Below are 66,839 nucleotides of genomic sequence, written 5' to 3'. Positions count from 1 at the left end.
AAATTATTTATTTTATACAGCAGGTTCTTAGTAGTCAAATTTCTCTCTTAAAGCCAAACCTCTGCGTGTCTTACTCAACAACAACAACTCTGACCCAGTTTTATGGGAAGAGCCAAACAGCATAAACAAACTTTCAGGCCTTAAATGAGAGCTTGAGAAACCCACCTGCCCTTGGGAATCCCAGTTATCAGATCCTCTTTTTCTTTTTTGTATATGAAAAGGAAGGGAATGCCCTTGGGATACCACTGACCCACAGGGTATTACAGCCAGCAGGTGGACCCTGTGGCACACCTTAGGGCCATTACAGCCACTGCCCTTTTGGTTGAGGCCGCCAAGAAAATCATTGTGGGATTCCCTTTTATCATCCTTGTACCTCATGCAGTAGAAACCCTCCTGAATTCTCATCACACTCAACATTTCTCAGTTAGCCACCTCACCTCCTATGAAGTCCTTTTGTTAACTGCTCCTCATATAACTCTTTTATGGTGTAATAACCTTAGCACTACTACTCTTTTCCCGTCCATCACCAATGAAGTCCCTCACAACTGCTTAACGCTGAAGGATCTCCTCTTTCTCTTTCTTTAGAAATTTATTTATTTTATTTATGTATTTTTGGCTGCATTGGGTCTTCGTTGTTGTGAAAGGGCTTTCTCTAGTTGTGGCGAGAGGGGGCTATTCTTTGATGCAGTGCATGGGCTTATCATTGTGCTGGCTTCTCTTGTGAAGCACGGGCTCTAGGAGCATGGGCTTCAGTAGTTGTGGCACATGGGCTCAGTAGTTGTGGCTCGCTGGCTCTAAAGCACAGGCTCAGTAGTTGTGGCACACAGGCTTAGCTGCTCTGTGGCATGTGGGATCTTCCTGGACCAGGGCTCGAACCCATGTTGCCTGCATTGGCAGGCAGCCTCTTAACTACTGCACCACCAGGGAAGCCCTGAAGAACCTCCTCTTGACTTCACTTGACGATTTGCAGGAAATTCCTTTGGGTAACAGTGGTTTCTCATGGTTCACCCATGGTTCTTATTTAAAAGGTGACAGTGGCAAATATCGTGCTGGGTATTCTACTGCAACTTCCTTTGAGGTTGTTGAGGCAGCATCTTTACTTATGGGTAATTCAGCCTAATAGGCCTACACAGGCTTGAGCTCTTACCCAGGCCTGTACTTTAGCCAAGGGCAAAACTGCCAATACTTATACTGATAGTAGATATGCTTTTGGTCTAGCTCATGCTTTTGGAATGTGGTAGAGGCAACATGGTTTCCTTACTTCCAGCTGAAATAAAATTTAAAATGGCCCCTATGTTTAGGTGTTATTGGATGCAACACTTTTACCTGCCACTTTAGCCATTAAGATTTCAGGACATTCTAAACTTGACTCTCTAGAAGCTAAGGGAAATTTATCTTACTGACATTTCCACAAGGAATGCTGCTATTAAAGGGACCAAAACCAGCCAAACCTCTGTCATGGTCCAAAGGGATAGTTCCCCAAATGATAACTGAGGAAAACTGGACCAGAGAATTTCAACAATTGGCCTGAAAAAAGGAAAAACAAGACTGGAAATTCAATTTTTTTTTTTTTGATAACAAGAGAATGCTCTGGTTTGGACCAAATAACAACCCAGTCTTACTGAAGACTCTAAAATTCCCACCCTGACTGGACCTGTACATCATCTGGTGACCTGAAAGTAAAGATTTCCCAGAATTGGAGCAGATGATGTCTGAGTTCTACTTCTCTAAATGGGGAACTTGCATGTGACTTGACACGGTTGCAGACCCTGAAATGTAATTCTCTGCTGAATAAACCTATTTTTTTCTGGAGAAATATCTGGCAGTCTATTTGTTTTCAGTCAACACAATTTGGTGACATTTAGTACAATCACTTTTGCACAACCCTCACCACTACGTAGCCCCAGAACATTTTCGTCATCCCCCAAAGAAAACCCTGTACCAATGAAGCAATCACTCCTCATTCATCTGTTCCCCAGCACTGGAAACCATTAATCTACTGTCTCTTGGATTCGCCTATTCTGGATATTTCACATAAATGGAATCATACGTGGTCTTGTGTCTGGCTTCCTTCACTTAGCATAATGTTTACAAGATTCATCCATGTTGTGGCATGTATCAGCATTTTATTCCTTTTTCTTGCTGAATAATATTTCATTGTATGGATATACTACCTTTTGTTTATCCATTCATTGAGTGATGGATACTGCGTTATTTCCATCCTTTGGCTATTGTGAATAGTGCTTCTATGAACAGTAGTGAACAGGTTTTTATGTGAACAAATGTTTTCAATTCTCTTGGGTATATACCTAGGAGTTGAATTTCTTGGTCTATGGTAATTCTGTATTTAACACCACCAAACTGTTTCCCACAGCAGCTGCACCATTTAACATTCCCACCATTAATGCCAAAGGGTTCAATTTCTCCATATCCTTACCAACATTTGTTATTAAAAATAATAGCCATCCTAATGGGTGTGATATGATGTCTCGTTGTGGTTTTGATTTGCATTTCTTGCATTATGACTAATGATGTCAGACATCTTTTCATTTGGTTATTAGGTATTTGTATATCTTCCTTAGGAAAATGTCTATTCAATTACTTTGCCCCTTTTTAATTGGATTGTGTTTTTTACTTGGATTGTGTCAAATTATGAGTTAAAAAAATATTTCAGACATGAGGTTTTTAGAAAATATTTGCAAATATCTTTTTCCATTCTGTGAGTTGTCTTTTAATTCTGTTGATAGTGTCTTTTGATACACAAAATTTTAATTTTTCTTTTTAAGTTTTAATTTTGATTGAATTTGTTTGCTTGTGTTTTGTGTCATATCTATGAAAATGTTGCCCTATTCAAGGTCATGCAGAGTTTCACCTATGTTTCCTTCTAAGAATTTTATAGTTTTTAAAATAGTTTTAGCACTTACATTTAGGTTTTGATTCATCTGGAGTTAATTTTTGTATGTGTTGTGAGGTATGGGTCAGATTCATTCTTTTGCATGTGGATATCCAGTAGTCTCAGCACGAGTCATTGAAGAGACTATATTTTCCCCCATTGAATGGTCTTTTTAGTCTTGTCAAAAATCAATTGACCATAGATACGTAGGCTCTCAATTTGATTCCACTGAGCTATACGTTTTTCTATATGCCAATACCACATTGTTTTGATTCCTGTAGCTTTGTAGTAAGTTTTGAACTTGGGAAGTGTTCTTCTTCCAAATGTGTTCTTCTTCTAAATTATTTCCACTATGTGGGATCCCTTGCAATTGCATATGAATTTTAGGATCTGCTTTTCCACTTCTGCAAAAACGCTATTGGAATTTTGATAGTGATTTGCATTGAATTTGTAAATCATTTTGGTAGTATTGTCATTTTAACTATGTCTTCCAATCCATGAATATCAAATATCTTTCCATTTATTTAGGTCTAGGTCTAGGTCTTCTTTAATATATTTCAACAGTGCTTTGTAGTTTTCAGTGTGCAAGTCTTGGACCTAATTGGTTAAATTTCTCCTTCAGTATGTTATCATTTTTGATGCTATTATACATGAAATTGCTTTAATTTCCTTTTAAATTTTCTATTATTAGCATATAGAAATAAAACTGATTTTTACATGTTGACCTTATATCCTGAAATACTGCTAAACTCATTTATGAATTCTAATTGAATTTTGGTAGTTGTTCAGCTTTTCTATATATAAAGTCATGTCATTTGCAAATTGAGAAATTCTTCCTTTCTAATTGGGATGCCTTTTATTTCTTTTCCTTGCCTAACTGCTCGGACTACAACTTCCAGTACAGTGTTGAATAGAAGTGGCAAAATCAGGCACCCTTCTCTTGCTCCTAATCTTAGGGGGAAAGCTGTCAGTGTTTCACTATTCAATATGATGTTAGCTGTGGATTTTTCATCACTGTACTTTATCATGTTAAGGAAATTCCCTTCTATTCCTGACTTGTTCAGTAATTTTACATGACTGGATTTTGTATTTTGTGAAATGTTTTTCCTGCATCAAGATGGTTGTGTGTGTGTGTGTGTGTGTGTGTGTTTTGCTCTCATTCTACTAATGCAATGTATTATATTGATTGCTTTTTTTATGCTGTACACATCTTCAATTTCTGGGATAAAGCTCACATGGTCATGGTGCTTTATCCCGCTAGATTTATGTTAATTTGGCTAGGAGTTAGGCAGCCATAGGTGCCAGAGACTTCAAATTCCTCTAGTATCCTTGTTTTTGTCTCCACTATTGACAAAACACTAAACACTCCTCCTCAAGGAGAGTCTGTATCTCTCTTTCTGCTGTAATCCAGTGTTGTTGGTATGTTGGCAAGCTGTGGGGTAAGGGTGGGAGTAGGGATGGGGGAGGAGGATTCTATAATCTTCCAATTAAATCTCAGTCTTAGTAGGCCTATGTCTAGGGCAAATGTTTATCGGGTGGTATAGCTGTTTCCCAAGTTCCTTGCCCTATACTCCCTCTTCTAGTTGCAGCATTCCCAATCTTTTTCCTTGAATCCCCCCCTAACCCCATCTATTTGACTGTTTTTCCTCCTTAGTGAGACAGGAAGGTTAAAGGGGGCTAAAGTGGGAGGAGTGTCCTTACCTCAGCTACCTTAAGACTCTAGAAACTCTTTTCCCCAGGAGAGTAGGCATTTTTGGTGGAGAAGACTCTGGGTGTATTTTACAATGGTTACTCTTCTTCCACTAGAGCCCTGAGGGAATATTTCTCAGGTTGCCACCATGCAAATCCAACCGGGTTTCTGGATCTAATGACAATGGAAATGTGGGGGACTCTTAAGACTGTGGCCCCCCAGGAGTTTCTCACTCTCAAGACAGTCCACACAACCTTCAGCAATTTATCAAAATGAGCATTTAAATCTTTCTACCAGTTTATGGCTTCAGTAATTTCTGTTCCAGGTAAGCAGATCTTGGCTGTATCTTTCTGGATATGCCTGTCTCTCCAGATTTCAGTGTTGCAATTTGCCCACCAACCTCAGTTCTCAGGAAGATAAAAGAAAAGTCACTGATTTTCAGCCTGCCCAAATTTTTCTTCTTGTAAGGATACAAGCGATCACTTGCAAGCTGTTTACATGTCATAGCTGAAACAGGAATTCCAAACAAGTTTTTGAATGCTAGAAAGTTGAAGATTATGAAATGCAAACAAAATCACAAAAATTCTTTAACTGCTCAAACGTTTAAATGCTGAAGTAATGCAACAGCTTCACAATAAGTACTCCAGTGTCAACAGAAAGAATATCAGGTGTTGTCTGTGCAGAATTATGCAGAAATGTTGAGTATGGGCAAGATAGCCAACACCCTGCATAGAATCCATTGCACTTTGATTCAACTTTGAATAAATTGTTTGCACTTTTGCACATCCACCATAATTTGCATTTGTATTATCTCTATGGAAAGCAGTACACTTCTCATTAACTCAATAAGTGAGCAGCAGCCTTCTAAGCAAGCCTTTTTCACGAGAAAAACATACAAGCAAAGGGATTTATTTTTCAGTATTGTGATTACTTGCAACTTGGGCTGTGTTGTAAAAAGACAAGGCATTTTAGATCTTTAATAATCTCTGTAATAGTAAATAGAGATATTACATTTTTTTATTGTTACAGCATTTTATCCTGGCACTTAAAATTTTTTTTGCAATTTTAGAATCAGAAAATACTCCTGGTATGTTTAATCAATCATTTGTGCTGAAAAGATTGATAATGATGATACACAAGGTGGACGGTCATTACTACTTCTGCTGTGATTATTTTATTTTCATCTGAATTTGTTTTAATTAGAAAATGTATTTTATCTGTTTATAGCTGAGATAATCCTATATCTCTTAGGTTTAGCTGTTAATAGATACTGGTTTATAAATGACTTTCTATCACTTTTTCATATTGAATGAACAGTTTCATGCTGTGGAAAAGGTTTCAAAAGGATTTTTTTCCCTCATTTAATAGATAACCAATGTTCTGAAAATTAATCATGAATTTACATTTGCATTTGGGATTCAAATACTAGATGATAGCAAACACCACAGAAATTGAAAATATTGAATTTGATAGTCTCATGGCATCATGATTATGTTTGTCACTCACGAGGCTAAAGTTATAACAGTAAATTGGGGTTGAACTGTAGAAGTTGTTACCAACTAACAATAAATTGAACTTTGATATGTGACGCGGAAAAGGTGGACATCATGTATGGCTGCAAGCGAGAGCTGTATTCGCAAGGAAGAACCTTCCCAAAGAAAGCCACAGCTGATCTCATACAAGGTTTTGGGAAGCTTCGTTCAAGGATTGGTGAATTTTCAGAAGCAGGGGTGTTTATTGACAGACTTTCAATTATGTTAGTGTGATCACTGAAATAAGGCTGTTATTGACTGGCAAACTTTCAGAAGTATGGTCACTAGACTGAGGTATCTGCTGACTGACTTGTCTACAGGCATGGGATAGTAACAAATTGGCTGACTTTCAGAAGCTGCAGTCTCTTTAACTTGCTAACTGTCAGAAGCATGGCCACTGTTGATTTTCAGAGCATGTGTACTGATCCAAAGTAATCTCTAATTAATGGTGATTACTTGCTTACAACTTGAGACTTTGACAAAAAGAAGTCTTTTCCTTTCTTTAATATGGAAAAGAAGACTCTCAATTCTTATTTACCTTCTCCTACACCCACTCCGCCCCCCCAACTTCGGTCTTTCCTCCGCCAAAAATATGAGAGAGACTATAAGGGATTGTTTCGGTCTTTGTGGAGATACAATTTTCAGCTAGCATTGCCACCTAAGTCATTTAAGTGCCAATTACTGAAGCAGAAAAAGTTTCAACTGCTCGATTTTCATTACTGGGAAAAAGCACAACTTACTACAATAAGGGTGACCTGACAAAATCAATACAGGATGCAGTTCAAAGTCATTCAATACGAGACATATCCAGTATACACAGGATACCTGGCAACCCTACCTTCAAGTCAGCTTACCCTTCTCATTCACCAACCTCATCTCTTTGCTTGTGAACACCATGTCTTGTTTCTAATCCTTTATCTTGTCTCCTGTTCTCCATATATGCTATCCCTGCTTGAGTTTGGACTCTCGTTCACCTATCACTTGAATTACCATAGCCCAGATTTCTAGGCATCAGTCTATACAGCTTTAATACATACTAAACACACCCTCTATACATCGTTGCCAGAACAATGTTCCTTACTTAACATTTTTAACTGACTCCATCAATTTCAGGATAAAATCCAAACTTCTTTTCATGGCAAATAGGCCCTTTGTTATCTGGCCTCTGCCTTCTACTCAGACTTTAACATCTGCCATTCTCCTGCTCATTAGTTGTATACTTGAGTTTCCATAAAGGTGTCATGGTATTACTCACCTCTACCTCTCCTATTTGGAATGCTTATCTCCTCCTCTGGAGAGTTCTTATTATTCTTTCAAAACCTGGCTCAGGCATCATTGCCTCTGGAAAGCTTTCTCTGATGTCACCAGGTTTCCTTGGTTACATTCAATCTCTCCTTCATCACGTCCACATCTCTACAACTTTCTTGCACTGCAACATATTGTCACAACCTATCTATCTGCCTGTTAAAACAACCACACTTACATACAGTGACATAATAATTTGCTTTACTCATCTGATAGTCCTCCATCCCCTTTCTTCCATTCATGGCTTCTTGAAGGCCTGTGACTTTTTTCTTAAAATTCCCAGTGTGCAGCATAGTACATGTCCCAAAGCTGGGACTCAAACAACCAACCAACCAAACTACTGAGTTGCTTATAAATTACTCCTTTTGTTTTCTTAAAATTGTTTGACACTAGAGAACACCAAGTAGGAAAAACATACTCTTTATTTCATGAAGTGATTGATGTACCTTCCAATATTTTGGCACATATGCTAGATTCATTAAACTACTTTTGACAGCCCCTTCTGCTGTGAATTTAGAATATATGTTATTAAATATATATGTATAATATATATTAAATATAATTTAATAGCTTTAAACTTGAAAATTGCTTATTTTTCCATTTAATATACTTAAGATGACAGCTCACAGTATATAGCATGTATAATTTCATAATAAATGACTTCAGAGCAAAAAAAAATAATTCTGAGAACAGAATTAAAAATTGTGTAGAAAATTTCCAATTCACAGCAATTACTAGAAGAACAAAGGAAGAGAACAGACTTTTATTTCTACTTTTAAATGAAATCCAGGCACAAAGTTTGACATCAAGTCAGGAAAAGGACAAACCCCAGAAAGTCAGAGGTAGTTTATAATTCATTTTTAACTTTCATTTGGTCCTTTTCTCTAAAAATGTATAATTTCTTTGACCACATCTTTTATATACTATTACAATGTCAGTTATTTTTAAAAAAGTATTAAGTTTACAGTTTAAGAGGAAATCCAGTGCACACTTCCCCTCATCACCCAGATGTTTATAACAATTACATATGATATGCAGCATGCGATGCTGTAGAGAAAACAATTACTTTACAAATGCCCAAAGTCAATGTCTCCAGTCCGGAATTCTTCATTTTAGGTTTATAAAGTGTCTGATAGGACTGAACAATTTCCACTTTTCTCATTATCTATTACATAGGTTTATCCTTGGAATTTATTCTTTGATGACTAAATCATAGAATGGCTTTTCATATCCATTACATTTATTACATCACTTTCATGTATTCTGATGAGCTTTGGTTTCAGAATGTCACACATGCAAACCTACTTTCTAGGGGTTCTCTTCAATATGAATTTTATGATGATTAGTAAGAGATGACCTGTGATTGAAAAGTTTCCCACATGTATTACATTCATAGGGTTTCTCTCCAGTATGAATTCTCTGATGGGCAATACGTGATGAGCTTTGTCTAAAAGTTTTCCCGCATGTATTACATTTGAAGGGTTTCTCTCCTGTATGAATCCTTCGATGTTGAATAAGAGCTGATCTTTGGCCAAAAGATATCCCACATTCTTCACATCGATATGGTTTCTCTCCTGTGTGAATTCTCTGATGATTACTAAGGGATGAGTTACACCTGGATGTTTTCCCACACTCATTACATTTATAGGGTCTTTCTCCAGTATGCATTCTCTGATGTTGAATGAGAGCTCAACTTTGTCTGAAGGCTTTCCCACACACTTTACATTTACATGGTTTCTCTCCAGTATGAATTCTTTCATGAATAGTAAGTGTTGAGTGGGAACTTAAGGCTTTACCACATTCATTACAATTATAAAACTTCTCACCAGTAAGAATTATTCGGTGTCTGTTAAGTCGTGAAATAGAAATGAAACCTTTTCCACATTCATTACATCTATAAGGCTTTTCTCCAGTGTGAATTCTTTCATGTTGAATAAGAGATGCACTCTGACTGAAGGCTCTCCCACATTCACTACATTTAAAAGGTTTCTCTCCTGTGTGTATCCTCTGATGATAACGAAGGGATGAACTAGACTTAAAGGTATTGCCACATTCATTACATAAATAGCACTTCTTTCTGGAATTCATTCTCTGACATCCAGGAAGGGATGCGTTGCAACTAGATGCCTTCCTACCTGGATTATATTTATAGAGGTTTTCTCCAGCATGGATTTTTTGATGTATAAAAAGGCCTGACCTTCTGCTGAAGGATTTACCACCTTCTTTACATCTATAGGATTTCTCCACAGTGTGTGTTCTTAGGTGTTTATAAAGGGATGTACTGAGAGTGAAGGCTTTCCCACATTCTTTACATATATAGGGTTTCTCTCCAGTATGAGTTATTTGATGTTGAATAAGAGCTGAACTTTCGTTAAAGGCTTTCGAACAGTCTTTACATTTAAACAATTTCTCTCCACTATGGTTTATCTCATGTTTATGAAGGGAGGAAGTATTAATGAAGGTTTTCTCACACATACTACATTTATAACGTTTCCCGGCTGTGTTGATTTTTTGTTGATTAAATAAATTGGAATTCTGTTTGAAGCTGTTTCCTTGTATTTCATATTTTGGTGGGGTTTTTTCTCTGCAAACCATCTGTTGCCTAACAAGGACTGACTTTGGGCTGAAGTTTTGGCCAAATTCAGTATTTTTATGTTTTCTTTCTACAGTGAGGATTTTTTTGTGAGGGACTCAAACTATCTGAACACTTTCTTTTTTTTCTGCTTTTTCTCTAATCTGTCTTCATATCTGCAGGGGTTTTCTAATTTGAAGTCCCAGGGTCCATTCCTTTTGGATCTTTTCATTATCAGCTCCTGAAATGAAGAACCTTGTGTTTGAGTTGACTTTGTGGTTTTATAACTGTTCTTCCATCCTGGAAGGGAAAGAAAAAACTGAAGATGTTCCATGTGATACAGCATTTGGCTACTGAGACTAAATGTATAGACTGAATATTGATGGTATTTAAATAAGGTCTTGGTATATGGCCAAAAACAGTAAGAAGAAAAACTTAGGAGATTTAAGCAGTACAGAGAAACAATCAACATGAGTTGAGAACAACAGGGTGGAGAAAAGATTAAACAAACCCATTTAAAGAGGGTGAGTGTAAGAGTGATCAGAAGAATTGGCTAATGGAAAATGGAGAAGAGGGATTCAAAGGGGAGCCATGAATTGGAAAAGGCAGCCTGGGATCAGAGTCCAAAGCCTATGATAGAATCCTAAATTATCTTCATGACATTTTTCTTCTTTGTGTAATCATTCCTAATCTGGAAAGTCTTCATCCCTTTTCCCTCATGCCAAATTCCTTTGTATCCTTCAGATTCAGTTCAAAAGTTAACTCTGAGTCCCTTCTTGACTGTGAGTTTCCATAGAGCATTCCTGTTATTATAGGCACTCACCACAGTGTTAAAAATATATATCTATATATTCTATATATGTAATTATATTTATCTATATCTAAATATTTTCACTTTCCTTTTCTACCCTAATGTTCTCTGCAAGCAGATTAGCATGCCCTATTCACCTACAGATCCTCCTAATGGCATCTGAATTATTCACAAAATGTTTGTTTTGTTAACCTTCCTTAATAACTTATATATACCTAATTTGAACAATGTCAAATAATCTCAATTATTTATATATTAATTTCATACACACACACACACACACACACACACACACACACACACAGGATTCAAGACTTGCATGAGAAGTTGCCTTCCAGGACAGTACATTATACAAGCAGTGGGAGGGTTTCAGAGCCAGTTCAAACAGGAAGTAATTACTGAATTAATCTACAGAGGTGCCAACAGGTAGGCATGAAGCCAAAAGTTGCAAGATAAGAAAGCAGCCTTGCTCATTTATCAAGCAGGAGATGCTATGCAAGCAGCACAGAAAAGAGTCAAAGATCAATAAGACAGGAATAAACATAAAATGGTAAAAAGGGCTAACATGATAAGGTGGTAAAAAACAGAATTAAATTCAATAAATTTTAAAGTTGGGTAAGGACACAATTCATTGAATATTAAATTCTGGTGGGGAATAGGTATACATATATTTTGGCATTTTCTCCTGGGCTAGAGTCACCATTTAAAGGGCTCCTTTGCAACTCACTGTATTTTGAGATTCCTATCTGACATTCACTTTCTCACCTGTTTACAGATTCTCTCTGCTTGGTGAACATAATATATTCTGCTTTTCTCTTTTCTTCTACCAGTGTTAACTTCTCAGTTTCCTTCATGGGTAACTTTCTATTTCCACTTTAAAACTGCTTTCCCTAGGGTTTGGGATTTTTTCCCCCATTCTACACACCCTCTCTGACTAATTTTAAATGCACCCATCTTTACTATTTTTTTAAGGCACTGATATTTGCCAAGCCGAGCAAGTGAGAATAACACTCATTTTAAAATACATATATAGATAAGTATCAATAAATCACTCATTAAATTAGGAACCACATCTTCTGGAAGAGACCATAATGTGCATTTTGTGTAATAGCTCTTTTTCACTTAGCCAATCACAAAACCTATCTGCTCTCTAATCTTTACTATTTGTTGTAACAGAAAGAGGAGTTTTTTATTTTCTGTTCAACACCTTTCAATTTCTTTATCCATCTAGGTCTTGCTTAAGTGATCCAAATTTCAATAACATTATTTGGGCACAAGTGTGGGAGGCAGTGGTAAAAATGGAGTACTTTCCCTGTGAACATCAGTCATTGGTTCCAGGTTACTACACGAGCTGGGAAGAAAATAGCAAGATTCCAAAATTTTGGATTGTAGTTTATAAGGCAAAGTTAGAGACCCTGACTTAGGTCTGTATGTAAAGACTGCAGTTTTACAACCAACAACTTTACTAGAGCCCTGAGCACTGGGCTCGGGTACCTAAATGGTACTCTGTTTCTCATGCTTTACTGTTCCACCATAGACTCCTAACTAGTCTCCCCACCTCAAATCTTGCTGTCAATTCAGTCTCCACACTGTAGCCACAGTAATCTTTCTAAAATCCACATCTTACCATGTTGCAAACTTCTGTAAGATCCTCCAAATTATCTTCAATGATTTGTATATAAGTAAGGTCCAGAGTACTTAACATGGTCAACAAGGTGTTTCATGATCTGACCTTCATTCACCTCGGTACTCATCTCCCTCCCCTGGTTTCTTGCCATGTATACTGAACTACATGCAGTTTCTGGAGCACTACATGTTTTTTTCTTATTTTGTTATCTTTGCATATGCTGGAGACATCCTTTCCATTCACAAATATTTATTAACTGCGTACTATGGACCAGGTAATGATCCACAACTGCTGAGCCTGTGCACCTGGAGCCCGTGCTCCGCAACAAGGGAAGCCATCACAATGAGAAGTCCGCGCACCGCAACAAAGAACCCCCGCTTGCTGCAACTAGAGAAAGCCCGTGCGCAGCAATCAAGACCCAACGCAGCCAAAAAAGAAAAAAAAGCTGAAGAACTGAAAAAATCACTTAGGCATTGTAATACTAGAGGGCAAGAAAAGGAAGAAAAGCAGAAGAGTATGGTGGTCCAGAAGCCAAAGGAAGAAAGTACTCCAGTGAGGAGGCAATGATCAACTTTGTTAAACAATTGAAGAATTAAAAACTTAACCCTGATTGGGCCAAGATGGAGACTGTCTGGGATTTAATAACTGCTTTTCATGGACTAGTAAGGAAGAAAGCCCTACTGGAGTGCACAGAAGAAACAATGGGAGGTGAGAACATGGAGACATCAAGTATAGAAATGCTTTTGAAAAGTTCTGTTTAAAGGAGAATAGAGAAACAGGACATGGGGAGTTTTTATTTTTTAATGGAAGTAATTATAGCTACAAGGGTCCATACCAACACTGGGAAACTCACCTCAACTCTACTTCAAGTGCCAATGCCTTAGTCCAGAATGGGACTAATAACTTAAAACAGTCATGTTTCCCAATGAAGGGGACATGAGTCCTGGATTATGGACATCCTAACTGTTCTTTATGGTCTGCTTAAAGTTTTCTGTAGGTCTAAGATGTGTCTCCTGAAGCACAGTTCAACTTTTGCTCTCTCCCAGAATCAAGCCTGGGCCTGAGCTAACTCATGAACAAGGTTATGACTTAGGTCAGAAGTTTAGAGAACAGGTGATTTTGCCAATGACCACCACCCTGACTAGTTCCTGTCATTAGGTCTAGTTTCTCCTCCCTTGGTGCTTATGAAACTCTGTGAGTCTCTCTTCAACCTTCTCTCCCTAGATGATTTCATCCACTCCCACACCTCCTATCTGAATGACTATCCTGACCCTCAAAACACTTTACAGAGGTATTTCCAGCTGCCTGCTAGACTCTTCATGAGTATTTTTCTTCAAATTCAGCTTGTCCAAATCCGAATCCAGTGCATTCCTTTCAAATTCTTTTTGTGTTTCCAAGTTCTGAATTAGATCATAACTTCTTCAGCTCCTGTGCCATGAATTCTTAGTTTCATCTCAGAATCTTCTCTCCCCTGCATTCCAAGTCTAGTCAGTCATCAAATTCCCTTGAATCTCTTCACTAAGATGTCTCTAACAACCATCATTAATACATCCAAGTTCAGGATCTCCTTACTCAATAGTGACTATTGCTATTGACCTTCAATTTGATCCTCTGACCTGTTTCTCACCTTTCTAGTATTACTTCCCACTGAACTTAACCTTCTTACTATATAGAACACCTCTTATTATTTCAAAAAGCACTGACTGCTCCTTATTTAAGTCATTCATCAAATACTTAAAAAGCACCTACAACATGTCAGGCTGTATCTTAGGCCTGTGATCCACAAGACATTCCAGATCTGGTAGTGAAAAGAAACAGTTAACTTCTTTAAGGAGCTCCCAGTTTGGCATTAGAGACAAAAAAGGAGAAGTGTGGTAATTTATACAACAAAAACACAAGACAGAAATGGATGAAAATGTGAGCTTACAACAACATCCAAACTACCCTCAGACAGTAGCAAGTACAAGCTGGGAAGGCGTACTAGTGGTGGCCAGAATTTGGGGGAAGAAACGTCTAAAATGGGATTTTAAAGGATTAGCCATAGATTAGATGGAGGGATAGTGTGAGGGCTAAAGGCAGCATCAAAATCTTTGAACCCAAGCCAACTTTCCAGACCTATATCCTTCCCACCTTATCCTACAGGTGGTCAGATTCAAAATTATTCCTATAAAAATGTCACATGCATTTGCAGTCTCATAAGGTTTTCTAGAGTCAGAGAATTGAGGGAGCTATATGCTGAGAATTACACACAACACCACGATGGGGGCAGAACTACACATCTGTAAATGTATTCCAGAATGCCTGTGTTGGTGAAAAAGAGAAATGCTGTTTTAGAAATTCTGTTGTTGGTAATTCTGATTTTTACAGCTTTTTATTATGGAAGATGTTCAGCATGTACAAAAGTAGAGTGAATTGTACAATGAATTGCCAAGCCAGCATCAACAATCACTAATGCTGTTTCATCTATTACCTTATTATGGGTTGAATTGCATCACCCAAAAAAGATATGTTGAAGTCCTAATTTCCAATAACTCAGAATATAACCTTATTTGGTAAGGTTAAGTAACTTTGCAGATTCAATCAAGTTGAGATGAGATGATTAGGGTAGGTTCTAATATGACTGGTGTCTTTATAAAAGGGAAATTTGGACACAGGCAAGCACAGAAAGACCATGTCAACATACCCCAGGGGAACACCAAGTGACAAGAGAAGCAGAGACTGGAGTGATGCAGCTGCAAGCCAAGGAACAAGGACCACTGGCCACATCCAGAAGGTAGGGAGAGGCAAGGAAGGATTCTACCTGGAGTTTCAGAGGGAGAATCGCCCCACAAAACTGTGAGACAATAAATTTCTGTTGTTTAAAGCCACACAGTTTGTGGCACTTTGTTGGAGCAGGCTGAGAAAATTAATACAACTCCCTTACGTCTCTTTCATTAGCATATGCTAAAGTACGCTAATTCTGTATTATATCATTTCATCAATAATACTTCAGAACACATTTCTCAAAGATAAGAACTCTATTTGTAAACATAACCACATATTTTTATTATAACCACCAAAATCAACATTATTGTTTGAAGTTATTTTTGCCTGTAAGGTATTAATTACATGTTTTTCACCCAATTCCAATGTGGTGGTGGTGGGGGGGGCGGTTTCCACATCAATAATAAGCAATTCTTGGATACCAACTGGGTGTCCTCAATTCAGCTCAACTCTGACATTATCTACCTGGAGATAGCATCATATCCCACAGGTTAAGGGTTCAGTCCTACAAGACTGCCCCCTGCCTCCCTCAGACACCAGTTACAAACCCAGGTTATCATCTGTACTTCTGACCAACTGGCTATAAATCAGAGGTTCCCACGACCCCCTTCTTAGGTTTGGTTAATTTGCTACAGTGGCTCATGGAACTCAGAGAAACATTCTGCTTACTAGATCACCAGTTAATTATAAGAGGATATAACTTGGGAACAGCCAGATGGAAGAGATGCACAGGTCAATGTATGGGGAAAGGGAGTGGAATTTCTAAGCCCTCTCTAAGTACACCACACTCCCCAGATCTCCACATATTCACCAACCCAGAAGCTTTCTGAATCTGTCCTTTTGGGTTTTTATGGAGGCGCCATTATACAGGCATGATTGATTAAATCACTGGCCACTGGCAACTAATTCAACCTCCAGTCCCCCTCCCCTCCCCGGAGGTCAACTTTCAAACCTCTAATCACATGATTGGTTATGGCAACCAGGCTCCATCTTAAGATAGGGTCCAAAAGAAACCTCATTAACATAACAAAGACACCTTTGTGGCTCTCATCACCTAGGAATTCCCAGGGTTTTAGGAGCTCTCTACCAAATATATATTACTTATTATAAACCATAATATTTATATAAATCACTAAGAACCTTTATTCAAGCTGCTGTGATTTAAAAGCATTTGAGATAATTTTTCTCTGTGACTAAGCCAACAACCTGAAACACAATTAGGGTCATTTGTTTCATTTTGCTTTCAATATTTATGGAACACTTTTTCATTTTTGTTTAATCTTGTTTTTTAATTTATATATATATATATTTTGCGGTACTTGGGCCTCTCACTGTTTTGGCCTCTCCCGCTGTGGAGCACAGGCTCTGGACACACAGGCTCAGTGGCCACGGCTCACGGCCCAGTCGTTCTGTGGCATGTGGTTATCTTCCCGGACTGGGGCACGAACCCCTGCATTGGCAGGCGGACTCTCAACCACTGCGCCACCAGGGAAGCCCTATAAAACATTTTTATGGTTCCAAAGTCAACATTATAAAAACAAGGTACCTTAAAAAAATTCTACATTCTATCCTTGTTCTCTCAATCCTTTTTCTTTTTCTTCCTTCACCTTATAGGTAACCATTTTTATAGATCTGCTTTTATCCTTTTTTGGGGGGCTTCTCTATTTTTTTTTAATATAAGCAAATATACACTTTGTCTTTTTTGGTATCTCCTCCTTCCTTTGATAAAACTCCTATTCTCACTGTTCTGTTCTGCACTTTCCCCTACTTAGTAATATTATCACCCCACAGTGGAATTTACAGAATTCTTCCTCATTCTTATTTACAGTGAGAATTCCACCATGAGAATGTCCCTCAGCTTATTCAACCAGATTCCTTTGATGGACAGTTGGATTAACTCTAACTGTAATACACCAGGACATCATATGGGTACACGATAAAGGTACAGCTTTAAACCCATATCCATATTGCTAATTAGAAACCACAGCATTTATAAAATTCTAGCCCAAACTGGACCCAATGGGCTAACATTATCCAAAGCCACATACAACCAAAATCACCTCTTCTGCCAGCCAAGAAGAGAGCTAGCTGAAGGCCGTAGAACTACTCCTTAGAAGGAGGAAGCTCTTTATGTACTGACATGGAAAGAGTTTCAATATATATCAAGAGAAAGGGGCAGAATAATGTGTGCTGTATAATATAAGTTGAGTGGACAGAGAAAAACAAGAAATATTTGTTTATATTTGCATAGAAGAGCTCTCCAACTACTGCCTCCTTGTCACATCTCACCTTGTCGAATCCCACACATATTCATCTCCTCCTGCTCACTCACCCCTCATGGGCTCCATTCTGGCTTCTGTCCTTACCACTACTCTAAGGCAACCATGACCTTCATGTGACAAAGGCAAGATGCTCTCTTCAGTCCCCACCTAACTTACCTCTCAGCAGCATCTGATAGTGACCCCTCATTTTCCTTCAGATGCTCACTACCTAAGCTACAGTGACCCTGAACTTGCCTCCAAATTCTTCTCATGTTCCACCAGCTTCAATCTCCTTTGTGTGCTCATTTTCCTCTACCTGATCTTTAATCCTTGGAGTTCCGTAGGTTTGAGTGCTAGGCCCCTGATTCTTTTCACTCTGTACCCTTTCCACAGGCCAGCTTCATCTATAAACATACTCTAGGCAAGACTTCTCTACTCTCCATACCTAATTATACAAAACCCAGCTCAAAACAGCAACTTGAGTGTCTCAAAGACAGCTCAACTGAATTTATGATTATTTCCTCCCCCCAACCTGTACAACCTTTTTGTCTCTGTAATTGGCACCAGTTCTGAATCAAAACTTTAAAAGGCATCCTTCACACCTCTCCCTCCGCTAATCAATTACCAAGACTTGTTTATTCTGCCATCTAAATATGTCTCAAGTTCATCTCCTTTTCCCTACCTCTACTGATACCATCCTTTATGAGACTTGACTTCAATGACACTAGATTCCCGAGTTTCCTTCTATAGTACACCTTACCCTTGTCTTCCCTATGGGTTCATTTCTCTCTGCCTAGCCATGAAATGCCAGAGTTCCTCAAGATTGAGTCCTAGGCTCTTTCTTGCTCTTGCTGTACTCTGAATCCACTCCACAGGCTAACTCAAACTCAACCACTGTTTCAATTATCTTTAGTGACAGGGTCTCCCAAATTTACATTTAATGCCCAGGGTATATTATAAGGGGTGGAACTCCAAATCAAACAGGCTATTTGACATCTCCACTTGAATAACTGGGTCAACCAAAGACAATTTAAGTCATCCAAAACCATATTTATACCATCCCCCAAATCGGATCTCCTAGCACCACTATCTCAGTGAATGATATCACTGTCCATCCCAGAACAAACCACAAACCAAGCACGCATCCTTGACAACTCCATCTCCTCTATCTTCCATATCTAAACCATCTCCAAGTCCTGTTGCTTTTATCTGCCAAATATCTCTGCAACTGGTTCCCTTTTTTCTGTCTCCATCACGACTACCTAACCAAGTCATTCATACATTCACTAACTGGAAGCTGACTCTGACCAGACACTAGTTTAGGTACTGGGGACATGGGAACAAATGAAACAGACAACCCAGCATGAGGGAATTTACAATCCAGAGGAAGAGCTGATAATAAATAAATATGTACTAGTTTGCAGTAATAAGTACTCTGAGAGAAAATGAAGCATGGTGAGGGGATAAAGAATGTGGAGGACAAAGGACCTGTGTCCTGTGGAGGACAAAGAACAAAGGATGAGCTGTGTCTAACTGACAAAGTGCCATCTGAGCAGAAGCCTGTATAGTGTGAGGAAGTGAGTCAAGTGGGCTCCTGGCCATCAGGAAGAATGGTCCAGGAGAGGAAAAAGCAAGTGCAGAGGCCCTGAGGTGGGAGCCTGCTTGGCCTTCCTGATGAACTACAAGGAGGCCAGGGTGATTAGAGTTCTCCAATGAAGGGCAGAGAGGAAGGAGGTGAAGGCGAAGAGGTAGCGGGGGCCAGACCACAAAGGCCTCTGAGGGCCACGCTGGGGGCTTTGGATTGTGTTCTATGTGATAGAAGCCACTAGAGGTTTTAAGCATGCGAGTGAGATGACCTGATCTATCTTTTAAATAGACCATTCTGGCAGCTACAAGGACAGTAGATGTTGGTGGCAGAAGAGGAGCGCAGGGGATGAGAACAAGACTAAATCAAACATAGTAAACAGGGCTACAGAGCATTTGGGCTCAACTTTCACCTTGTAAGAAATTCACTCCTTAAAATCACTGCATGTTATTTCATTAGGCTGCCGCTATAACCCCTACAGCACCTTTCTGCAAATTAGAAAAAGACCCCTACTCTCTGTGCAGATGAAGCCCCAGCAAGTCTCAGTGAGTCGAAGGCAGTCCACAAGCAACCCCTTAGCTGACCACCCTTCCAGGTTCAGTCTGCCCTGAATTCTTCCATAAATATAACAAAGGAAGAGAAAAAGACAAAGGAAGAAAAACACCTTTTCATTGGAGGTAACTGTTTACCTAGATCATCCCTGGATTTTAAATTTTTTGAATAAAAGAATATTTTCATGTTAGGTGTAAATCAAACTCATGAGATGTTCAAGTTGATTTAATCACATCATGCTTAGTTTATATATATATAACTTATATACATAATATGCCAGAATAGTGATTAGACTTTGGACTCATTTCTTAAGTAAGAGACTCAGATGAGACGTGTACCCTTTGAGCCATTTCCTCCCATCTCTCAACATGAAACATACAGATCCAGGGATGACAGTTTGTTTTCCCTTTTTGTCTTGTTTCTCCTATTTGTGAGGAGTCTTGAAGTGAAAATTATATTTTAAAAACACACTTGGAGGCAATTAGAGGTTCTAGGAGTCCTACCCTGGAAGCATAAGCTCTTCTGTCACCGGTTGTTCAAAGGGTTGGTTTTTGGTTTTGGTCTAGAGTTAATGATCAAGGTACTTCCAAGAACATCCAGGTCCCTCACCTAAGCTCACAGGGAAGTGAGCTCCCCTTGGAAGGGAAACTGTTCCAAGGGCACTTTAGTCCAGGCAAATGGGAGACTCGCCAGGGGTGCAGGAGAGACACAACCACACGCCAGCACACCCAGGACGCCCCATCTCACTGTCTCCTTTGACCAAAGAGAGGAGGTTCATCCCATCAAGAGAAATGCACACACTGCTTGGCTCTGATGGCCTTACTTCCTCCAGACACCCACTCAGAGTTTTCCTTTGGGGACAGTTTCCCAAACCTGAGAAGGACTTGACATCACCACTAGGTGTCTTCAGGGTCTCCCTGGACAGCGTTCGACTCCAGTCATACTTTCTATTCAGTTTAATCCAACTAACATTTCACTCAGGAAGGGGGACTCCTCATGGATCAGAGGCTCCCGAGGCGAATGGAAAGGGAACAATTCTTCCGTCTCTTCCTTTGATCTTCCATGCCATACTCAGTCCACACCTGACGCCCCTCCTAAACTCTCCACTGGTTTCCTGCTGCCTGTGTTCTCTGTTTACTTTGTGGTGGTCTCTAGCAGTTCCCACAAAATTAGAATATTTCTCCCAAGCGACAGTTAAAAGATATAAGGAGAGATAAGTGTGGTTCCCACCTCAAAAGATCTCACATTATACGGGGAAGAATGAGCTCTACTAAAGGTGTGGGCGCTTTAGGGATCGAGACAGCCTGTCCCACAGCCCTTCTGCTGGGCCCGCATTGTGAGGGGTCATCAGTGACTCGTCTGGACCCGACAGCAACCTCAGACAAGTCCTACTACGTCTATGGCAGGTGGCTCCACATTGGTTGCAGGCTGATCCTTGCAGAATATAAACCTGGGCCCGTGGCCAGGGTACTTCAACTCCTCAGAGGCTGTGCCTGGCTCTCAGGTCCCGGCCCCCTCTCCCTGCTCCCGTCTCCACACACCGGCTTCCTTTGTCTGGACTCTCGGACATGCTCTTCCTGTGCCTGAACGCTTCTCACAATGTGGGATCCGGCCCTTCCTCGGGAAGCCTTGTCCACAGCACCCCTCCTGTTCCACGTTCTCACAGCACCTGCGGCTCTTCCCCCGAGGTCCTCACCGGAGGCTGTCATTCCACAGCCCTGTGTGCGATTAGCCTCCACCTCCACTGAGCTCCGCCAGGGCAGGACCTGCATCCTTCTGTCCAAGGTTGCACTGCTGTTTATCACGGGACAGGAAAGCAGTGAGCGAGGCTTAGAACCTGGCTCCCCCAGAGCCCTGGCCTCCCCAAGTCAACAGCTCTCAGTCCTCAACTTCCATGACAGCCGAATCGGCCCGTTTTCTCCTCTGGTGACTTCTTCTCAGGCTCAGCCACAGATTCTTCCTTCTTAACCCACCTCATAAAACTGAGGTTTCCTGGGACTCTGTCCTCTCCTCTGTTCCCTCATCTGCTCAGCTCAAGGCTTCAAATGCCACCTTTGCACTGATGGCTCCCTGACCTCCCTGTTGAGTTCTGACCCTCTTTACCTTCTACAGCTGTCCACTGGTGACCTCTACCCATATTTCACGAACATTTCAAATGAAACCCATCCCACACCGAACCTGTCCTATACCCTTAATAAAGGGACCTCTCCTCTTTCCTGAACTCACTGCACATGCCTTCCTCCAGGTAATGTCTTGCCTACATTATGGAATAATCTCCAGAAGGTTCCCACCTCTAGTTTTTCCTCACTTCAAATCTAGGACCAACAGTGTTTCCAAAGTAACCATTCTTATTTAATTGAAACTGTGTAATAAGGACTCATGAATATATTCTCTGTGAAAATTTTAATAACATTGCATGTAACTAAAGTCCCCTTTCATCAATGCCCATTCTCAGTCCCAATCCAAATGTAACTAGTTACCAGCTTAGGTGTCCCCCGACCTTTCTCTTGGCACTTACATGCACATAATGCATATAGACAAACACCCACGTAATTTTCTTTACACATAAATGGCGATATGTCATAATAATGCACCGTAACTTGCTTTAGTCCTTCACGTAGCTTGGAGCTCTGCCCACACCAGTGCTGCTGCTTTCTGACTGTGGTGCTGTGTGCCAGTGTAGGGACCCACCTCAGCTTCTTTAGCCTTTACTGAAGGACGTTTAAAGTATCTCAGACTCAGACTATTTTTTCTAAAATATCAACAACCATACAACTCTTCTGCTTGAAACTCTTGAATTATTTCCAGTCATCCATGGACAGTTCCCATCCCTAAGAACTGTACCAAAGCACTTCATAGTGTGGCCCCCACCTGGCTCTCTAAGCTCATTTCCTTCCTCATCTCTTTCTTTTCCCATATACCCTGAGCTTCAGTCTGAATGAATTATCTGCAGTTCCTTAAATGCACTCAGTTTGCTGAATGAATGCATGACAATGTAGCCCTCCTCTGAAACAACAGGAAATCACAAGAGAAAAGATCCTGAGAGATTCACTTGTGCAGTAATTATCAGAGAAGAAGAGGAAGCTTGTGACTAGGGGCCTTAGCATCCCTTCTCCAAAACTTCTTCAGGACTGAGAACCTGCAGAAAATTCCCCGACCAACATCTCCGAGTTGCACATGCACTCACTTACCAGACTGCTGCCTGCAGAGATTCCGCACCCACTCACCTAGAGAGGAGCCTCCAGGGCTTTCTCTCTCTACCTTCCAGGGATCTTCTCCTTGCTGCAACAGGGAGATCACCTCGGGTTTGGAAAATGGGGAGTCCTGCTCATAGACCAAAAAGAAGAAAAAAAAGAAAAAGAAAAAAAAGACTTGATTTTGCCTTGACACAAAGAGGTATCTGAGATCTGAGCGGAAAACTCAAAGGATGATACAGAGAACTTCTGTGGGATGCTCCAGTTGTGCCCCCACAATGTGAGGGGTGTGTTAGGGTAAAAGCAAGGGGCAATGTAACATTTAGTTGTATGTTAGTGAAGTATGATAAACATGCAGACTTGATTAACAGGGTGCTAATAGCTTTCTATACAAGAGGGAATATGTATATACTGTTAAATGTATGTTAAATGTACAGATTAAATTAATATTTGTAACAGGTATCTGTGGAAAGGATTATGTACCAAGTAGCTTGTTTAAAATGAGAAAACACTATCTGACTCCCTTTGAAAGATGGCAGCAGTCAGCAAACTATGGGTCATAGGCCAAATCTAGGCCACTGTCTGTTTATGCATGGCCCTTGAGCAAAGAATGGTTGAAAAAAAAAGAAAAGGAATACGTTACAGAGACTATATGTGGCCCACAAAGCTGAAAATCTTTACTCCCTGGCCTTTTACAGAAAAAGTTTGCTGACCCCTGTAAAAGAGAATTGAAAAAAGCCAGTGTTGGGTCAAAGAAAAAGGTTGAGGGATGCTCTCTGTTAAGAGATGAGCAAACACATCATAGTTCAATCATAGTGGGAAAATGTTGCCTGCAGTGAGGGAATTTCTAATGTGCAGCTCTGTAGACTGTCCCATCCATGGGGCAATTCCATACCTGCAAGGGAGAAAAAGGTTTCCAGGTTTATTTATGGAGATCCAGTTTGCACAGTGCTAAGGCAAAACTCAGCTAAAGTTTTTAATGACCCAGGGCTTTTATCCAGGAAATCAGATGCTGAGGTATCCCAATTTCTGAATTCTGTATCTACAGGGGAAATTTCCTTACCCAATGAGACAAGGTTACTATAGTTCTCCAGCATCACATCTTGGTACAAGTTTCTCTGAGAAGGAGCCCGGTTTCTCCACTCATCCCACGTAAAGAACACAGCCACATCTTCAAATGTCACTGACACCTGTAGAGACAAGCATCCCAGCTCACCCAGGACCACCCATCACACAGGGTGAAAAAGGCGGCAGTGGGGAGTAGACGGGCTACCATGAAATGCTTCTATATTATTCTAGGTTCTGAAGGTTCCCGGTCATTTGTTTAATGAACAACTGACCAATGAGAAATAGATACTGAGTAGCAGGAAGTATGAACCAGGCCCTGAGTTAACTGCTACAAGAGATGGGTGGAGGTATTAAGGCCATTAGTGGGAGTGTTAATTAGAATAATCTTCCTGTTGGCAATTTGATAACATACATTAGAAGCTTTAAAATGTGCATACTCTTTAACCCTCCAATTACTATATTTGTTTGATAATGAACACTGAACAAAAATGAACATGCAAGGACATTTATCATGGTGTTAGTAACAGCAAAGAAATGGAAACAACCTCAATAATCACTGAGGGAGCTAGTTTAAATAACTGAAGGCACTCTGTGCTCCCTAAAGCTTGAGGACAGTAATAATGGAAATTAAAATAGCTATAATTTATTGAGTGCTTTTTTCAGGCTAAGTACTATTCTTAGAGCTTTATATTAACCTTTAGTGTATATCTTTATTTTATCTTCACAACAACCCTATGAAGAAGGTACTATTATTGTGTCCATTTTACACAAGAGAAAACAAAGAGAAATTTATCCAAGTCACACAGCTGGTATGAAGGAAAAACTCACTCCTCCTGCATGTCTCCGCTACTCTTAATACAACAGTACTTCATTTCTGACACCAGATGTGGGGGGGTTTTCACACACCAAGCAATTGTGGGACACCAGCTGGGTGTCCTACAATTAAACTCAATTCTGACACCTGAAGATAGTGTCAGATTCCCACAAGACTGGCCCTTTTTCAATGTCAATCACAAGTCCAGGTTGTAACCTGTGCTGCTGACTGACTGGCTATAAATTGGAGGTTTCTACAGCCCTCTCCTCAGGTTTGATTAATTTGCCAGAGTGGCTCACAGAACTCAGGAAAACATTTACTTACTAGATTACTGGCTTATTATAAAAGAAGATATAGGAACTGGCAGGTGAAAGAGCGGCACAGGGAAGGGGTGCACAGCTTCCATGCTCTCTCGGGATTCACCATTCTCTCTGACTCTCTACATGTTCACCAACCTGGAAGAACTCTGAACCCTTCTGGGTTTTTATGCAGGTTCATTACATAGGCACGATTGATTAAATCACTGACCATTGGCGACTGATTCAACTTTCATCTCCTAGGGTGGTGACAGATGGATAAGAGGGGTTATTGGGGGGCAGGACTGAAAATTCCAACACTTTAATCAAGGTTGGTTCCCCTGGCAATTCGCCCACATCCTTAGGTGGGGTACAACAGTAACCTCATTAACATAAACTCTGGTGTGGATACAAAACACACCCATTGTGCCTTCATTGCTCTGAAGTAATTTCAGGGAGAAAAAGCATATATTACTAACCACTTAGGAAATCACAAGGGTTTTGGAAATTATGTGCCAGGAACAGGGACAAAGACCAAATATATATTTCGTATTATAAATCACAATATCACTGGTCAGTGGTAGAGGTAGAATTCCAATCCAAGGAACTGCCTCTCAACGCCTATCTCATAGGGTTAAGTAATAAATGATAATCCATACAATGGAGGTAAAGAGTAGTGATGGTAGCACAACACTGTGAACGTACTTAATGCCAATATACTCAAAAATGGTTAAAGTGGTAAATTTAATCTTATGTATATTTTATCAAAATAAAAAGCTAAAATGATAAAATAAAAATATACATACATACATATGTACACGTGTACATAAATAAATAATAAATAAATAAAGGTACACAGACAATTATTCTGAGGGCTGCATACCAAAGGTATGACCATGATTATCTCAAGATGTTGGGGTAAGAGTGATTTTACTTTTTTATTCTCTGAGAGTTTTAACATTAACATGCAGTGCATGTATAATAAGATAATTTATTGGCACATGGCAGGGAATACAAGAAATGATCTTTGCCCTCAAAAGAATTTACAATCCAACTGGCAGACAAGAAAAACGCATGAAACAATTTGAACAAGAAAAGTGTCGCTGGACAGGACCATATACTATTTCCTCGTTCAATCCTCATTTTAGAGATGAGAAACACAAGGTCCAGGGCAGTGAAGACACCAGGTCACATACTTTATCAATGGCAGAGACAAGACGATAACTGAAGTTTTCTTTTAACCCAGCACTTGGTGGGTATATTCTCTCTCTGGTCTTAAACGTCCTGTCACTGAGTTTTACACACAAGTCCACATAGTACTGACGTATCGGCAGCAGGTGAGGTTAGGGAGAAATGTCACATAGGACTCACAAGCAGGGATGGAGAAGATTCTGGGTAAGAGAGCAGCCTGGCTCTGTTGGAATGGAATGGGAAGGGCTTAGAAAAAAATAGCCCAAATATGCAGAAGCAGGTCCTAGCCACAGTCTCAGAAGATCAACCACTACCACATTTCATGGGTCCAAAAGATACACAACATCACATTGCAGAGAACTCTGGTCATTTGGGGGCCAGGCCTGCCCTGTGTTCTGAAAGATGTACCAGAGGAAAGGCTGGATGATAACTAACATGAACTTAGAGGCCAGACATACCTGGGTTTGATTTCAGGTTACCTGACTTCGTTGAGCCTCAGTTTCAAGTGTAAAATGGGGGTAATAACTTCTGCTTCGCTATGAGAGTGAGAACAAAGGTGAAGCCCTCAGGATAGTCCCCAGCAACGTTAACTACTATTGTTAGATGAGGATGAGTAAAGGAAGGATACTGTATAGTCATTTCTATCTACCGACAGTAGATAGATAGACATCATGAACTAGAATAATATCGTTTAGCTACCACAACCACCACATATTGAACATCTACTATGTGCCCGGCCCTGACAAGAACGCTTTCCATGCACTAACTCCCAGGATCCTCTCATCTACCCTTTGAGGTAGGCCCAGTTGTTGTATTCATTTTACAGGTGAAGAAACTGAGGCACAGAGAGGTAAGAAACTGAGGCACAGAGAGGTGGAGTTTTTTGCCCAAGACCCATTAACAGCAACAGAGGAGATGGGCACAAACCTGGCCATCTGGCTCAAAAGCCCCACTGAGGAATCACCGTATACACTGCCTCTCCACTACCAATATCCCATGATATCCCATACACTGCTGCTTCCTGAGGAGTCTTCTCTCTGCTCTTGGAGTCAAGAGACCTCTCCATCTACGTCCCTACCAGCATGGCTATCCTTTGTTCACACAGTGGCTCACCTGGATGGGGTCCCACCCTCATTCTCACAACATAAAGATGAAAATGGCAGGTCAACATCAGTTTTCAAGAGAGTGACAGAAGCAAGGCACATGATCCAGAAAGTTAAGATGGAGAAAAACTAAAAACTATGGACTGGGAAAAGCCTGGCGAAGGTATCATGAGGATTTCTCAGGGGTGGAAAGAAAAAGAAAAGCATTCTGGCCAAGGGTAGGGAGGGGGACATGACTGAGCAAAGGAGACAGGCCAGAAAGGAACTCTGCCAAGTGCGCATGTTTGTTTGTTCTGACCCCAAGTGGTATAAGACATGTGGCATCTTACCTATCAATTCAGTAATCATACAGTGAATTGAGATTAATGATTAAAAGAGTGTGTAATAGAAAAAAAAAGAGAAACACAGGCCATGGATTGGGGGGTTGGAGGCAAGCATTCCCTATGCAATCCACCATCCACCAGGGTGGACCAACTCTTCCAAGGCAGAAGGACATGGGCTCCAAATCCTGGCGAAGACTGTATTGGGGAGAAAACTTCAGTTTAAGGGTAAAATAACAAAAAAAAAGAAACCATCTATCTCTAAGACCTGAGATGGCAATGAACTCACCCGAGACCTTGCTTCCCTCTGTTCAGTAGCCATGTCCTCTTTCTGGGCAGTTTCACCTTAGGATGGGAGAAGTCTCCAGAAGCCAGATCTGAGAGAAGAAAAAGGGAACCAGGAGGAAGCCCCTTCTGCTTTCCACCCCTCAGAATCAGCAGCTCTGAAACCTTTATACCACTTGAAAATGATGCCAAGTGCCCCCAGAGAAGGCAGAAGGAACGAGGGCTAGACAGGACCAGAGAGAAGGGCTGGGTCATCCTGGTCCAGGCCCAGCTCTTTCCCTGGCTCAGAGGAAAAGGTCCTAGGACTCTATCAGCAGTAGCAGCAACTCCCTGAGCCTCACCGCGTGCCAGGCACTACCTATCAATACATCATCGAGTCCCACAGCACAGTTGGCACTGTCAGCACCCCATTTTATAGATCAGGAAACTGAGGGCAGAGTGGGAGCAACTTGTCCCAGTCCACACAGCCAGGGAGGGTGGCACCAGGGTTCCAGGCACCGCGGGCTCCAGAGCACCTGCTCTAACCTCCCTGCGTGCATGTGACAACTTTTCTCCACCTCAAGCATTCCCACCCAATTCCTCCCCCTCCTGTCAAGGAAACAATTTCCAGATTTCTAGAGAAAGCTGCTTCGGAAAGGGAAAACATCAGCTCTCCTATGGCGGGGAGGGGCTGCTGTCTTGAGGAAAGGGCCCATTAAACCAAAGACCTGGGTCCAGTCCTGGCTCTGCCACTGGGGGAAGCCGGCGACTCACTTCTCGCGTAAAACAAGCCTGTCACTCGGAAGTGCAGGGGTGATGGTAAGGGGAGGAAATAATTTTCTCACGTTCACTGCCAGCCCGAAACAAATTCAAATGCCGGCAGGCGCTGAGCAGGCAGCGCGCTGGGAACTGGTCGGGAAGAAGCAGGAGGGTGGCTGGGTCCAGCCAATGGGGACCAAGTGCCCGACCTGTCTCGTTCAGGGGCACGTCAGTGGGACGGCTGGGGCCGGCAGGCGAACAGAGTCAGGGGTGCCCGGCTCTCGGCCCGCCGGCGCCCACAAAGACCCGGCTCGCGTCTCTTGGGCCTGTGCCCCATGCCCCGGCGACGCATGCTCCCGAAGCCCGGTCCTCCCTCCCGCATCCTGCCTACCCCCCGCCGCTCACCTCGCCCAGGCATCGGGGGTTCCGCGGGCCGCAGGCTGGAGGCTCCGGAACTGCCACGGCCGGACAGAAACTTCCGCTGGGGACTCCACGCGGTGCCGCCTCGGCGGACCTCTGGCGAGTAATTAGCTCATGCCAACGGCAAACGCCCGACGCCCTACGACCCACGTAGGTCCGGGAGGGACGGGGCAAGGACAGTCGCGAGCCCCTCTGGGAAATGTAGTCCATGCGAGAACAAAAGGTTCTGGGAAATGTAGTTCTTCGAGCTTGTCTGCGAGGAGAGCCCTGGCTGAGCCTGTCACTTGTCCAGACCCCATTCTGGGTTCGTGGTTGAGCTCCTTGGGCTGCTGGCTCCTGGGTTCCTGGTTCTTCCAGGAGGAAACCGACGTTCCTACAGGGCAGTGACTTGTAGCTCTGCATGTGCGTAAATGAGAGCAAGGCAAGTAGACAACCGCCAAGAACAAACCTATTTCCCCGTAAGTCTTTCAACAAGAGTGTATGGAGGACTTCCCTGGTGACTAAGTGGTTGAGAATCCGCCTGCCAATGCAAGGAACACGGGTTCGAGTCCTGGTCCTAGAAGATCCCACATGCCTTGGAGCAACTAAGCCTGTGTGCCAGAACTACTGAGCCTGTGCTTTAGAGCCGGCAAGCCACAGCTACTGAGCCCATGTGCCACAACTGAAGCCTGCGCACCTAGAGCCCATGCTCGGCAAGAAAGAGAAGCCACCTCAATGAGAAGCCCACGCACCTCAACGAAGAGTAGCCCCCCTCACACCACAACTAGAGAAAGCCTGTGAGCAGCAACGAAGATGCAGCACAGCCAAAAATAAATAAAATAAAATAAATTAATAAAGAAAAAGAAATTTATCCTGAGCACAGACTCTACATTCTCGCTATATGCTATGTTCATCATTGCTCAGCTGTGTACCAGAGCTGTGGCACAGCTTTGTGTCTTCAGATGACCCCAGTTGGAAGCACACTGCTTGCTCTACCACCAGTAGACTTCAGGGGTCACACTGCACGTCATCCCCATGGTTCCAGTCCTTACATCATCTTTAAAATTTTTCCTATAAGAGGTTTATTCAATGAATTGTCTAATACATAACAACATGTATGTGTAATCAGTACTGCATATCATTATACCTCTACCAATTAATAACATTGAAACCCAAATCTAATCTTGTCCTATAGGACTCAAATCATTGGCTAGGTTTAAGGAGCACATATTTTGAAACCTTTAAAATTGATCCAGTTCTAACAAGTAATCCACACTTATTTTATTCTCATTCACATCATTTATGACATTACATTAATACTTTCTTTCATTTCTTGGCTCAGCAATACATCAGCCCAAGAAATGTGACTTAGCAAATTGTGGCATATTAATCTCTTGCTAGCATAGAATATATTTTGTAAAGATTTCAAGATACCCCTTACAGTTTTCCTCCTGTGTCTAAAGCACTATGCTCATAAGGCACGTGATTCTGTGTGTTCTCAAGACCTCCAGACACCAGGTAACAATGGCCCACACAGAAGGACAAATCTGAGAATAGTCTTTAAGTTGAAGTGAGCATTTTCTGTCCCAAGAGGTAAAGGTAAAAAATTATGATTAATAAATGTACCCATGCATCTTAACATACAGAAAAATTTAGATCTTATACCTTCTATCCAAGAATATATAGCTAAGATTAGATAGGTGTAACTTTGGGGCCATTATCCTCCACATCCTCCAAGTGTCCAGAAGTATCTTCTGGCCCAGCAGCCATAATTTCAGCTGGCTTCACACCATTTTATTGTTTCATTTATGTTTTGAATAGATACAAGGAGTGCAGTGTGCCATCTGGTCTTTGTCAGATATTTCCCTTCAGTGGGAGTGGTCTTTTCAGAGGTGCATACAACTATTCAGCAGCTGTCTCCTCAGATGTTTCAGATGATAGCTCAGGTACAAGGAAGCAAGACTCATGATGGCTTTGAAGCCCTAGGCCCTATCAGATCTAATGTATCTTGTAACAGCCTATGAGAAGAGCTTAGTTTCCAAGGTTCCTGCAAGGGACTTGCCCAGTGTAAGTACACTTTACCAATCAGGAGTCATTTTTATCTTAAGCAATGTTGCCTCATGATGCAGCTGATGAATCTTTTGAGCATGTTACCAAGGCAGTCAGAAACATAAATAAGATTGTTCAGAAACACAGTTGACATACTTTCTTGGGTGGTTACCAGGGGAACAGAGCTAAAATGCTATTCCAAGGTCAAATTCTTTCACAGAGAAAGAGAAAGGATTTCCTTATCTTATTACCTACCACCCATCCCCTTGTTCTTTGGTTAATTGTTTTTTTTCATTAAACTGTATTTTGAGATCATTACTGATTCACATGCAGTTGTCAGAAATAACACACAGGGCTCCTGTGTATACTTTACCGTTTCCCCAGTGGCAACATCTTGCAAAACTATAGTACAATAATGTGCTTGTTAGCTTTTTTAATACAGAAAAGAAGACAGGTTAGTATATACCTGGTCACCAGGACTTATATTGTAAAATGGGCCATTAACAACCAATTTATTTATTAAATAATTAGGTGATTTTTTTGATCAAAATAACTTTTTAGTATCCATAGTATTTTTATAGGAAATTTTCTACCAAATAATAGTATGACAGTATTTAACACACCAAACAGTGTTATTTGACAGAGTTAACAGTTTCCCTTTCACCCTCTCAGCAAGTGTCTCTTTTAGGTATCTCAAACTTAGTATGTTTTAAATTGGATGTTTTATCTTCTCTCCCAAACCAGTTTTACCAACATTTTTAGTAGACTTTATTTTTTTAGATCAGTGTTAGCTTCACAGCAAAACTGAGCAGAAGGTACAGAGAGCTCCCATAGACCTCCTACCTTACCCACATACGCAGCTTCCCTCACTATTTTTTTTATATACTGCAGGTTCTTATTAGTCATCCATTTTATACACATCAGTGTATACATGTCAATCCCAATCTCCCAATTCGTCACATCACCCCTGCCCACCACCACTTTCCTCCCCAGGTGTCCATACATCTGTTCTCTACATCTGTGTCTCAATTTCTGCCCTGCAAACCAGTCCATCTGTACCATTTTTCAAAGTTGCACATACATGCGTTAATATGTGATATTTGTTTTTCTCTTTCTGACTTACTTCACTCTGTATGACAGTCTCTAGATTCATCCACGTCTCAACAAATGAACCAATTACGTTCCTTTTTATGGCTGAGTAATATTCCATTGTATATATGTACCACATCTTCTTTATCCATTCATCTGTTGATGGGCATTTAGGTTGCTTCCATGACCTGGCTATTGTAAATAGTGCTGCATTGAACATTGGGGTGCGGTGCATGTGTCTTTTTCACTATGGTTTTCTCAGGGTATGTGCCCAGTAGTGGGATTGCTGGGTCATATGGTAATTCTATGTTTAGTTTTTTTTTTTTTTACATCTTTATTGGAATATAATTGCTTTACAATGGTGTGTTAGTTTCTGCTTTATAACAAAGTGAATCAATTATACATATACATATGATCCCATATCTCTTCCCTCTTGCATCTCCCTCCCTCCCACCCTCCCTATCCCACCCCTCCAGGTGGTCACAAAGCACCGAGCTGATCTCCTTGTGCTATGCGGCTGCTTCCCACTATCTATTTTACATTTGGTAGTGTATATATGTCCATGCCACTCTCTCACTTGGTCACAGCTTACGCTTCCCCCTCCCCATATCCTCAAGTCCATTCTCTACTAGGTCTGTTTCTGTATTCCCATCTTACCCCTACGTTCTTCATGACATTTTTTTCTTAGATTCCATATATATGAGTTAGCATATGGTATTTGTCTTTCTCTTTCTGACTTACTTCACTCTGTATGACAGACTCTAGATCCATGCACCTCACTACAAGTAACTCAATTTCGTTTCCTTTTATGGCTGAGTAATATTCCATTGTATATATGTGCCACATCTTCTTTATCCATTCTTCCAATGATGGACACTTAGGTTGTTTCCAGCTCCTGGCTATTGTAAATAGAGCTACAATGAACATTTTGGTACATGACTCTTTTTGAATTATGGCTTTCTCAGGGTATATGTCCAGTAGTGGGATTGCTGGGTCATACGGTAGTTTATTTTTAGTTTTTTGAGGAACCTACAAACTGTTCTCCATAGTGGCTGTATCAATTTACATTCCCACCAGTAGTGCAAGAGTGTTCCCTTTTCTCCACACCCTCTCCAGCATTTATTGTTTCTAGACTTTTTGATGATGGCCATTCTGACCGGTGTGAGATGATACCTCTTTGTAGTTTTGATTTGCATTTCTCTAATGATTAATGATGTTGAGCATTCTTTCATGTGTTTGTTGGCAATCTGTATGTCTTCTCTGGAGAAATGTCTATTCAGGTCTTCTGCCCATTTTTGGATTGGGTTTTGGCTTTTTTGTTATTGAGCTGCATGAGTCGTATGTAAATTTTGGAGATTAACCCAACTGACAAAGTTGCTTCATTTGCAAATATTTTCTCCCATTCTGAGGGTTGTCTTTTGGTCTTCTTTATGGTCTCCTTTGCTGTGCCAAGCTTTGAAGTTTCATTAGGTCCCATTTTTTAATTTTTGTTTTTATTTCCATTTCTCTAGGAGGTGGGTCAAAAAGGATCTTGCTGTGATTTATGTCATAGAGTGTTCTGCCTATATTTTCCTCTAAGAGTTTGATAGTTTCTGGCCTTACATTTAGATCTTTAATTCATTTTGAGCTTATTTTTGTGTATGGTGGTAGGGAGTGTTCTAAGCTCATACTTCTACATGTACCTGTCAAGTTTTCCCAGCCCCAATTATTGAAGAGGCTGTCCTTTCTCCACTGTACATTCCTGCCTCCTTTATCAAAGATAAGGTGAGCATATGTGCGTGTGTTTATCTCTGGGCTTTCTATGCTGTTCCGTTGATCTATATTTCTGTTTTTGTGCCAGTACCATACTGTCTTGATTACTGTAGCTTTGTAGTATAGTCTGCGGTCAGGGAGCCTGATTCCTCCAATGCCGTTTTTCATTCTCAAGATTGATTTGGCTATTCGGGGTCTTTTGTGTTTCCATAAAAATTGTGAAATTTTTTGTTCCAGTTCTGTGAAAAATGCCAGTGGTAGTCTGATACGGATTGCATTGAATCTGTAGATTGCTTTGGGTAGTATAGTCATTTTCACAAAGTTGATTCTTCCAATCCAACAACATGGTATATCTCTCCATCTATTTGTATCATCTTTAATTTCTTTCATCAGTGTCTTATACTTTTCTGCATATATGTCTTTTGTCTCCTTTAGGTAGGTTTATTCTTAGATATTTTTTTCTTTTTGTTGCAATGGTAAATGGGAGTGTTTTCTTAACTTCACTTTCAGATTTTTCATCATTAGTGTATAGGAATGCCAGAGATTTCTGTGCATTAATTTTGTATCCTGCTACTTTACCAAATTCATTGTTTAGCTCTAGTAGTTTTCTGGTAACATCTTTAGGATTCTCTATGTATAGTATCATATCATCTGCAAACAGTGACAGCTTTACTTCTTCTTTTCCAATTTGGATTCCTTTAATTTCTTTTTCATATCTGATTGCTGTGGATAAAACTTCCAAAACTATGTTGAATAATAGTCGTGAGAGTGGGCAACCTTGTCTTGTTCCTGATCTTAGTGGAAATGCTTTCAGTTTTTCACCATTGAGGACGATGTTGGCTGTGGGTTTGTCATATATGGCCTTTATTATGTTGAAGAAAATTCCCTCTATGCCTACTTGCTGCAGGGTTTTTATCATAAATGGGTGGTAAAATTTAAGTTAATACATGCATAAGCCCTCTGACTTCCCACATACCTGAATATGTGCATATTTTCCATCATTTCCCCTTTTGATTGCAAATCTTGTTAGAAAGCAGTGATGCTCAAAATATCCATCCCTCAATGCTGGCTCTTACCTCAGGTTCAGATCATGTCCCTCGCTGTTAGGTCTCCTTTATATTCACCTAGTCACTCACGTTGGAGGAAAACTACGCTGATCTCATGAACAGGCTCAGAGATATGTTAATGGGGAAACACTTTATAGGCTATACATTTTATCACTTACACTCAATTGTCACAGAAGCATTGCACATGTGCTATTAGCAGCAGACTTAAACAAGCAGTGTCACATTTCATGAGTAGTTATAATCTGTGAAAATTTCGCTAGATAATTTTCTTTCCATTCAGAACATCAGGGCAAAAGCATGGTTAACACAATAACTGTCATAAATACAGAACTTAACTAACAGAAATAGAATTTAACATCCACTAAAACATAGTCTTTTTTCTCTCTGAAATAACCCTCCTCTCCACCAAACACAGCAAATCAAAACTAGTTTGTTTGCAATTGACCATATCAGCTCCTTCAAGCTGGCTGAGGTAGAAGTCCTCAGGAGTCTCAGACTGAATTCCCCAAAGGCCCCTCAAGGCCAGGAATGCCATGACAAAAGCCTGTCATAAGCCTCCACCTCAGTGGATTTCTGTCTTCTAGAGGTATCCCAAATATCAAGATTCGTGCACATGCCAGGAGACAGTCTTTCCCATTCACCTGATAAGGCTGCTCAGAAACCAAGAGTCCCAGGTTTTGGAGGGACTGGGCAGAGAGAAGAGAAAAATGTTTCAATTCTACCCTCAGGAGTAGTTTACCCAATTGCTGTAAGTCACAACTAACTTGAGGGGAAGGGCATCTCTCTATCTGGAAAACACAGATCAAAACTTTCCAGACAAAACCCATAAATATTATAACCATATTCACCAGTTCACTCAGTAACCAATCCTTCCATTAACTTTTTATGAAGCCATCAGGTTTTCCTTTAGGATTATTTAAGTTTTCACCCAGTTCTGAAGTGTAATCTGAAATTTATCAGAGACCTGTTATTATCCAAAGGTCGTTCCTATGAATCTGGAAGATGAAGCACTTTTGCAAAAGCATCAGAGTACAACAATAACTGTCTACAAAAGACAAAAGACTTAAAAAGTCACAGTTAAACATATTATCACAATGTAAGCAATAAAGAATCTTGGTTATAGTAACTAGAATTATGACTGATTATAATCTTAACCCTTAAAAACCTTAATCTCTCACCAAAACCAAAAAACAATTGTGCATTTCCTGATTGGTAAGCTTAATGCTTTAGTCTTATTCTCCTAAGCAGGCCAAAGTAGATAAACTTAGACCTGCCCAGCAATTAATGTTCCAATATTTTACCTTTTTTGAAATGACTTAGTCAATGAATTCTCTTCATGTAACTTAGTTTAGTTTCAAGTTACAAAAATCTTGAGAGACTATTTTAGATAGACATTCCCAAAACATAATTATTCCCATAAAGAATTTTAAAATCCTTGCTCCTTTTTGTTCATTTACTCTTAGAGATCACATATGATTAGATTAAAGTTCCTGAGAACCCAGGTAGATCATATACATCTCAAAGGTACAGGAAGAGAAATACCAATTCCTTCCAGAGAGCTAGCTTAACCAATTACAGAAGGCTCACTTTGATACAATAGCAGAGCCATGAGGGGCCATTGTTCTCCAGATCTCTTGGCAGCCCCCATTCATCATGCACGGCCACTACAGGGTCCCACATACTAGTAGACATCCACTGCAGTACTACCCCTGCAACTTTCAGGATTACCCCCTCAACTTTTGGACCCCACGTGTGAATGGCCGGCCACCCCGGGATAAAACCCACAACTTTCAGGCCCCACAAGCTAGTGGACAACCCCTGCAACATTCCATTCCCCATCCTGTATTTCCCAACATCTCAGTGCTCACAAGAGTTTCCTTGTTCTCCTGGCTGGCTCTGCCAACTGTTGGGCTGCACCCAGCAGGCCTATAAGGCCTACATTTACCCAGTTTAAGACCAAAGAAGAAGCCTGGAGTCAGCAACAGAGACATCAGTGGCTTAATGGATGGTAGGGGGTGTAGATTGCCAGTTATAGAGGGAATTACATCAGTTTGGCGCATTAGTTACCGGGACCCATACTACCCCTTTGATAAGGACAATCACTAGCCTGAGCCTGGGGCAAGCATGTAGGAAGTTCAGTCGTGTGAGTAGGGTATAGGGGAAGCAGGCAGTGGTTGAGCAGGGGATGTTCAGAGAGGAAGAGAACCCCTATCCTGAGTGGCCTGACCATATAAATGTCATCAGTATTATACCATGTCCCTGTTCCCTCATTCCTGATCCTCTCCTCCCCACTTCATGTAGTAAAGTCAGAGTAATTTATTTACCTATTTGGCTTTGAATGATTTCTTTACCAAAATATTATATTAGATATGATTTCTTGAGACTACTTTTGGCTTCATTATGACAATTTTTAAGGATATAAGCTGAATTTATTTACGATAGAAATTTCTTGAAACAACTGGATCACTAGGCAGTTCTTTGGTCTTTTTAGGTTCTATAGGGAGTTTGTGTTGTAATCATGGCTTTGTATTGTGGGATTTGATCTGCATCATCAAGTCTGAATTCTTAAGGGATATCTGCAGTTACTTTCATGCAACAAAGATAACCTCACATCCTTCTTGGCAAATATATCCATCCACAATACAAGGGCAAGTTTGTGCCTTTATATCAGTTGTATGTCACATTTAGAAATCATGATGAACCTGAACCAGTAGTTTTTGACGAGCAACAGGATATGCCTGAAGTTTAGAATGAATAAAAGGTGGCCTGTTTTGCCAGTGGGCTTGGCAATATACTGTGTACCTCTGTGTGGCTCACAAATGAAAAGTTAATCTAGAAAACCAGATTCATTTGGAATCAGAGTTCATAAGTTAGACATAGCCAGCTTTGAATATTCAAGTGACAAAAGGTCAATGCCGAGAACAAAGTCATCTACTAGAAGGCCAACTGACAATGTGATAGATAAAGTTCATATAAAATCCTAGCTTTCTGCCCTCAAGCACAAGGAGACAAGATATTACAGGCAGAACACTAAGAATATCTACTAGGCTACAATATCCAGGGAATAGCAGGAAGGGCTTCTTCAGCTCATGAGAGATGGTGCTGGACTCTGATGGAAACCATGGCCTTGGAACAGACACTTGAAGGACAAGTTAGAAGAAAATGATTCCATGAAACTTGAAAATACCTCCAATGGCCGTGACATGGAGCAATCCTTGCTCCCTCCAGGGAGAACAGTATCTGGGGAAATGTGCCAGGAAGAAGGATGAGCCTTTATTCCAACATCATTGAGGTGAAACCAAACTTTTCCCTCCATATGTTTTTTGTTTGTTTGTTTTTGTTGTTTTTTAAACATCTTTATTGGAGTATAACTCCTTTACAATAGTGTGTTAGTTTCTGCATTATAACAAAATGAATCAGTTATACATATACATATGTTCCCATATCTCTTCGCTCTTGAATCTCCCTCCCTCCCACCCACCCTATCCCACCCCTCTAGGTGGTTTGTGTCCAAATGGTTTTAATTGGCTCACAAAGAGCTGTTCCTGTTGGCTAACTAGTGCTAGATGGAAGTTGCCTGTGGGGAAGTGGGGGTGGTGTCTTTAGGGAGTCCCAGCTGCAGAGAAGAGGCTCCTGGCAGAGGCCTGGCCTCTGCTAACTCAGGCCCTGGACGGTGAATTCCCAGACACAATCCTGATTTCCTGGCTGCTCCCAGGGGGGACTCTGCCAGCCTGGCACTGCTTTGCTTCTATGGGCAGAGGTCCCTCGAAGCCCTGCATGAGGCTGAGCTTTGATTTATGACCACTTCATGTCATGTGTGACTCTCACATGCAGGAAGCCACAACAGAGGCTGATTCTACCTGGACCTTAGAGTAAACCTCTTTTCTTATTTCCCCTTCATTCCCCTTAAGTGGTTGAAGTAATGCAAGGAGCCAGTGAAGATGGAGTTGAAGGTGGCCCTCAGAAGTAGGAGGTTTAAAGACTCGAGGCTCTGGTAGAATTAAACAGCATATAACCTCACACCACAGCCAGTCTGAGCAAGACAGAGGCCTTTCCTCTTTCTGCTAACACCACACTGATGAGATTTCTTTTCCCCTTCAGACAGGATCTTCTGTCTGGTGAATGATGATTTCTCCCTTGAGATGAACGAGTGGGGACCATGTAGATAGAGAGTGATTTTCCCTTTGACTTTGTACCCTATTGTAAGTTCAATGATTTCTCTCTATCCTCATGCTCCTTCTCACAGCCAACTTTTGACTGACAGTTGAGGGAGAGATGGATGAGCAATAAAACTATATCCCAAACATGGCTCTTTTCATTCAACCCTGCTGCTTCTTTGGGTCCCAGAATGCAGTGAAATCTTTCTGTGTTCTGGAGTAACCTTCTCAGTACTTTAGTTCCCTAGATTTAAATTTTTACCCTTCTGATTTTTTGTGTGTCTAGGAATGTTCACTTCCCAGGTTACCATTAGACTTGCCTACCACATCATCAGTGATTTTTCAATACATGATTATTTGGGATGAACAAAAACTCTACCGAGCATTGTATGGGATGTGCCCATGCATAATCTATGGTATTTTATCAAAGTGAATATGTAATGTAATAACCAGAGGAGACATGTATGCAGATATGGGTAATGCAAGGAAGGATATGATGAGACCAAAATGAGTCATGTAACCTTAAACACCAACATTAGTCCATGTTATTATATCTCAAACATTTGCACTAAACTACTTCTAAAATAAAACTTAACAGTTCAGAACACTACATTGATTTTGTCACATGTAGTCAGGTTCCCACTGGCACCAACATACATTTGGGAATTCATTTACTACATCCAAGAAGAACTGTGTTGTGTGCTCAGTACATGTCTGTGAGATGTAATTAGTAAAGGAGTTAAGGGGAATGCACAATTATTAGAGTCTTTAAAAATCAAGGGAGGGCTTTCCTGGTGGCACAGTGTTTGGGAGTCCGCCTGCCGATGCAGGGGACACGGGTTCGTGCCCTGGTCCAGGAAGATCCCACATGCCGAGGAGCGGCTGGGCCCGTGAGCCATGGCCGCTGAGCCTGCGCGTCCAGAGCCTGTGCTCCACAACGGGAGAGGCCACAACCGTGAGCAGCCCGTTTACCAAAAAAAAAAAAAAAATCAAGGGAGTTTTTCAGCAGACGAATGAAAGAAAGAGGAAGAGAATTAGGAGAGAGTCATGGAACATATAATTATGTGAGTTGATGACAAACAAAGTTGTAAGTATGGCTTGGGGCCGAGTCATCTTGTGCTTGTATTTGAAGGTAATACTTGGATTTATCCTGGCCTCTTCAATATTTCTATAAGGAGTGGCTGACAGGATGCCATCAATGTTTTAGGAGGATTAAACTGATCCTGTGTGCAGGACAGATATGTGTATGGGGAAGCAGGAGGCAGTCAGAACCACGATAAGCCTGTTGCTGTGCTCATGGTAAGAGCTGGTCAGTGTTGGGACCAAGTGGGAAAGAAGGTGATAGTGAGGACAATGAGTACTGATTTTTCACGAGAGTAGAGAAGATTGAGAAAGGAGAGAAGGCCAATGAGGAATTGAAGGCTTTTGAAGAATGACCACTGGAGATTTAGGTGAGTGCTCCCTGGACACCAGGGAAGACGAGGTGGGAACCCTCAGGTGTAGAGTAGGAAAAGAGGCAAGGGCTCCTAGAAACTTTCCCCATGGATTGGAACAAACTCTGGACTTGGAGTCAGAAGTTCTGGGTTCTAATCCAAATCCTGTAATTAATTCATGTTTTCATGTTCCTAAGTTGTTATAGGAACTCTGGACAGTTTAGCATTAAGGGAACCTCTGCTTCTCTTAGCCCATCTAAATTTGAAGGGATACCGAGATTTATATGAGGAATTCTAGCTACTGTCTGAGGCTCGCCACCCTCTGATACCCATCCCTGACACCCATGCCAGGCAATAAACCACCAAGAAGTTAGATTGGTTGTGGGGGAAGAAGAATAGTGCAGGGCTAGGTTCTGAGCTGTGAGAGGAGAGGGTAGGAATTGAGCCTAAGACAGAGGAAAAGTTAACTAATTCAGTAATGACCAAAGACCCTGAAAGTAACAGCACCATTTGTAACCAATAATTGCTCATTGTACAGCCCTGGAAAAGGTAACTTTTCTGTGACTCAGTAAATTGGGGATAATTTAACATCTCCTAATGTGAGGCCATAGAGGACAGGTGACACTGAGGAGAGCCAACTCTAAAGTTTTCTGAAATTCTCAGACCATATAGTAGCAACTGTCTCATAGGGTTGCTGGACCCAATCCTGTCTTTTCCTGAATTTTTGTTGTCTGTAAAATAAGTGTTTTAAAATCACACCTTTTTATACATAACTGATGGTTTTATGACTTATGAGCACCTATCAGCCTCATATTTAAAAGCATGACCATGATCACATATCATTAATTACAGGAATAGTCATGGGTAAATTTACACCTATAGGGACTCAGTTTCTTGGTCTGTAAAATGAAAAAATGTATGCTATCCAAGAGTCCTCTCAGTTCTAAAAGTTTTAAAGTATAGAATATGAAATTAGTTTCCTTAAAGCTCCCTTCATGTCATGATTTCTCAAGCTGTAGATGAAGAGATTGATGAGAGGAGTCACCACTGTGAAGATGACAATAGTCACCACATCTTGCACTGAGTACGAGGATGAAGGGTGCTTATAGACCCCCGGGATTGCCCCATAGAGCAGGGAGACCACAGTGAGGTGGGATCCACACGTGGACAGGGCTTTCCTTATTCCATGGGCAGATGGCAACTTCAGTACTTTAGAGAAGATGTAATCATATGAAATGATGATACATGTAAATGGTGTCATAAATACCAGTTCACCCACAGTGAATACCATCAGGTCATTGATAAAGGTATTCAAACAAGAGAGTTTTAGAATAGGATAAGGGTCACAGAAAAAGTTATACACAGCATTGTTGGAACAAAATGTGAGTTGCACCATGAGAAGAGTCTGGAGGAGAGCATGCAGATTTGTACTGAGCCGAGATGCAGCCACCAGAAGGACACAGAGTTTGGGCCTCATGATCATGGTGTAGTGGAGTGGGCAACAGATGGCAGTATAATCATCATAGGCCATCACACTCAGGAGGAACCCATCTATGTTGATGAAAATGATGAAGAAGTAGATCTGGGTCGTACATTCCATGTAAGAGATAGACTTGCTTCACAGTATGTGATTCACCAGCTTCTTGGGGATAGTGACTGATGAAAAGCAGATGTTGACACAGGAGAGGTTGGCCAAGAATAAGGACATGGGTGTTTGGAGATGACTGTCACAGCTGATAGCCAAGACAATGAGAAAGTTCCCAATGAGGGTGACCAGGTACATCCACAAGAACAGCCCAAAGAGAACCTCCTCCTGCTCTGACTGCCCAGAGAGTCCCAGGAGAAAGAATTCTGTGACTCCAGTCTGGTTGTCTCTGCCCATGTCTGCAGGGGAGAAAATGTGGTCAAAAGTAAAAGGAAATATTTATTTAATTAGGCTCCATATATTGTTTAGAGATTACAATTTTTTAATGATACCAATCCAAAATGTATTTCTTAATTAATAACACTTCAAATATAAAAGTAGATGAGATTGATAATGTCATCATTTGAGCAAATTTCTTATGATACTGTTTTGTCATTGAGAATTAATTCACATTAGATAATTCTATGAAGCGAGTTTTAATGAAATAAATAGCTGGTTAATTTCTATAATTTTAATTTGTGTTTAATTATCTTTGATTTCATGCAGCTTAATTCATACTTCAATAACATTTAATGAATATCTGGTATATACAAGTTATCTTCACATACACAATTTCTTTTAATCCATATCATTCATATATATATATATATATATATATATATATTGGCCGCCTCACATGGCTTGTAGGATCTCAGTTCCCTGGCCAGGTACGGAACCTGGGTCACAGCAGTAAAAGCCTAGAATCCTAACCACTAGGCCACCAGGAACTTCTGTAATCCATCATTCATAAGTGAGGACCCTGAGAAGAAGAATCAGAGATGAAGAACCTGGGATTCAGGGAAATTAGGTGATGACAGATTAGATTGAAAGAACGCATAACATTTATAGTCTTGAAACAGCTGAAATGCCCTTTTCTTTATATTCCTCCCTAGTTTTACGTCCAAGTTTCAATTATCAACCATTTATTGAGACTATAACCAAGTGCCAGGCAGTGTCTTCCTGCCTTACACACATTTCTTACAGATTTAAAATATGTAAATTTAAAAAATAACAAGCTTCATTAAGCAGAACAGAAAAATGAAGCAATGAGATTTAGCTATTTGTTTAAAGTCATAAGTTCTTTTACCCGAATAACTTTATACAACTCACTCAAATTCATTCTGGATCTCTCTTATTTTCTCAGGATTTTACTACTTCTAGGCACTGAAGGATCTGCCTGGCAGTTTTCCCTCAATGTTGTAACTGGATAGCATCAAAATGTCATTGCAGTAGCTCACAAATGTTGGCTTGGATGAGCTAAGCATGCTAGTGAGTTTGCTATGTACTGCATTCTGTGAAGAGACTTCTTTTCTCCCTGTGCTGGCCAAAACAGGATCACTGGTATTTGGTATTATTTTTGAAGAGGAAAAAGAGATTCATAGAGAAAGTCAAGTTATGGGGGCATATCCAAGTGATAATCCCAGCCTTAAGGAATTAATGCAGGCAGAAAGAGTCAGATAGAGAATTTTGAATATGTAAGAATACACAGTATTCGAATAGTAAAGAGGAGAGGAGATGGCATTTCAGGGGATGAGATGTACAGGTTAAATGTCTTGACTGACTGGGATAAAGGGTGTCACAGGCAATACTTTTAGGAGAGTGGTTGCAGGATGTATATAGTATGGTGACTATAAAGTATCCAGCATTTTGAGAGTTAAATTAGTAAAACCAACGTAAAATTCTGAGACCTGAAGCCATTTTCTCATAAATTATATCACAGAATTAAAAGGTAGAAAGGCAGTAGTTGGCAGTACCCAGAGCTATTGAAAGAAAGTACTTCAGGGAAAGGATGTAGAATGTAGAAGTGGGGTACAGGGGTTGCATCAAGGAAAAACCAAAACAATATTTGTGCAGACTTTTTCATTGTGCTCCAAAGAGTAGATGTTGATATTAGGGTCAATTGTAAGCTATTTCCCATAATGGAAATGGTAGTAGAATGTGAAAGAAGTATAGCAGGATGGTGTAGGGTTTTTCCTATTGTCTGGGAACTGGCAAAGGCAAAAACAGGTGTACAGGCTCTAAATAACCCAGACTCTATGTCGAGAGATCTGCCAGCATTAAGGTTAGCCACTTCCTGTCAATGTTTGCTGAGATAGTCCTACCAGGAGTACAATCAACGTTGGCCCCAACCCCCAAGTCAATGTGGTAAGAGGGCCTGGTTTCATATATTAGTCCCTTGTGAATCTCTTTAGTTTGTGACTGTCTCTGAGACATCTCATGTTTTGCAGCATTGAATGTTTGTGTTCCTGGACCTTAAAACTGAGGATGCTTAGTGCTTGGACTCCAGCTCAAGCTGACCCACCTCTGTGGGGTTCCATGTGGCATCCAAGCAACCTCCCTCTGAGACACTTCTCTAATGTGGTCATAGACCACAGTGAAGGTACACAAGGAAGCAACTAATAAAACGGTGGAGCTTAAGGGCAGAATAGGAGGGTCTTGAATGTCTGACAGAAGAGTCTCTTTTGTGAGGAAAGAGGGTGGCTCTTGGCTCTGAGCTTTTGGCCAGGATTTCTAAGAGCTTGCCGTCACTGATCTTAGCAATGCTGCCCTTAGTTACCTCTTTCGTTTCCCACTGCTTAATTTTCTATTTCCACCTTGGAAACATGCTTGCTCTATTCTGCAATGGGCAGTACATCCTGAAAGAGGAAAGGCTTGTACATGTTAAACCAGGTGATGTTTCCCGTTTGAACTTGGTGAGATGCTGAAGCATTTAGTGTGTGTTTCTCCAAATGTAAATGTATGTGTTTTTGTCTGTGTGAATCTGCCTCTGTGGGAGATAACTGCGTCCTCACCTGCTTTCCCAGATTTTCTTACCTGGCTGCTCTGCTTCTGTGAGAGGCTATCATGGGACCCCTGTCTCCATTGGCTCCTTGCCTGACCCTGAATCATGAGAATGTCACAGCTAGTGGGGGAGTCAGAAAGATTTTTTCACTGGAGAACACTTAGATTCAGACAGGTGGATTCCCCACAGCTCCTCATTAAAGGCACACATACTAAGTGTTCTTTGTTCCTATCCTCTCTGGAAACAGATATCTCAGCCTGAGGGGAATCAGTTTAGTGTTCAGGCTTGTTGCTTCCCATTGCATCAAGTACATCTCACACCCATGTCACAGACAAAATATACTTGGTCCCTTGTTCTGTGCTCAGAATGGATCTGAAGAAAAATTGTGAAGCCAGTGAACTTGGCCCACAGATATTCACGGTAGCTCCATTCTTTGCTCTACACTGACTCCCTTTTGTATAATCCTGAAGTCTTTAGGACTCTGCACTCTTTCTTCTTTCAAATAAAAGGTTTGTCAATTTATAGTAAGAAAGTAAGGTCTAAGAACAGACCCTCAATTCTGTCTCAGTTAATCTCTGTAATAGTTGCTGTTTCCCTGACATAGGAAACCAGAGGTACCACTTAGAAATGCTGGCCTGTGGACGGGGGTAGGGAATACTGGGTGTGGGTTATATATGTGGTCATCTAAATAATATCTGTGGGCTATTGGAACTTGGATGTGTATTTTTAAGTTTCTATTTGTGTGCATATACATAGCAAAATTTTTACAAGGTGAGTTTTAAAACCAATTTTAAAAAATGAAAGAACACAAATATGAAATTGGGCAAAGGTGTGTTAGGCAAGTGCAAAAATTAGAGAATATTGGTGGCGTTATTAATTACAGATAAAGCAATAATTAAGTCAACTGAAAGCATAAATCACAAAAGAGGAATATTTTATGATAACAAAGGACAAATTCATAAAACTTAATCACAGTTATGAAATCAAACAAAACAATGTAGCAACTGTTTGCAATAGCAATGTAGAATAGGAATAGGTTAGGCAAAGGTTTAAAAAATTTTTAAAGAAGTTGATTAATGTCTTAATGATGGACTTTAATATACAATTCCAAGAATTTGATAGATGAAGTAGTTAGTTAAAAAATATGACAGAGATTTTGTTTAAACAACAAAGAAATTTTATTTGTACACAGGGAAATATATTCAATATTCTGTGATAAACCATAATGGAAAAGAATATTTAAAAAATGCATATATAACTGAATCACTTTGCTGTACAGCAGAAATTATCACATTGTAAATCAACTATACATCAGTTAAAAATATATATATAGGGCTTCCCTCGTGGCGCAGTGGTTGAGAGTCCGCCTGCCAATGCAGGTGACATGGGTTCGTGCCCCAGTCCGGGAGGATACCACATGCTGCGGAGCAGCTGGGCCCGTGAGCCATGGCCGCTGAGCCTGCACGTCCAGAGCCTGTGCTCCGCAAGGGGAGAGGCCACGGCAGTGAGAGGCCAGTGTACCGCAAAAAAAAAAAAAAAAAAAAAAAAAAAAATATATATATATATATATATATACATATATATACACATATAAAATACACATATTTCCACCTTGAAAATAGAGAATATATATTCTTATTTTAAGCCCAGGGAATAATTACAAATGTTGGCCATTTTCTTGACTACAACAAAAACTTTATAATAGAGTTTTTGAAATGAAAACTGAATCAATGAAATCAAACATTGATTTCATAAGATATATTCTCTTATGGCCTTCACCACAAAGCCAAAAATTAGAAACCAGAAATCAAAATGTAAAAAGAAATGTTCAGTTGATAAAATTTAAAACAGTGTTCTTCATAATCCCCATATCAAAAAGAAAGTTTAAACCAAATGATTCATAAATCAGAGAAAAAATATAAAAAGCTATGGGAAAATAGACTTAAATGCTCTTATTAATAATAAAGGAATATAAAAACTGAATAAATCAAGTATTTAATCAAGAATTTTTATTTTAAAATTATTTTAGTCAAATAAATATATTAGCATAGCTTTCAAAGTTAAACAATTCTTTAAATGAGAAAGGTAGTTCACTACCTATCTTTCCACTCCATGATCCAACTTCCCAATATAAATACTTTTATAGATTTCTAAATAATATGTTTATAATGCTATTTTTGATCATTGATTTACAATATATTGTCTTCCCATTTTGACAGGTGATGAGTTAATACCACTTCACCATCCCTTTTCCTCTTCCTCAAATGCTCCTATTATAGGCACATCACAATTTGGAGGTATGTCAATATCTATGATTGACTTTCTGACTCTGTTATACACTGTTTGTGTACTAATCCTTTTGTTTTTCCTGGCACAAATTTTGAATGTTCCTGAAGTTAATAATTGCCTATTTTTTTCATTTGCTTAATTTTTTTTTGTGGCATGTGGGCCTCTCACTGTTGTGGCCTCTCCCGTTGCGGAGCACGGGCTCTGGACGTGCAGGCTCAGCGGCCAGGGCTCACCGGCCCAGCCGCTCCACGGCATATGGGATCCTCCCGGACCCGGGCACGAACCCATATCCCCTGCATGGGCAGGCGGACTCTCAACCACTGCGCCACCAGGGAGGCCATCATTTCCTTAATTTTTATGCCTCTTTTCTTTCCATATTTTGAAATTAATTTTGGGGGGGTGAGTTATAATTGATAGATAATAAACATTACCCATTTACATTACACTTCGATGAATGTTAAAATCATGTTGTCATGTAACCACCACCACAATCAAGAAACACAACAGTTATATCACCCTAAAAAGTTTTCTTGTTTCCCTTTGAAGTTAGCACCCTTCCATGACCAGGTAATCACTGATCTGCTTTCTTTCACTACACTTTTGTGTTTCCTAGAATTTAATATAAATGGAATCATACAGTATGTGGTCTTTTGTGTTTGAATTCTTTCACTTAGCATAATGCTTTTGAGATTAATCCATGTTGTCAATGTATCACAAATTTGTTGCATTTATTAATATTGTGTTCCTTTTCATTCCTGTGTAGTATTCCATAGTAAGGAGATCCATAATTTTTATAACCATTCAACAGTTGAGGAAATTGGTTTGTTTCCAGTTTAGAACTATTATGTATAATATGTATGCATATCACTATATATGTATACAATGCGCATAGAATACTACCATGTATATTTCTGTAGAAGTTTGTGTGTGGCCATATGCTTTCATTTTTCTTGGAATGTGATTACTCGGTTTTATGGTAAGTGTTTTAAATTTATAAGATACTGCAGTACTGTTTTTGCAAAAAATAGCTGGACAGTTTGCATTCCTATCAGCAATATTTGAGAGTTCGAATTGTTACGCATCCTTATCAACACTGGGTATTGTCAGTCATTTTTTTTTTTTTTTCGGTATGCAGGCCTCTCACTGCTGTGGCCTCTCCCGTTGCAGAGCACAGGCTCCAGACACACAGGCTCAGCGGCCATGGCTCACGCGGCACGTGGGATCTTCCCGGACCGGGGCACGAACCCATGTCCCCTGCATCAGCAGGCGGAGTCTCAACCACTGTGCCACCAGGAAAGCCCTTGTCAGTCTTTTTAATATTAACTATTCTACTGGATGTATAATAATATCTCATTGTGGTTTTAATTTGCATTTTCCTGATAACTAGTGATGTTGAGTATCTTATACTTATCGCCTATTCATATATCTCCTTTTGTGAAGTTATGTTCAAATATTTTCCCCATTTTTATTGGGTTGTTTGCCTATTTTTATTGAGCTGTTTTTCTTCTCATTTTTGAGTTTTATTTTTTCTGGACTCAATTGTAAATTTCGCAAATATTTTCTCCCAGTTTGTGGTTTGCTTTTAATTTTCTTATGCCTTATGAAGAGAAAAAAATTAATTTTAATGTCCATCTTATCACTCTTTCCCCTTAAAGTTATGCTTTTTATGTCCTATTCATGAAATCTTTGCCTCAGTCAGTGTAACAAATATTTTGTACCATGTTTTCTTCCAGTAGTTTAATAGAATTTTGTCTTTAACTTTATGATTCATTTCCGTGAGTGAATATGATGTGAGGTAATAATTAGTGTTAGTTTTTCTCTATACTGATAACCAGGTGTTCCAACATCACCTGCTAAAAAGATTTCTGTTTCCATATTGAATTATACTTGCACCTTTGTTGAAATTCAATTCTATTTCTGGAGTTTCTGTGTGTTGCATTCATTTCTATGTTTATCTAACGCCAATACCACACTGTCATGATTATTGAATCTTTATGTTAAATATTGAGATCAATAGTATAAGTGATCTGAACTTGTTCTTAATTTTCAAGGTTTTCGGCTATTTGAGGTCCTTTGCTTTTCAATATAAACCTTTAAATCAGCTTGTCAATTTCATGAAAATTGTCTGTTAGGATTTTGATTGGGTTGTATTGAATCTGTTGATTAATTTGGGGAGAATTAAATTCTAATCTTTTATTGCTAACATATAGACACACAGTTGATTTTGCGTATTCACCTTGTACTCTGAAATTAGCTTATCAATTCTAGGAATATTTCTATAGATTCCATTGTGTTTTCTATGTACTTCAACATGTACACTAAGGCAAGAGTCAGCAAATTTTTACTGTAAAAGGCCAGTTACTGAGTACTCTACATGTTGCAATGTCACCTCTCCCATTGTAGAAGGAGAGCAGTCATAGAAAATATGAAAAAAATGATGATGGCTATGTTCCAAAGAACTTGTTAAAAAAAGGAAACAAAAGGCAGAGGGCTGAATTTTGCTTATAGGCTGTGCTTTGCCAACTCTTGTTCTTGTGTTTTGCAGAAATGAAATCCTATAACATGTACACTTTTGTCTGGCTTCTTTAACAGCATAATTGTTTTGAGATCCATCCATGCTGTAGCTGTAGTTTATTCCTTTTTATTGCAGGTAATATTCCATTTCATGGCTATACTACAATGGTTCATACAGGCGCCTATCTATGAAGACTTGTGTTGTCTCTTAGAAATAAAGCTGCTAGCAACATTCAACTACAGGACTTGGTATGGATCTATGCTTTTTCTTCTCTTGGATTAATTAACTAGAAGAGGAAAGGCTGGATCATTTTAAGAAATTAACATTTTTAAGAAAATGCCAAACTCTTTTCCAACGTTGTTGTATTGCATATATTTCTTGGTGAATTGCCTGTTCAAATTTTTTGCATTTTTCAAAATTACAATGTTTGTCTTTATATTCTTGAATTTGTATATTGGGCATAGTTAAACTTTATCAGATATATGAATTAACAGATAAATGTTCTTATTAGATATATGATTTGCAAATGTTTTCTTCCAGTATGTAACTTGTCTTTTAATTCATTTATCAGTGTATTTTGAAGAGCAGAAGTTCTTACTTTGATGTTCAATTTACCAGTTTGTTCATTTATATATGGTCTTTTGGTGTCATATCTAAGACATATTTATGTAATCCAAGTTCACAAAGTTTTTTTTTTTTTTGCGGTGCACGGGCCTCTCAATGCTGTGGCTTCTCCCATTTTGGAGCACAGGCTCCAGACACGCAGGATCAGTGGCCATGGCTCACGGGCCCAGCCACTCCGCAGCATGTGGGATCTTCCCGGACCGGGGCATGAACCTGTGTCCCCTGCATTGGCAGGTGGACTCTCAAGGACTGCGCTATCAGGGAAGCCCTCCAAAGATTTTTTACATGTTTTGGAAATTTTATAACTTTAGATTTTACATTCAGATCTGTGGTCCATTTTGGGTTAATTTTAAAATATGGTATGAGGTATGGATCTAAGTTCCATACCCCCTCACCCCATATGATTTCGATAGCCAACTGGTCCAGCACCACTTGTTTAAAAAAGCTAGACGTTCTCTGCTAAATTGCCTTTGTATTGGGGTTTATTTCTGAATTCTTTCCTTTGCATTCATATATTTGTCTATACGGATGGCAGGACTCATGGCCAAGACTGATGGTCAAGACTCATTTGTCTTGAGTACAATCTTTATATAATAATTCTTGAATTTGGACAGTGTAAGTCTTCCAACTTAGATCTTTTTCAAAGCTGTTTTTGCAATGCTAGGTTTTTTGCATTGTTATATAAATTTTAGAATCAGTTTGCCAATTTCTATGAAAAAGTCTGATGAAATTTTGAGACCACATGAAATGTTATCTATTTCAGAATGAACGATAATTAGTCTCCTGACCCAAAAGCATAGCATATTTCTTCATTTTAAAAGGTTTTCTTTTATTCCACTCATGAATATTATTTTCAGTTTTCAGCGTACGGATTGCTCATATTTTTGACAACTTTAACACTAAATGTTTCATATTTTATGCTACTGTAAATGGTACTAAGTTTTTAATTCAAATTATTTATTATTTGTTGTTATATGATTATTTTTTAATATTGGTTTTGAATCCTGAAACTTTGCTAAACTCACTAATTAGCTATAATAGATTCCTTATAATTCCATCAAAAATTCTGCATGGCAGATTATTGTGTCCACATACAAAGACAATTTTACTTTTTCCTTTCCAATCTAATTGGGTGCCCTATAATTTAATTTAATTCAGATACTAACTATTCTGACCTAAGACAGACCCCAGAGTTTAAGGGCTCAGTCCCACAAAGCTACCCCCATTCAGATGCCAATCAGAAGTACTGGGCCCCCAGGTTACTCATACTCTGTTAAACTTGGTTACACATCGGGGTTTCCATGACCCCATCCTCAAATTGGATAATTTGCTATAATGTCTCACAGAACTCAAGGAAACAGTTTATTTACTATTATTGGTTCATTTTAAAGGATACTATAAATGACACAAATGACCAGCCAGAGGAAGAGGCACATAGGGACAGGCCAAGGTCAGGAAGGGTCCTGAGTGCAGGAACTTCTGTCCCACAGAGTTTGGGGTGCACCAGCCTCGTGGCACGTGGATGCTCGCTCTTCTACTTTTCCTTCTTTCTCTGGCCTGTGGTGTGGAAATGATGACAGTACCTCCAGCTGCCACCCTGGACCATAAGATGAGGATGGAAAACTTAGACTAAGATAATGGGGTAGAAATTTCTGAGCTTGGGAGTCTGATGACATCTTAGATCCACTGTACCAGCCTTTGAATACCTACAACTGATCTTATTTTGTGTGTGAGAGAAATAAACTTCTATCTTGTCTAAGCCAACATTTTATACATTTTTGTCTTTTGAAGGTAATAGTACTGTTCCAAATGGCCCCCAAGCATAGTGCTGCAATGTTGTCTAGTGTTCCTAAGTGCAGGAGGGCCATGAGGTGTTTAAGGGAGAAAATAATCTTTGTTCAGGCATGAGTTATAGTGCTGTTGGCCATGAGTTCAATGTTAATGAGTTTACAATATATATTAAGTAAGGTGTATTTAAACTGAGACACACATACAACAATGTTATGTATTGATTGGTTGACCAAAAATATTGTGGCCAGAGGCTCACAGGAACCTATTTCCCTTAGTAACAGTGGTTCAGTATTCACCAATTCAGTGTTTATCATGACTTTATGGAACAAAACTACCTACATAAAGAGAATTGACTGTATTATTATTCTTAGATGATAAAGCTGAGGTGCAGAGATACAAAGTAATGAGCCCGGGATCACATAGCTAGTAAGTGGTACAGCTGATATTTGAACCCAGGGCAGCCTGATTCCAGAACCTGTATTCTTCCCCACCACACCATCCTGCCTCTGGTAGGGTGAGAGAACCCTGGGTATCAGACTTCCTTGAAGGTCAAGTTTGAGTGGGAATTAGGATGCCCTGGAAAAAAACTCCTCCCCAGCCTACTAGGAAATAATGGTATCCTGGGATGTCAAGTCAAACCTGTAGTGTCTTGGGGAGCAGGGTAGTAGGTCAGAGTTTCTTTGTACTATCAGTGTGTCCTGGGATCATCAGGCTGCTTTGGATGGCTGGTCAGAGTTCCCTTACAGGGTTAGGCTATTTTGAGGCAGCAAGAGTATTGGAATTCAGTGTGTGCTTGTGGATCCAAGTTGACTACATGAACCTTGGGAGGCAGAGCTGTCATGCAGCTCGAGTTTCTCTAGGAGGCCACAGTATACCCTGGGGTAGGGGGAGAGGGGTTGGCATCTTGGATCAGTGTTTCTCGACTTTTATGTTGTTATGACCTGAATGTTTGTGTCTCCTCACCACTTCATATGTTGAGTCCTAACCCCAATGTGATGCAATGCTATTTGGAGGTGGGGCCTTTGGGAGGTGATTAGGGTTAAGTGAGATCGTGAGGTTGAGGCCCCAAGATGAGAGTAGTGTCTTTATAAGAAGGGAAAAGAGACCAGGATTGAGTTCTCTTTCTGTCTTGTGAAGACACAGAAGGTGGCTGTCTGTAACCCAGGAAAAGTCTCTTAGGAACTGAAGCAGCTGGCACATTAATCATGGACTTCTCAGCCTCCAGAACTGTGAGAAATGGATACCTGTTGTTTTAGCCACCTTGCCTTTGGCATTTTATTATGGCAGCCAGAGCTGATGAAGACAAGTGTACAGTCAGTTCTCTTGGGGATCTTGTTACAGTGAAAATTCTGATTCAGTAGGACTGAAGTGGGGCCTCAAATTTTACATTTCTAACAAGCTCTCATGTGCTGCTTATACTTCTGATCCATGCATCATATTGTAAGCCTCAGGATCCTGGAAGATTACCATGTTTTTCTGTCTTGAGTTGTTCTTTTCAAGAATGTGTGTGAAGGATTAGCATAACATTGGGGATCAGACAGTCCTATGAGTACAGTGTGTTCCAAGGGGATTAGGGTGCCCTCATTGATTCAGTCTATTCTGACATTTCAGAACTTCATGGCGGGGGACAAGGATAATCTCCTAGTTGATGTTGACTACTCTAGGTTTCAGAGTGTCCTAGAGAACCCTAGAGTCCTAGGATATTGGGTTGTCTTTAAAGGGTCAGGATGTCCTACGGATGTCAGAATGTAGTTCCTAGATCTAAGTAATCTCAAGAAGCAGAGTACTGCGGGTATCAGGGTGTCCTGACTGCTCAGCAATGCTGGGTATGTCAGGGTTTCCTTGAAGAATCAGAATGTCGGGATGTCATGGGAATCTCAGTCTTCTGCAGAGTCCTGAGGTCCAGGGAGATCAGGATGCACCTGGAATACAGATGCTCTTGAGGGTAAGTGTTCTCTGATGGTCTGGGTGACCTTGGAGGGTCAGGGAGTCCTGGGGGGTTCTGAGTGAATGAAGAGGTGACATTTGGGAGAGGAAATCAGAAAGTACTTGAGAACTATGGTGTCTGGGAGACTCATCCTATGGTTCAGGTTGTCCTGACAGGGTGTCCAGTGTATTCTGAGAATCAGGATATTTAGGAGGGGCCAGAATGTACTTGTGTTTTTAGTTTTTTAGTTTCCTGGAAAGAAGTCTTTGGGAATCAATCACCCACGTACTGAGACACAAGGCAGGCCCTACTCCTGGTCTCCATTTGCACAAACTCTCCCTCTCCCCTCATAATGAGGTTCTGAGGAGGAGTCTCAGGAGGAATGCATTTTCTCTTCCTTCCCCTGCCTGCTCTCAGGAGGGGATTTAACAGGACAAAATAATTTGGTCCTCTGGGGATATGAGCTCTTGGCCCCAGTCCCTGGACCCTCCAACAGAGCACCTTCCCTCATCTGGCTTGTGATCCTCCCCTGATGATGGGGGCTCTGGCGACCAGGCAATGATTGGATGGGCTCACAGGGGTGAGGAACAGGTCACTCCTCCAAGGTTCAGGGAGAAAGAGTTAGTGTGGGATTGCAAGCTGAGAAAGTAGGCATCTGAGAGCAAAAGGAGAGAACGGCATCCCAGAGAGTAGGTGCAGGGGGAGAAGAGTGGAGACTAAAACAGAGAAACAGGGTGAGGGCAAGGCAGAATGAGATGATACTCAAGCACAGGAATGGGGAATTAGAAATAGAAAGAAAAGTTAGAAAAAAGGAGAGAGAGAAAAAGTTCTATCTATCTATATCTACACAGGGAGAGAGATTCAGAGAGAGGTATAAACAGGGGGAAAGCAGTGAAATACAAGGCATAGAGGGGAACAGAAACAGAGAAAGACTGATCCAGAATCAGGGACTCAGGGACACGAGACTGAGCTGTCTTTGGTCTTTGTTGTGAGCCATGGATGCAGAAGGGAAGAGTGAGCAGGGTAAAAAAAAGAAGGGGCGAGTTTGCAGCAGTCTCTGGCCCGAGGGCTACGCAGCCGCTGGGACTTTGACCTCCACGGTGGGTGAGTGAATCTCTGGGGTGGTCCTGAGGAGACAGCAGGTGTGCATGCTCCATGCCCAGGCTCCGTGGGGCGATGGTTCGCCACGAGGAAAGTGAAGAGGAGAAATAAAAAACCAGCATCCTAGCATGGTAAAAACAAGGGAATCTTAGAACACATGGGATGATACAACTCCTTTGCTTTACACAGTGGCCCACTGAGACCCTGACAGATGAGGAGGAGCCAGAGGCTGAGCTAAAAGCTGTCTCCTCATTCCTGACCTCAGAGTTTGCTCACTGCACTGCTTTCTCCAAGGAAGAGAGTTGGAGGGGCCAGGGCTTTGGATCCGAGGAGAGCAGGGGGCTCAGGTGGACAGTGAGCACTGCGTAGGGACTACCACCTGGGTCCCCATGGGGATGGGATCCTCACTCCAGATATCTTTTCTCAGTGTGTGCCTCCCAGGTGTTTCCTTTTGCTCCTGTTCTCTATTCCCGAGCTGGCTCTCAGACTAATTAGTGTGGGGGCTTAGTGAGTCTGTAGGGAGAAGAGGCAGGCCTTTCCCACGAGCTCAGGTTCCTGCAGCCTGGTGGCCAGGCCAGGACTGGGATAGGGGAGAAGATGAAATGTATGTGTGAGGAGGGTGTGTCTGAGCAGAAGAGTGAGGAATGTTTCATCTTCCCAGGTGGAGGGAATAGGACAATGGGAACAATATAAAGGTGTAAGTGGCATGTGAACCATGAGAGCAGGGAGCAAGTCATAGGGGTCATAGACAGAGACCTGGGCAGTTTGTTAGGTTGTCAGAGCGAATAGGAGATCCACAGGGTGAGACCCAGGAAGGTGGTATGTGTGCTGAGAGAGATGAAAGGCTATGGAGGGGCATGCCTTACATGGGGATGCATCTGGGGGAGTGTAATGGGGAGTGGGCACAAGGTGCAGAAGTGAGGCAGAGGGAGCGTGAGTGCCTAGGACAAGTGAGACTGAGGGGCGGACTTCATGTGGAGAGGGCAGCATGGGTTAAGGGAATCAGAAGTGAAGCAGGGCCAAGGCTGAGCTGGATTCAGCTAATTCTGAAAGCTGAAGAATTTCTGGTCAGGGCAGAGTATATGAGCAATACACTGGGTCCTAGCAGAATCTGGGGGTTCCAGCATATGTGGTCTGGGATGGATGGGTGGATCCATGTGGCAGCAAACTCTCCCCCCCACCTCCTTCTCAGACATGAGCACTCAGCCCTACAGGAACCTCTCTGGTGTAGGAGTGGGGAGACCAAGTCTTTGCTCACAAGGAGAACAGAGGGGTCGCCCACACTCCCAGCGCCACCACCGCACCACCTTCAGTCCAGCGCACTTGGAACAGCTGGAGTCAGCTTTTGGGAGGAACCGCTACCCTGACATTTGGGCCCGAGAAGGCCTGGCCCGGGACACAGGTCTCAGCGAGGCCAGAATCCAGGTGATGGCCCAGGATCCTCCGCCCCCCATCCCCTGAAGAAATGCAGATTCGGTGATTGGGAACTACTGGGGCATAAATTCTCAGGGCACTATAACCCTAACCCAAATATTCACCAGAACAGAGTCTTACCCAACAGTCAGCATAACCTCATCTACGTCAGGAATTTCACTGGAGTTTAACCTTGGGGCTAACCTAATCTAACTTGAATTTCAATGTCAAACTTCAACCTTAACAGTGATGTGAACTCCAACAGAAATTCAATCCTAACTATTCACACACGTATGTAACCTTGTCCCTAACCATGGTCTTGAAACTCAACCTGATGCTTGCTCAATTCTAACCATAGAGTTACTTAATCTTAAGAATAAACTGTACCCTAAATCTAACCTGGTCTGTAACAATTAAACTCATCCATAGTCTTAGTCTCTAATAACCCTAGAGGAAATTTCCCATTCTCTGTGGAGGTGAAATGCCACTGTGTCATGTTTATCTCTTTCTTTTTACAAGTTGACATTTCTTACTCACCCAAAGTTGTAGCAGGGCAAATTTAGATATGGATTAGGGGAATGGTGTGGGTCTTGCTTTGTCACTAGTCCTGGTTCAGCTATGCCTTCTGCAAGAGCTTTACTTCCTCTGGGGATGTGGGGGAGTCTTATGCCCTGTACCAGTCTGTAGCCGCATATGACAATGCCACCTATTTGAGAGAGGGGCTCTAACGTGGCTATTCTCCCTCCTCCTCAGGTCTGGTTCCAGAACCACAGACCTAAGCAGAGGAAGCAAGAGAGGTCACTGCTCCAGCCACTGGCCCATCTGTCTCCTGCCACCTTCTCCGGTTTCTTGCCTGAGCGCCCTGCTTGCCCCTACTCCTACCCAACACCACCTCCCCCAATGACCTGCTTCCGTCACCCCTACAACCATGCCCTTCCCTCACAGCCTTCCACTGGTGGTTCCTTTGCTCGACCCCACCATTCTGAAGACTGGTACCCCACCCTGCACCCAACCCCTGCTGGTCATCTGCCCTGCCCTCCACCCCCATCCATGCTTCCCCTCATCCTTGAGCCACCCAAGTCCTGGAACTAAAGTTAAACAAGTACTGATAAGGTAATTTCCCAGCCTGTGACCCTCACAAAACAGAGAAAACTGGGTGGTTTCCTTTCCTTCTAAGGGCGAAGTAGAAATATGGTGAATGACAGCTCAGAGACTGGGAATGTTAAAATGGGAGATCATGATGAAGGCTCACTGAGCTGATTAATTGAGTGAATTTAAGGAGGTGAAACTACTGGAAGATATAGGTAAAAAGCCCCAGTGGAGGTGACTGGTGGAAAAGTGACATTGAGGGAAGCAGTGGTTGCTGCTGGTGGCTGGAAATGGTTGAAGGGGATAGAACTTTTGGGACTTCACTCATTGAGATCACAGTTGAGGACCTTCATCCCCATTGTTTCTAGCTGATTTCAATAAGGCTTTTGATTTAATGTCTACCTATACATCCCTTCCCCATCACCACCATCCGAATCCATCGTTAAGTTTTATTCATTCTATCCTGGAAATAGCTCTTGAATTTATTCCTCTCCTTTCTGTTCCAGCAGACACTTTTTTTCTGGCCCCACGTTTTCTAATTAATCCTCCTCCTTGGTTCCCTTAGCTCCAGTCTTTCCCACTTCCAAAAGGCTTTGTAAAGCTGATCATCAAATATTAGCTCCCCAGTGTTTTATGAACAATAAATAATACCTGATTTGCTAAGCCTGTAACAGTCTTCAGTGTTACCTTCAACGTAACTTTTAAGTCACCTGCATGTGGCTTTGTTATTGAGCAAGGGCTCCTGTGACTACAGCACCGAAAGCCAAACTCTGACAGCTGATGTTTGCAATAAAGTAAGGGTTTATTGCAGGGTGCCAAGCAAGGGAGTGGGAGACAAGCCTCAGATCTGCTCCAACTTGGCCTTTGAGTTGGGAGTGTTTTTAAAGAAGAAAACTGAAGTTGGGATTAAACATCATCTTGTGACATCTCTTAATCATAGTTGTGGAAGTCAGGATGTTTCCAGTTTACAATTGTCTAGCCACCTGGGGGATCTGTGAGCTCATCCTGCTCTGGAGAAACAACCTGATTTTGTGTGTTAATGATGATATCTACAACAGCAATTTTAGTACATTAATGATGTTATAGACAATAGCAATTTTAGTCGTCTGATTCTGTTTGATTAGTGTTCAGTTAGCACAGGATTGAGGTCAGAAGAGGCAAACAAGGCAATACAGTTTTGAGTAGAGAGATTAATCAGAAACTCACAAAGAGAACTCAGTTTTAGAGGGGCTCAGTTTCAGTTTGTGATAGAGAAGAAACAATTTGATTAAGGGCAAACTTTTCCAAGAGCAAACCGTGAGTCTTGAGGTTCATAAGAGGTCATTCCCAGAAAAGACTCTGCTGTGAAGTGCCTTAGTCTGAGCTCTCCTAACAGAAACATGCTGTGGCCTAGTTGGTTTGCCATTTATATACCATATCGCTTATAATGTACTTATTTTACTCATAATTTACTTATTTATAAGTAGGTCTACCTCACTTATGGGCACATACATAGAAGAATTCTGAGGAAACAAGCCTCTGGGGATTTTAGTTGAAGTTTTTTGTATGTATTATATTTTAAAACTCTGGAATTGAAACCTCTGTGATGCACAATTCCATTTCCATGTAATTATCCCCTTGTGCCAGACTGCCTTCCTGAAAGATAACACTGGTGTGCATGCCTCCCAAAATGTCAGTGTCAGTTTCAGCACATCCTTATCGACATTGATCATTTTGGACAATTTTTTGACTGAGAGTCATGTCTCCTAGTTGGTTATTTTTTCAGTTTTCATTTAATCTATTGCTAGTGAATGTTAAAAATAGTTTCATGTTTATTGACAATTTACATTTTTTTCTCCTCTGCATTGCTTTTCTGAGTTATTTGTGTATTGATCTAGTCATCTCTTATTAGTGCTTGAGGAGCCCCAAGTGAGAAATCTCCCCTTAATTTTACTGCTTCACCATGTTTTCCTTATTATTTGGATCAAAATACTATGCCTTGAATCATTTTAAATTGATTTTAGTTTGTGCGGTAGAATAGTCATCCAATTTCCCCTCAATCAGCTAGCTGGTGTTTCCAATATAATTTATTTAACAGTCTAACTTTGATTTGTAAAAACATTTTTCCACACACTAAGATCTCATATGGGACAGTTGTAGACTCTTAATTCTTTCCCACCAATTAGCTTCTCTATTCTGATATCAGTACCATAGTGTCTTAATTACCAAAAATGTAAGGATCTTTAAAATGTTAAATTTTCTTATCCAAATACAAGGTGTGTCTTGTTATTTTTTCCAGATTTCTCTTATGTCCCTCAGGAAACTTCTTGGTATTTTTTTATAAAACAAATCTTAATAAGAGTTTTATAAATTACAAAAGTTATATAGGGTCTTTGTAACAGTCAACCCAAAAGATTTATATACATATAAGACATATATATTATATAGATGAATATATATTATACATGAATATATATTTATACATATTAACCTGGATTAATCCCAAAACCCCATGTTAAGCAAATTCACCTCAACGTGAGATAAACAACATTAGTAGTGTGTATCTTTCCACAACTTATTGTGCTCATAGAAAATATACAGACATACACATGTAACAGGGAAGAACAAAATCTGACTCCACGTTGGATCTGTTTCTTTTACTTTAACCTTTGCTCTCCATTAATTTTTATTACTATAATCACTAAAAGGCTGATGTCTATGGCTATAGGCATACATAATGGCCTCCCTCGGGGAACCCTGACCCTCTGCCTGAATATTAAACTAAAGTGCCTTTGTTCAGCTCACAAGGAAACACCCTGACCCTGCCCAACTGTGAATGGCTGCAGAAAAGAAGAAATTAACACAGCCCCTCCATGAGGCTGTCCAAAAACCAGGAGATATTTTGCAAGACTTATGGCCTTTTACTTTACTTCCTCACCTCCTTCCCTTCTCTGTTCTATAAAAAAAAAAGCTAGCATCCAGACCCTGATAAGATGTTACTCTAGGATATTAGTCTGCCACCTTCTCATCTGCCTGCTTTCCAAATAAAGTTGCCATTCCTTGCCTCAACACCTCATCTCCTGATTTATTTGCCTGTTATGTGGCAAGCAGAGCTAGCTTGGACTCAGTAACACATACACTAATATATTTTCCTTTTTGAAAATAAAAATGAGATCCTACTGTAAGTGGATATAGATATAAAAACATCCTTCAACTGGATCACATAGATTTTTATTGTTTTCATTCCATTAACTGGCAATTTTATGAGCCATTTAACCATTCTCCTATCATTCGAGATTCAGAGTTAGTTTGATATTTTGTTTTGTTTTACCACCACAAATGCCACTGTAGTTGTTTCATTAAAGGATAATTCTCAAAAAAAGGTAAAACCATGACTCTCATAGATATGTAAATTTTATTTAACTCATTTAACTCATAAGGCAACGATAAAGATGTCAAAGCCAGTTCAAAGGACAAAGACCAAGCATATTTATAGATGAGGAATAGTGAAATGAATGTGTAAGTGGAGCCAAAATTGCCTTCTTTCCTAGTTGAGGAGGGACTTCAATTGACCCTTCAGGGGATGGGATTTATTTACGTATCTATAGACAAGAATTTTTTTGCATTGCCTTCAGTTATCTACAATTTACAGAGTTATAAATTAGCTCAAAGGCCAAGAAAGCCTCAGAGTGCACAAAGAATCAAAGTCAAATAATCTGGAAAGGTGGGCCCTAAACAGTGCATGGCTTTCCATTGAATTACATTTTCCCCCTACAGTTTCCTCTGGTCCAGGTGCTTTTTACTTCTGTAGGTTAGATGTCCCAAGGTTGGACTGCTGTGTTAAGTGTTATGTACATTTAAAATTGTAAGAGATACAGCCTGATTAGTTTACCAAAAAGGGTAGCTTAGGAAAATGTCCTGTTTAGTTAAATTTTTTTTTTCTTTAAGCCTAGAAAATACTTCGCCCTAATATTTCTTTAAAGGTTTGATTTTTAAAAAATCTAAAATAAATACAGAACCTACTTTTGTATATACTGAGAATCAAGGGACTGAGTCTCTTCTAGATCAAAAGTAAAATATACCAGCGCTATTCATTAAACTACCTTATTCATTGAATCAAATTGCTACGTTTATCATATATCATAAATTAAATTCGTGTGAGGTTTAAAAATCTATTTTTGGTTCTCTATTCGAGGGTCGGTTCTCCCACTAGCTTTTTAGGATCCCGCAGGCAGCGACACACATCCGGGGTCCCCCTCAGCCTCATCACACCTGCTGGTGAGCTGGTACATACGAGGTCAAGTTCTCTGTGCCCTTCACTCCAGCCTTCCTCGCCCATCTCGGCCTCCTGGCCCGCTACCTGGCCCGAGGACCCACTATGGGGGAGGAAGTGGTGCAAGCGAAGGAAGGAAGGCAGAGGGTGTTTCTGCACTACTGGCCCCCTCTCGCTGTCAGCCTGCACGGGTCCTGGTGCCTATAGTGCCAGGGACTGAACTGAGGGGCTGAGGCCGGTGAGGTTAGCAAGGCATCTCAGCGTCCCTGCGGGTCTTAGAAAGCCCAAGAGGCAGGGAAAGGCGTACCTCGATTCTTTGGGTTCCCCTGTCCTTCCTTCTCGGGATTAGAGATACCCTTACAGTTCAAACTGGCAGAAGTTTGGAATCTTTGCCCCAATTGGGGTTTAAAAAGAAAAAGAACTGCCTCTGAAGCAGCGACATCCCTTCACTCACCCCCGCCAACCAAAGAGGAAATGCAGCCACGTGAGGGTAAAGAAGTCACGAATTCTTCTTTGTGTTGGGAAATCTAAATCCCTGGTTTTTCAGAAAGATCCATTCCCAGCAGGCTCCAAATCCGAGTTCAGAAAACGAAATGACTTGGAGTCCGAAATGGGTGTGCAGGGCGTAAGAGCAGGAGCTCTGGGGTGGCATAGCGGGGTGCACTGCTCCAAGCGACTTTGGAAACAATTAGGGCGCTCCTGCAAGCTACTGAAGACCGGGGGCTGAACCATGGAGTTTCCGGGCGCTCCTAGAAGGCTGAGAGGTGAGGTCCCGGAGACCCTACTGGTCCGGTCTGGGAACGGGCGGGGCATGCTCAACGCAATGAAAACAACCAGGCCTAAGAAAGCAGAGGAGTTAAAACATTCAGCTCCTGTGAGAAACCCCCTCCCAGACACCTGGGACTCGAGGCCTGGGCCGCTTCTAGCTCTACCAGCCTCAACTTCCTGGGAGCTCGAGCAACACATTTCTAAGTGCTTCAGACACTTCTTGGTCCCGGAGTCTGGCTCCTCTCCAGCCCTCGGGCTGTCTGCCCAATCCAAAGGACACCTGGTCCCTTCACAGTCGCAGGACCTGTTCTCTAGGTTCTGAGCTCGTGGCCGTAAGGGTCTTGAGAAGAGTTCCTCTCCACGCATCCAGACCACGGGCTCCTGGCTCCCAAGAATGGCAGGAGAACACGTGAAGACCCCGGCCGATTGCCTGCATGGCATCTGCTCCCTCCTATACCAGAGACCTCTTCAGTTCGCTCGTTCCCAGACTGCACATCTAGGCACTGTCTGAACCGTCCACCTGCGCAAACATCGCCCCCTTCGGCTCATTGACTCCCTCTTTGACTCAGCTGTCTTTTGGAGGATGAAACCTGGGAATGTGTTGCACACCCAGGAAGAGAGATAAGTGCCATTAGGTCAGGGAATTGCAGTACAGGGGACCTAGGTACTAGACCTAAGCGGGGGAAGGAGCTGGAGCTCCAGGTGGCAAGCACCCTGGACCCTGAAAACTTCTCACCTGGTGGAGACAGGAGTGGCTGGATGAGGACAAGAGAGGGCCTTCAAACTGCTGGGTCCAGAGTAGGGGACCCAGTGTCAGGCTCTAAGACTGTATTGGGGGGGTTTTCCCCTGCAGGGGTTCCTCCCAATCAATCCTCCCACTATTTTCCAGGTTTTTCCAAATTCTCCTGGAATTCAAGTACTCACTCTTTTTCATGCTAGAAACAAAAGCTGAACCCAAAGTCCCAGTAACAAAAGCAGCTCGGAGACTCAGTCTCTTTTGAATTTGGTCAAATAGCTTCAGAGTTTTCCAGGTTCTTGCTCCAGGAGGTCCTTCCTCCACTCCTTACGACATGCTCCTCAGATTCAACTCCCTCAATACTAAGCATCTGAAAGCCTAGGGGGTCCCTTACAGCTCTCTTAACACCCAGCTAAGAAGCCCAAGATGGAATAAGGTAGGCGTCAGCCCCACAGGGTGACTCATTGAAGGTGTGTGTGTATGTGTCTGTGTTAGCATGTGGGTGTGGGTCTTTGGGGGCTGCAGTGTCTGGATAGGCCTAGGAAGCCACATGGCCTAGGGCTTTGGAATTCAGGGGGCTCAAAATGTGCCCTTATCAATTTGTTTGCTGGACTTCTGGGTCCATCTGAGCCCTGGCATCTCTGTACCAGCAAATAGAAGCTGAGGAGCTGGTATAGGGTATCTCAACTAGCAGCTAGAACACCTCTGGGAAATTCTGGCATTTTCTAGAGTGAGATGGCCTCATATGCACTCAGGGTAAGGAAGACATGGGCACCTCAGAAACTCAGGCTAGGAGCCTAAGCCTGGTCAGGTGAGGGAGGTGAGGGGGAGCATGGGTAGAGACAGCTTCCTGTCCATCATATAAACCCTGCCATCACGGGGACATGAACCCCAAGCTCAAAGAAGTCAGGTCCTCTTGCCCATCTCCAGAGGATAGAATTGACTCCTGACCAAGCTACCTGCCCTAGCAGCAGTGTGGTAGGGCAAACTGCTTAGTCCCCAAGACTTCCACTACCACCTTCCCCTTTGCTGTTATAAACATTTCCACCTTTTTTGTTAGACTTCTCAGTTATCAAAGCTAGAATTCTAATATCCTTATAGAATTCCATGCAAACATTTATTGGGTACCTTCCTAGTGCCAAGTGGGAGTCAAACCCTGGAGATTCACCTCAAATCCAAGAAATTCCTGTCAGACATTGAGACATACCAAGATAGGAGAGGACATGTGAACCCAGCCTCTTGACAGAGGAAGAAAAGAAGTGTCTGAAAGGAGATCCCCAACACCCCACTTCAGAGGACTTGTCCTCGCTCTGCTGAGCTCCTCTCTGAGCTCAATTACAGACGTTGTCCCCTCTGTGTGGAGAACAGAGGGTCGTGGAGAAAGGGAGGAATGTGAGGGTCATGGCAGCCGCTGCTCAGGACAGGCACACACAGAAGCCCTTGGCCTTGAAACCTAGCCACTCTGGACACAGAATCTCTGAGTATATGCTGGCCACCCAGGAGAGGTATTTCATTTGTTTACTGATCTCCTGCAGTGGACTCTGAAGATCTAATTGCGGTGCGCTTCCTGACATCTTCCTGGGTAAGCTAGGTGTCTCCAGCAGTGCACGGGCCAGAGAACACCCCTGGCAGCAGAGCCTTCTCCCCGGTCCAGGGTAGGGCTCTGGGCGTGCTCAGAAGTCCCGCCTTTGCAAAGCCTTCAATTCAAGGAGGCTCCCCGGCTGCTTCTTCCTTGGAGGCCATGCAGGGGGTCCAGACTCCGTTTTCTGCCCTCCAAGGACCACACTGGAAGCAAGAGGTCTGAGTGCAAAGGAGATCCTGTGCAGAGGGGGGATGGCAGGAGAGAATGTCTCTGGGCTTGTCCAGGGGGGTCTGTGAGGGATGCGACACAACCTTGGCCCAATCAGGAAAAGAGAAAGTAGCTAATGTGATCTATATATATATCCCTCCCTTGTTAAACACTCCTTACCTCTTTAACCAAACCAAACCAAAAGAAAACAAAAAAGCTACTTCAGCAATTCCTCCTCCCCACAGGAATTCAGTGTGTGAAAAATGCAAATTTCTCTCTGATGCCACTGTAAGCCCAAGGGACACTCCCTTCCCTAACCAGATGCTGCAGGTGCCTGAACATCATCCCTAAGGACCAAATACCAACAGACAGGTATTGATCCCCAAGAGTATCCTGAAGAGGTGGCTGCTGCTTCTGGAAGTTGGCAGGGTGTATATTTAAAGTTAATAATAGTCATAATATAATAACAGCCTTAGTGGCTCAAACTTGCTGTTATTCTTACTTGCAGAAGAGATAAAGCAGTAGCATTGACTGCAGGATCCTGGCAGAGTCCCAGGCCCAGCACCATGGTCAGGTGTGGGGGTAACTCTTGCTTCCAGGATCTGGGATCTGTTCACAGGAAAGAAGTGGCCAGAGCCAAGACTGAGACACGGCATGGGGGCCTGGAGGTGAGCTCAGGAGCCGCAGAGGGGGCTGGGGAGGATGGACTTAAAGGTGCAGCCATCCCCACTCTCTGTGCCCAGAAATGCTTGGTGCTGCCTGCACAAACTCCCACTAATTACAGTTGTGGGAATTAATTTTTATCACCCTTAAACTTGAGACATTCAACTTGCCTGGGGTAATGGATGAAAATTGGTGCTTGGGCTTCAGATTGACAGGGCAGGATCCCAGTGGGGTCAGCCAGAGTAGAGGTTTGGTTTTATCATAGTCAGGTGGACAGTGTTTTAACTTCTTTTTTTAAGAGGAGGTGGTAGATACACTCAGGTCCAGCAGTTACTCTGAAGAGGAGAGGGATGGAAGTACTGGCGTCCCCCTTTCACCACAAAGGCAAAGCAGAGAAGCAAGGGAAGTGGGAGGAGCACAGGACCGGGAGCTGGGGCATTGAGTCTCTTGTTTTTGAAGGGACCTGTGAAAGATGGATTTTCTTCCTTAGGGCTAAAAGCAAACCCCGAGTTCTCCCTTGCTGTTTTGTTTTGTTTTAGACTCTTCAAATCCCACCTCTTCCTCTGGAGCTTGTACACTCCTTCAGGGCACGTTGTCCTGGGCACGCTGTCTGCTGCATTTTCCAGACCGCAGAACCCGTCCCATTCCCGTAAGTATCAGACCCAGCAGGGCCTAGTCCCAGGCCCAGGAAACTTGAATCTTAAACTCCTGCCTGTCCTTAGAGTGGAAGTCAGAGGTCTTCCAGGCACATTCATCCATCTGGGCCCTTGGCCCTCAGACCTGGTAGAGGTGGTTCTCTCTCCCTTCCTGCATCCCCATTCTTTTCTAAAATTGCCCTTCTCCCTCCTTTTTCCCAGGCTCACTCTGCTC

At 41.5% G+C, this 66,839-nt stretch overlaps 2 protein-coding genes and 1 pseudogene across 2 annotated transcripts; 1 reads left to right on the top strand and 2 right to left on the bottom strand.

The window, feature by feature from the left end:
• Positions 1-8,163: 8,163 nt before the first annotated feature.
• Positions 8,164-29,191, bottom strand: LOC132487166 (zinc finger protein 354A-like; annotated as a pseudogene).
• A 12,307-nt stretch (positions 29,192-41,498) lies between these two features.
• LOC132486988 (olfactory receptor 1361-like) lies at positions 41,499-42,428 on the bottom strand. Its single transcript, XM_060094530.1, is given in 1 exon segment — positions 41,499-42,428. A coding segment is annotated over 1 exon segment (930 nt).
• A 12,725-nt stretch (positions 42,429-55,153) lies between these two features.
• Positions 55,154-57,764, top strand: LOC132485883 (homeobox protein prophet of Pit-1-like). The gene is made up of 3 exons (XM_060092486.1): positions 55,154-55,262; positions 56,452-56,684; positions 57,426-57,764. Exons 1-3 carry the CDS (start codon positions 55,154-55,156, stop codon positions 57,762-57,764), a joined length of 681 nt encoding a protein of 226 aa, XP_059948469.1.
• The last annotated feature ends 9,075 nt before the right edge of the window (positions 57,765-66,839 follow it).

Source organism: Mesoplodon densirostris, chromosome 3, assembly GCF_025265405.1.
Source record: "Mesoplodon densirostris isolate mMesDen1 chromosome 3, mMesDen1 primary haplotype, whole genome shotgun sequence".
NCBI classification, from domain to species: Eukaryota; Metazoa; Chordata; class Mammalia; order Artiodactyla; family Ziphiidae; genus Mesoplodon; species Mesoplodon densirostris.
The sequence above is the reverse complement of the archived record's forward strand: the minus strand, read 5'-3'. Positions and strand labels throughout refer to the sequence as shown.

Excerpts from the sequence above, each read along its gene's own strand:
- LOC132485883 (XM_060092486.1), top strand. The coding sequence starts at position 55,154 with ATGGATGCAGAAGGGAAGAGTGAGCAGGGTAAAAAAAAGAAGGGGCGA. Across the intron at positions 55,263-56,451 it reads GACTTTGACCTCCACGGTGG|ACATGAGCACTCAGCCCTAC; the intron begins GTGAGTGAATCT and ends CCTCCTTCTCAG. Across the intron at positions 56,685-57,425 it reads TCAGCGAGGCCAGAATCCAG|GTCTGGTTCCAGAACCACAG; the intron begins GTGATGGCCCAG and ends CCTCCTCCTCAG.